We start from the raw sequence: 72,089 nt of genomic DNA on the forward strand, positions 1-72,089 counted from the left end.
ACCCCTTCCATTAAAAGCTTTAAGAGTAGTGGTTGATTTTAAGCTGAGGAGAACCAATAGCCTTCCAACAGGAAGGTGACATGATACAAGTCAAAGAACCTTCGTCCACAATTGTATGATGGATAGTCTTACTTGGAACGACAACCTAGACCATAATTCCAGTTGTGGTGAAATTTTGGGGGTATGATTATTATGATTAAAGACCATAAGACTCAAATCTGAAGGATCTATGCCTCCAATTGCGGCAAGTAAAGACCTCTTTTGGTTAGGACAATTCTAGAAAACCTTGAGAGTTGACATAGCAGAAGAAGCTTGAGCCAATTCCTCGACTATATGATAGTTCTATGTAGCTCTCGCATGAGGATTGAATGTTGATTTGGAATAACGCCTTTGGGGGTTTTAATGGTCAATTCAGTGGGTATCACATTTGGAGAAGGATCTAGGGTAGATGATGAGGTGGAACCGATAGGTTGATCAATAGCCTAACCAGTTGAAGGATTCAGTTCACCTTAGTCTTTATTTTTCGTAGCTACCATATTTTCATGTTTTTGTTTGGTGGAAGATAACATCATAACCTAGGAAGAGGAAGACAGATCTCGTGCAACCAGATTTGTCTCCTAGTTGGGAAAGGGATCTATTAACACATTAGGCGCGTGAGATGACGACTTTAGGAATTGATTAAATTCCACCCGATGTGGACATTCCTGAGAAAAATGAACTTCCTCATTACAGGTAAGGCCAGGATAACGAGGCTTTTGTTTGTCTTCAAGAGACTAATTACTTTGTTTTTCCTTTTCCTTTCTTTTTACTTCTGAGTTGCTGAGATTTCCCTTTTGTAGATTGAACGACATTAATCTCATAAGTATTCGTAGGAGTAACAGAGGTCGAGTTTTAAGTAGTCACAACAGGAGATGAACCAGATAGTTTACCCATTGTCTGTTGGCTAGCAGAACCAATCACACCATCAACGGTATGTGATTATTTAGTGGGAGGTGGTGGAACAATGTGTTGAGGTCTCAGAGCATTGGGTATTTTGTCATAGAGCGTGCTATATTGAGTATAAATGAGATCAATCTATTGGGCACAAGCAATGACTTTCTCTTCAGTAACAACTTTTCCCTTAGGAACATCTTCAGTTATGGATGGTCACATTGATTTAATAAACCATTCATCCAATAACTAGTCGGGAATGAAGGTTTTGACCAAACAACGTCGATGTCGCCACTCATGAATATGATAAGCAATCTAAGTGGAGTCAGATTGTTTCAATGAGGTCAAAAGCTCAGTTCCAATTTCATATCGAATGGGAAATTGAAAACGTGTGAGGAACATATTTGCTAAGGCATTCAAATTGTTAAACGAAGCTCATGGAAATTCAACACGCCACTTAGTTGTCATACCAATAAGAGTTCTCTAGAAAAATCGTAAACGAATCAAATCATCATTGAAGGAGTTGGATGAACACCATAAATGATAGGTCATAACATGAGTAGACAGGTCTTCTCCAGGATTTCTGTTGAATTTTTGGATATCGCTCGACAATTTGGTAGTAATGGTCGGTCAATAAGGAAAATGAAAAATAGGATCATTTGTTAACCTAGTTAAATCTGGCAATTCAAGAGTTGCCAAAAATGGCAACTTCCTATTAAATTTAGGGGGAGGGTATCCTAGGTATGACAAAATGGGTTGAGCAACAGGTATATGCATTCTAGGATAAGGAGGATTTTGGTAACCAAAATAAACATAACTAGATTTTCAAGTTCTGAGATAACCTTGAAAAGGTTATCTTTGAATTTGTTGGCCCTGATAAGGCATTTGTGAAATGAAAGTTTGAACAATAGGCATTTGTATAATAGTCTGGAAATTTTTCCCAAAGGGATTTTGCATCATCCTTAAATTAGGTTGATTGGTGGACACTTAGGCCATACCATATACAAGTTGACTTACTTGCATTTGAGGAATAAATTATCCAAGTGGTGTAGTTTGCAAGGCACCCTAAAGAGGTTGGGTAAGTGGGATTTGAGAGATCCCAAACACCAATGGAATAGGTTTTGTTTGATGTGCAACCTAGACAAGTTGACTTGTTTGAGATAAAACTAGGACAGCTTGACTTGTTTAAGATAAAACTAGGACAGGTTGAGGCATAGATTGAGTAAGTTGACAAGTATGAACCTAGGGTGTGACCGAGATAGGATGAGAAATGGGAAGTTGATTCAAAACCAAACCAGGTTGAACATGCAACATGGGATTCCAAGGATTCGAAGCCGTTCTAAGAAATGGAGGACTCAAATAGTAGGGATCACCAACTTGTGATATTTTCACAAGAGATGGAGACATATCAACAACATGTTCCCCCCCTGTCCGAGGATAAGGAGAATATGGAGGTATCTTCCCCCTAGGAGGAGGGTACCCAATATAAGATGGAGTAGACTGTTGTAGATGGCCCAATCGACTAATAAATGAACCATATTGCTTCTCCAAAGAAGGTTCGGGTGCAACAGGTTGAATAGGTTGTGAGGTGTCCATCAAAGAAATACCAGATAACATTCCATATGAGTATGACAAGAGAGAATTCCATGGACTAGTCAACGCACCAAAAAAAGTTCCAGATAAAAACTAGTAGATAGGTGGTACCGAAGGACCACCATACAAGTGTGTTTCTAGAAAAGTCACAAAATTGGAAGTAGCTATAACTTCGGTCGACTCAATCATGATAGCAGATACAGGTTGAGAAATCATCACCGACTCAGTCATGGTTAAACTTCCCAAAGAAGTTGGCTGAGGGAAACTCAAAAATGAGTTAAAACGAGGAGTACTAGGCAGACGAGATTGTATTGGAGTATGAGGAGTAGGGAAAAGATGATCTTGATAATGATGAGTGCCTCTTAAATGGACAGGAGAGGAAGGTCGAGACTCTTCTTCAGTAATTTCCTCGATACTATAAAGACCAAGTCGAAGTTGTTCTCCGTCAAGACCGAAATATACAGGTTGTGGTTGAGTCAAAGGAAGAGGAAGAGAGGAAGAAGGCCCTAAAGTAACAGGCTCAGATAACTAAGGCTCCTCGGGTTGCAATGTGTCTGAATCAAGAAATTCAGGTTCAATGACCTCAGGTAGTGGAGTCTCAAGGGCTTAATTTTTTACTACATTGAACTCACCAGCTAGTAAAGAGGTGATTTTAGGTTCAGTACTTATGGGAAGGGACGATTTGGGTTGGTTGATTTCATATGTTGTTGTAGAACGAGTAGCTTCTAAAGTACCAGTTTTGGTATTTTGCGTATTTTTATTCTTTCGATAACTAGGTGTTTCCTCTAGAGGTAGAGGAGGAAATATTTGCATTCTATGTGAACGAAGGGGTTGTTGAGGGTGTTCTTCCATGATGGTTAATAAATTTTAAAACTTTAACAACAAAAAATACATCGAAAAAGGGGTAACTATGCAGAAAGGCATTACCAAGTCACTGTGAACTACAAAATATTGTTTCCAGTACATGCAGGCAATCTCTCTTAATGTTTTGTTCGGTGTATCACAGTGGACAAGGTGGACGACTCGGTCACCAATGGTGGGATAACAACCTATAGGGTTCTTCCAAAATATACCCAGAGGTACGTGAAAGTGCAGTATGTGGTAGTGTTGTCTAATGCATCTTGTACGATAGGAATTATTCCGATATAATTTTCATACGTAGAGCGCCATCTGATATACCCAAGGGTACGTGGAGAACAATCTAATATACTTACGAACGTGGAATACTGACTACCCCCAGAATGTAACATAGACAAGTAACAACAGCTCTTACGTTTAAATATGTCAGAACGTGTCTCCAGCCTAGACCTTTATGTGTGTCATTAATGTTCCAAATGCTCCTTAGAATGATTGAGTAAATTTTAGAGTTGATCTTTGATTATGTTTCAATTTCAAGTCTCACCAAACGATTTCATGTGGATTCCCTATAATGTAATATATCATGATAACAAGAACTCTTTTATTTTCAATGAAAATCTATATACGAGAGGGACTAAACAAAGAATAATGCAACACACAATAATGTAGAAAACAAAGCTTCATAAGTAGATATTTTAATGCAACTGCTCCAATTTAAATTCAAAACCCTATATGATGCGAATAATGAATTTGTTTCTTTTCTTTCCTCTTAATCTTAAATTGCAATGAAGTCTAAGATGCATCTAGATCATTGATATGAGAAATCACATAGAATATGGTTGCAATATAAATTTATTCAAACCAATCAATAATCAAGCCAAATGCTTACAAAAACCTAATTGATAAGGAGGAAGAAAAACCAAATAAATTCTCATCAAAGGCTAATAAAATCAAATGCAAACATTATGATGGATTTTTAGAGACAGACAAACTCAAAGACTAAATAAAAAATCAATGGACCAAAGCAGGATGAGGAGCAAGGCAAAGGAATGCAAATTTTTGCATCCTACAGGATCAACATAGGTGCAAAATAAACACCAGTTCACTTTAGCGCAATTATAGAGAGAAGACGTAGTACTGGGCGCTCTATCTCAGAATAGAGAGTGCGTTGGGGTAAATTTGGTCAAAACACAACACAAGAAACCCAACCAAGCTCAAAAATGTGTTTTCCTGAGTTCAATTATTGTCTAAATAAGTCAATTAAGGTTGCTTTGAAAGGTGAAAAAAAATTTAAGGCAAAGGAAACCACTAAGGGAAATATCGATCCCCAGTGGAGTCACCAATTTGTTATATCGAAAATTCACTTTTGTGGACAAAAATGAACTCCCTAGATATAGTGGTCTGACAGATAGACTAGGTAGATGGCTCTCATTAGTGCATTTGATTTTGAAATTTGGCATAGTCAATAGAAGGAAAATTGTAACAAATGCACTCAATAAAAGTATGCAAAAAATACACCTAGAATCAACTAGTGTGTGTGAATCATATATAAAGAATAGGATCATAGATGCCCCACAAAATGACAAAAACTTAAGGTACATAAGGGGAGTCTTGGAGCAAGAGTCTAAGGAGTAAAGGTGTGAAGCTCAAAATTTATTATTTAACAGAAGATAATTTGTTGATGTATAAAGATAGGTTGTACATACTAAATTGTACATAACTAAACATGTTTATAATGGATGAGTTCCATAAGGCATCATACTTAAGTCATCCAGGTTATCATAAAATGATAAAAATGATAATAAGGCTATATTATTGGTTTGGGATGAGAAGGGATATTGTAGAATACATTTCCAAATGCCTAGAGTGCCAATAGGTTAAGATCAAGCATAAACACTCAGTAGGGTTTTTGCAGCCAATACAGATTCCATAATGGAAGTGGGTAGTCATATATATGGACGTCACCACTGCACTACCAAAGACAAAAAAGCAACTTGATGGTTGTGGATAAGTTAAGAAATGTAGCTCACTTCAATCCTATGAAATCCACCTACAAAAAAATTTACATTACTGACATTTGCATGAGAGATTTTCATATTACATGGGATTTCGAAGACCATCATATCAAAAAGAGATACTAAATTTACCTCAAAATTTTGAAAGGCCTCATTTGTAAGATTTAGGAGCCCATTGGCTTTTAGCACAACCTACCATCCTCAAATGGATCTATAGATAGAGATATGCTAAGAATGTTTGTTATGCATTAACCTAAGAAGTGGGAATAGTACTTACCATTGGTAGAGTTTTCCCTATAATAGTGGCTACCAAGAGTTGCTAAAAAATAGTCCCTTTGAGGCCTTATATCGTAGAAGATGTAATATCTTGAGCGGTTGAGATAATCTAATGGACCAAATTATAATTGGACCAGACACGCTGAAGGGAATGCAACAAGAAGTGGTCAAGATCAAGTAGAACTTGGAAGTATCACATGCTTAACAAAAGAGCTATATTGAGAGGAATAAGATTCACAGTGAGTTTAAAGTAAGAGATTATGTGTATCTTATGATTAAGGCTAAAATGAGTTCCTTGAGAATGGGAACTTGTGCCAAGTTGACACCTCACTATAATGGACCTTTTCAAATCTTGGAAAGAGTGCAACCAATGGCATACATGCTTGCCTTACCTCCTACTATGAGTGTTCATAATTTATTTCATGTATCTCTTCTTGAGAAGTATGTGCATGATTCTAATCATATCACTTATTAGGTTGTGATCTAGGTGTAAGTTGAAGGAGAATTCCAATTTTAGCCTCAATGTGTACTATATAGGAAGGAGACGCTACTCTAGAACTATCAATTAGTTTTATTGTTTGAGAATTTTGTTACATTTAATTCATTAATCCAAGTTTGTAAACTTGAGAAGTGTAATGAAAAACACATGCAAGACCTAGTTTCTAACTTATCTATTGAAAATCATTTTGCAACATAGCTATCATTAAGTAAAGAAACATAATTCTATGATGAAAAAATGCAAATAATAAAAGTTAGCATAGCATTGATTCTATGCGCTTTTCAACCATCAGCGTGTAAGGATTTCTTGTCTTGAGATAATTATAGAATTAGCAATCCAACTAGCCAGAAGTTATGTAACCAATTCAAAAAAAATCCTTAAAAAATTTAATAGTTCATATAGGTAGTCAGTGTTGTGCATTTACACACAAGCTGTAAATAATAGGAAATTAGACTAATACACATTCATTCCACTAAAATTAAAGGAAAGGCAAAGAACATGTAATGCATTTCTTACATAGGGGGGCCTCCTCGCTTAGTAACTTGTTGTTAGAAAACTCATATAACTTTAATTTATTGAGAAACTTTAATACGTGAAACAACTCATAAAATGCACTTGCACAAGTGTGTTAACTCTCAAGAACAAAAAGGCTTATATTAATAATAAAGAGAAAATTTTTTCAAAATCCAAGAGTGTTTTCCACGGTCCATACTATGGGTATTTATGCAAATTTAAATAACGATCATAAGAGATCTTTGATGCATGCTTTTAGAATGGATTTTTTATGGTATCATAAATCATATTACAAAGCATATATAAGATGCATGTATGAGAGATTGAATGCATGAATCTCTCAAACTCATTATCATCACCATATGTAACTGAATTGAAGATGGATTTAATTTGTCTCTTACATCGTCGATCTAATTGTTTTCCTACTAATCTGCATACTCTACCACCTCATGGTTTCCTTTCACCATGCCTTTGGATTTGCTCTTATGCTAGGTTGCAAAGCATTGAAATCGAGTTGGTAGGTGGAGAAGTTGGAGATTCTAATTTGTAACAAGCTCCAACCTTTGCTCTTGTTTTCCCATGCTCATATATATTTGAACTTGTAACTCTGCTACATGATCAGTAGTTGGCTATAGAATAATATGTAGCTACAAAATTCCTAATTCCATAACTTATAACATTTAAAATAATATATGAAAATACATGAAGAATGGGTATTTTACCTTGGATTTACTTGGTGTATGGCATCTCTTGTAGTTCATAGCATGAGTTTTCATCAAAAGGGATAGAAATATAATATAAGGTGGTTGATGCGATGGGTTTCTAAGAGTATGATAAACATAATGATGGTTAATTAGTGACAAAAACAATTCATTTTGAGGGTCCAACATTCCCCCACACTATATATTTTGAATGTCCCCATGCAAAGGTCAAATTTTAAAATTTTTGATACCATCTTTTGTCATTCTAAAGTTTTTGTGGCTTGGATCAGAATGTCCAAGTTTTTGCTTTCCAATCACTAGTTTTTCATTGAGATTAGCCACATGGGTTTCTTCATCAATAACCTAGCATTTAAATCTTTTATAGATTCCCTTGAGCTTATGATTCCTTTTATACCAAACTTGCATTCCTTTTAACATTCTTCATTTCTAATCTTTCAAAGTTTGGTTTTCATTCTTGATATGATGGTCTAAGACTTCTCATTCTTTGATTTCATCTCTTAATTTTTCTATTGTCTCTTTTTATTTAGAAGTAAATCGTAGTGTACTATAAGCAGAGGGGGATGGTACCTGATTAAAAAGTGAGTGTTGTGTAACCTACTCCAAAGGTTCAATGTAATCATAGAATTTTTGTTTGTAGCATTGATTTTTGCAGTTCTCAATTTCAACTCTGGATCTAGTTAATGTGACAATGCAAAGGCTTTATTTTTTATCTTTATCTTGTTGTTCTTCTCAGAAATAGTTTTAGAACTAGGCCCCTTTTGGTGGAATTTTTTAGATACTTGTTTTTCTAGTAGATTGCCCTATTCTTCGCCAGAATATTATGCTTCAATCACGAGATCCTAAATTCGCCACTATCATTTTCCTTTGTACTCAAACCCTTTTTTATACTCGTAGTCCTTCTGGGCTTAATTTACACCTCCTTGTTATTTTATATAGATTACTCTGTTTAGGGTATTGTACAAGGGTTTTTCTTTTCCTTACTCTTTTTGTATTTTTCAACCTTAGTTCCCTTATTTCCTTCATCTGTAAGTTTCCTTTTTTCTTTTTTGTGGTTGTACTTCAAGTTTTTGTGGCTTAAGGTTTGAAACCCTAGCATCATCTCTTATTTACTCATCGAAATTTGAAATTATGAGTTCTAGACTCTTTGCCTTATAAGCTTTTAGTTTTTTGTTCTTGCATTTTGGACCCTCAAGTTTTTTATTTGATTCTTTATTGAGATTTATGGGTTCAGGGTTCAAAGTTTTTGCTTCTGAAACCCTTTCCCTAGTTATTTTTTGTTTCGAACTTTAGACCTATGTCACTTGAGGTGCCTCCCTAAAATAATTTCTTACCAAGAATGCTTCCCAATTATCATGTTGTTAATGCAACATAGCTTCAACCAAAACTTTGACTAGTCCATAGTGGTATAGATTTATCTTTGGAATCTTTGAGTTACATTATATACCAAGGGCCATTTTTTTAGACTATGGAGTAAATAATATGGCAAGTTGATTTCATATCCCTTTACAAAATGTATAAGCAAATAAAGGCGATAAAAGAACACAAGTCTATACCTTCCTTCATAGGTGACATACTTCTAATACATGAACAAAATATCCCTCCATTTCTTCTTCAATGTCATCACTATAATACCCTTATGTCAATTCACTACTATATCCATATTTACAAATAATGCCTTCCATATTTCTCACTTAACCTTATAATTTTTAACTGACTCTCACCATCTTGTGGCAGCCTTATGGTTTCTACAATGAAGAAATCTGTAACTTTCAATTGAATACCTCTAATATGTGCCTCAATTATATTGAATGACCTTGCAAACACATCCCCCACCTCATTATCATACCCCTGGAACTTCTGTAAAAATATCTTGCACCCTGCCTTTTCAAAATGCTTCATGCATTTTGGATAAGCATCAAATAGTTATGTGCCAGTGGATTCGTGCCTTTCCATAGGCATCATTGCTAAGCTTCAATATTGAGGGAATTTTCCTTGAAATTACTATTTGTCATGGGATAAAACAAAATGGGACTGAGTGCAAAAAAGAGGAATGGTTTACTAGAATGAGGAGTAGTGAAGGATTAACTTAGAAATGTTATTTTTACAATGGTATCAATGGTATAAGGATTGGCATCTCCAAAATGATCGAATGATTCAACACTTTTGAAATTATGATTGCATTTTCCAATTAATGATAACAATGATTATTGGTTTTAAAGCATACATTTGAATCGTGGAAATACAATTTAGTGACTAATTCAAATCTTTGGATATATCAACAAATCAGGATGTCATATGAAATCATGAGTTTGCATGCTGTGAAATATGGTTTTGAACTCTGGAGTACATCAAACATATTGCATATAATTTTCTTATACCTCATTACTCTTATTGTAAAAAAGAATCTAAAGTTCTTTTACTTTTAAATTTACCTGTAACAAAAGATTGATCACTTTTTTTAACGTTGTAACAAAATGTGATGACGCATTTTTGTTGGTATTAATCCTTCCATAGCTTTGATGTATAACTATGACATTTTGAAGTTACTTGATGAATTCCCCCTTTTTTTAAACACTCCAAAGATGATGAATTTCATGGTAGACTACATGAAATTCATTACTAAACCATAAAATCGATGTCAGAGATTAGGTTTTAAATATGTTCACAAAATGTTAGTAGCTACCAAAACTTGATATAGCCACAGAAACTTTGGAGGCCCTTGCTTTGTATAATTTTTTTGGAGCTTATCTGAATTGTAATATTGAGACTCTGAAATTATAAACTTTTTAATACCTCAAATATTGTTATTGCTTGGCTATTGCAAGGAATTATTTTACTTTTGGGAAAAAAATTATATGTTGGAAATTAAGACTAAAAAATTGGACTACAAATTTGAGGCAAGAATTGAAAAGAGAGTGAATTTTGTTTGTTAGACGTTGGTTTTTAGACACAATTCTTGTATATTTGTGCCAACATCCTAGTTTTCTTGTATATATCGATTGTAGAACACATTTTTGCAGGCTAACATGAAACCAAAAAAAAAGAGGTAGTCCCAAAGGCCTGAAGGATGGCAGTTTTAAGATCCTCATATCTTAAAAGAAGAAGAAGAAGATACCATGGAGAGTCATCCAATCCAAGCTAAAGTGGATGCATAGGTTCAACATGGTAACCAAGCAGATGTGGATGTTGTGGCACAATCCAGTATCGTAATCCATATTCAGAAAGGAACCAAATTTGGTGAGATCCAAGCATCTGATGGGATGGGGGGCACAAAAAGAGCACATGTATATGAGAGTTTTAACTCCAACAGAGAAGCACTACCAAAGGAAACAATAAGAGAAATGGATATGGTTCTTATAGAAATAAACGTTGGAGAATGGCAGAAAGTGAAAAAAAAAAAAAAGGCAAAAAAGAGAAGCTAAGTAATTATTTTCACACTTAACTTTGACTATTTCTTATTTTAATTTTGTTTTCACTCAATGTCGTGAGTTGTTATTTCCCAAAATTCTTACAGCATATGCAAAATATAAATTTGTTCTTTTTTTCATGATATATATATATATATATATATATATATATATATATATATATATATATATGATGTTAGGAGGAGGAAAAGAATTTTCCTCACTCACTAACTCCATTCCTAGTTGGTGAAGTATATTTTGAACAATTTCTTCTTTTGTTAAGGTATTTTGACATAACTTTAACCTATGCCCATTAACTAGGAAAAAATATCATTTTCATCATTGTTCTTGATTTTTATTGATACATTATCATAAACTATATCGATGTCATATGGCCCTAATTAGTGTGTTTGAAGCTTTCCTTTGAAAAATTTAAATCAAGAATAAAATCAGAGCCCAATCATCTGGATTGATTTTCTTATTTTGGATGAAAGTATCATGCCATTTCATTGTCTTTTGTTGGATGACGTTAGTTCTTTGAATTGAATCTTGTTGAATCTCATCTAGTTCATTGAGTTGAGTTAACCTTTGCTCTTATGCTTTTGAGAGGTCTAATCTGAGATTGGTTATTCTTCTGAAGGTATTTACATGTAATTCAATAGGAAGCAAGACTTACTTTCCATATACAAGCTCATAAATTGTATGCCCAATAGTATTTCTCCATGTTATCTGGTATGTCTAAAGTGCTTCCAGAAGCCTTTCTACCCAATATTTGCAGTGCAAATGTATTATCTTGGTCAAGACGGCTTTAAGAACTTTATTTGTTGACCCCATTATCCCATTCTCTTGTGAATGGTATGGAGAGTAATTTTGGTGCTTAATCTTGTACTATTCCAAAACCTTTTGAATGAGGTTAGATGTAAATTGAGCACCCCTGTTTGCAACAATTTCTCTTGAACACCAAAATGAGTAAATATGTCCTCAAGTAAAAAATCTACAACAATTTTTTCAGTAGCATGAAATAAAGGTTTATCTTCTCCCCATTTACTAGCATAATCTGTAAAAACTAAAATATACCTTTGATATTTGACATTGGAGTTAAAGGCTCTACAAAGTTTATGACCCATTTCTCAAATGGATCTATGAGTACCTAAGGTTGTAGAGGCATTTCGTCTATTTGCACTAGTCAACCCATCCTCTCATAGTTATCACATATTTTGACATATTCCTTAGCATCTTTAAAAAGTGTTGGCAAATAATATCCAAAATGAAGGACTTTGTATGCAATTCTCATGTCAAAAAAATGATCTCCACATAGTTCATCGTGGCATGCTTTCAATATATCCATTACTTTTTCTTTCCTTACACAACTCTAAATGATTAAATCAGGTCCAATATGGAAAACTTCTCAATCTATCCAAGAATGGGGAGCACTAAGTTTGTTGTTCTCCTGGAACCCAAATCAGGAAAACCAGATTGATTTTTCATTATAGTCCTTTCAATGCTACAATACAATATATACTTGTTGAAGCATTCATAAACCCCAATCCATTAACCCTTGATTAGAACATAACCATAGTTCCCTTGACCGAATCTACAAAATACCATGGGAAAAAAACCATCATTCCCAAAACCATGCACAAAAAATAATGGGTTCGTTCACCCACCATCCTTGGGCCTGCCCAACCATTATTGGGTTTGCATTAAATAAATTAATTAAATAATTTTAAAAAAAAGCAGTGTCACCCCATATGACCTCGACACAACGTAACAACATTGGGGTTGGTCATGGAAAGAATATAACATACCCAACATTATCCCACTTGTAGTTTTCTTTCCACATAGGGGGTCGTAGGAGTGCACAGTCATTGTTCTCAAGTTGCAAATCCCATTATTTCTCTACACGAAGAAAACTTCTCAGTGCTCATAGACTTTGCCAATGTATTTGCAACATTCTTCAAAGTGTCCACCTTTACCAGCAACATATTTTTCTCTTTAACCATGTCCCTCACAAATTTATACTAAACATCAATATGCTTCGTCTTTGAATGATAACTAGGATTATTTGCCAAGAAAAATGCACTTTGGTTATCACAGTCTATCCATATAGCTTGTTGTACCAACCTCATACCTGAACACAATCTCTTCAACCAAATTGCTTCCTTTCTTGCATGATTGGTTGCCATGTATTCATCCTTTGTAGTTGAAAATGCCACTACAGATTGTCTCTTGCTCATCCAACTAACTACTCCTCCAAATAGGTTAAACACGTACCCACTTGTAGATCTTCTCTGATCTAGATCTCCAACCCAATCTGCATCAACAAAGACACATATGTCCAACACTCTGTCCAATCTTGGTCTTCCTTGGTAGCAAAAACCATAATCATTAGTCCCACACAAATACCTAAAAACCTACTTCATTTTTGTCCAGTGCTCCTTCCCTGGCTTTGACATAAATTTGCTCAATAGCCCCACTACATGTGCAATGTCTAGTCTAGTATATACCATTGCATACATTAGGCTACCAAATGCACTTGCCTATGGAACATAGGACATGTCCTATTCCTCTTCTTGTGTCTTGGGACATTGTTCAATAGATAAATTTACACTTATAGGAATAGGAACCTTCATCGATTCGTTATCCTACATATTAAACCTTTGCAATATTCTCTCGACATACTTCCTCAGGTTTAACTATAGCTTCCTCTTTTCCCAATGTCATTTAATTTCCATGCCCAAAATACATTTGTAGCACCAATATCCTTCATGTTAAATTTAGAGGACAATTGGGTCTTCACATCCTAGATAATTTCTCTGTCATTTCCAATCAACAACATATCATCCACATACAAGACCAAATAAATAACATGGTCACCTATTATTTTAAAATACACACGGTGATCAGCTTTTATCCTTTTGAAGGCAAGTCCCTGTATATATGTATCAAATTCTGGATACCACATCCTTAGTGACTGCTTTAACCCATACAGAGACTTTTTTGAACCTGCATACCAATTCTTTATTACCCTTCACAACAAAGTCTTATGTTTGCTTCATGTAGATTTCTTCTTCCAGATCCTCATGAAGAAATGTTGTCTTCACATCCATCTATTCTACCTCAAAATCAAAAGCAGTGACAACAAATAAAAGTAAATTAATAGAAGCTAACTTGGAAACAAGAGAAAAAATATCACCAAAGTCAATTCCTGACACCTAGGAATAACCTTTCGCTATTAATCGAGCTTTGTATTTCTCCACTTTTCCTTTGCATTCATCTTCTTCGTAAACACCCATTTGTTTCTAATGGGTTTCCTTCCAGCTGGAAAATCCACCAAATTCCAAGCCTCATTTTTTTTTTAAGATGTCATTTCTTCAACCATGGCCTCCTTCCAAAGTTTTCCATCCTCTGAATCCACTACCTCCCTGACAGTTCTGGGATCATCATCAGTAATAGATAAATCAAAATTTGAATAGAAAGCAGATGGACTATACCTCTCTAGTTCCCTTCTCTCTCGAACTAATCTCCTCAAAACTAGAGCGTGTGGTTCTTCCTCTTTTATTTCTCGTTCTTATGTAGAGTTTGATTCTTCCTCCTTTAGTTCAAACTTTATCTTCTCTAGTTCCTTCTCCTTTGGTAGGACTTCATGTTTAATAACATATTTCACCTCTCTAAACACCACATCTCGATTGCTCGCAACCTTCCTTGTTTATGGGTTCCAAAGCTTATAACCTTTTAAACCATCTTTATACCCAATAAATATGCACATTTTAGATTTACTATCCAACTTGGTTCTTTTCTCCTTTGGAACATGTGCATATGCATCACAACTAAATACCTTGAGATGTGATAGAGAGGATTTATTACCAGCTCATACTTCATGTGGATTCTTATCCTCAGATGTTAATGAAAGTGGTCTATTAAGCAAGTAACATGCATATCCATTACCTCTACCTAGAATTCTTGACCTAACTAGACACCACTTAGCATGTTTCTTGCCTTTTCAATCAACGCTTAGTTCATTCTTTCTATAACTCCAATTTGTTGAGGTGTGTATCGAGTAGTCTTTTGTAGTGCTATACCACACTTCTTATAGAACTCTTCAAATTATTTCTTGTAGAACTCTCCATCATTATATGTGCTTAACACCTTAATCTTCTTCTCTATTTGATTTTCTAGCAGAGCCTTAAAATCCTTAAACTTGTCAAAGAATTCATATTGCTTCCTGGGGAAATATACTCATGTATTCCTTGAGAAGTCATCTACAAATGAGACATAGTACACAAACCTACCCAGTGATGGAATTGGCACAGGTCCAAACACATCATTGTGCAAAAGCTCTAATATCCCTTTCTCCCTCTTAGCACCAAGGGGAAACTCACCCGATTCTACTTCCCATATACACAATGTTCACAAAAATCAAAATATAAATAGAAATTAGACATACCTTCTACCATACCATTACCATGCAGTATTCGAAGGCAATTCTCTCCAATATATCCAAGTCTTTATTGCCACAACATAGTCTTTTCTCCAAAGACCACTAGATTTTCAGCTCCACTTTCATGAACCACAGAGTTGTTGCACCCATTAATAACAGTGTTACCTAGAACTTTGTATAAAGTTATAATCTGAAATTGCCACATCAATACCAATGCTCTCAGAACCATCTTGCAGGTATCTTTCATGTAGATTATTTTTACACCTGCATCATCCATCTTGTTTACAGAAATTAGGTTTATGGACAACACATGAATGTGCATAATACTAGGAGTCTTATAATCCTTCCACCTTGCAATTTCAACTTGACTTTTCCGTGTCCTATGATTATATTCTTCTTATTATCACCTAATAAGACATCATCGCCATCATATTTCTTGTACTCGCAGAACCACTCCCTATGGGATTCATGTGAAAGGATGCACCTGACTTAATCAACCATGCCTAATGGTCTACATGTGTACTTGAATAATAAGCCAAGTACACATCTCCACCTTCATCTAAGGTGGTTTCTGCCTCTAGAGAAGGAGCATCATCATATCCCTTTCCTTTCTCAGGATTTTTAGATCAACAATCCTTTTTGTAGTGCCCTTGATTTCTGCATTTCGAGCATACCTTTACAGATTTTCCTGTAAATTTAGATCTCCCTCTAGATTTAGATCTCCCACTTTAGGACATATTTCTATTTTTGTTCTGGGATCGTCCTCTTACAGACAATGCATCTCCATTTTGGCTCTCCATATTTTCCTGACCATCTCCTCTGACAACAAGGATGAGGCTATTTCTTCAAACTTCAAGGTAGATATATTGCTACCTATAACAACAACCAGACTATTCCACGAGTCTGGTAGAGAACACAACAGAATTATGCACTTATCTTACTCTAAAATTCTAATATCAATAGATAACAATTGTTTACCACAGTATTGAAGGTGTTTAGATGCTCTATCATCGAGTCTTAATTGTTCATCCTTAGGTTATACAACTTTTTCTATAGGAACAATTTGTTCACTAGAGACTTAGATTGATACAAAGACCCTAGCTCGTCCCACATAGCCTTTGTTGTAGCTTCCCCTGATACATTCAACCATACTAAATTTGAGAGACACAATCGTATTGTTCTCTTCGCCTTCTGATCTAACTTCACCCAGTCTTCTGCCAACATTCTTATTGGTTCCATCCCTAGATCTACAACAATCCACTTATCTTTTTCCACCAACAGATCCTCCAACTTGAGCTTCCACGGCTCAAAACTTTGTCCATTGAATTTCTCAATCCCTATCTTTCCACTCATCGCCATCTTCTTTCATCACAAGAATCTATCCCACAGATCTCTCATTATAATAGGGTCTACCTCATGCCTGAGCAAAACCTATCAGCAGCAAAGGCGTCCCCTTGAAACCAAAAATGCTCTGATATGAAATGTAGGGTTTAAACCTATACAGAAAATACCTGCAAACGAATTCTTAAAAAAAGAAAAAAAATATATACAATGGTGAGAACATAAAATATACACAAATATTTTCTCCTCAAACCTAAACTGGGAAAACCAGATTGATTTTTCATTATATTCCTTTCAATGTTACAATAAATTATATACATGTTGAAGCATTCATAAAATCCAATCCATTAACCCTAGATTAGAACATAATTGTAATTCCCTTGACCGAACCTACATAATACCATGGGGAAAAACCATCATGCCCAAAACCATGCACAAAAACCATCTACCAAAAACCATGGGTAGGTCCACCCACCATCCTTGGGTCTTCCCAACCATTATTGGGTCCACATAAAAATAAATAAATCTCGAGGCGTTACATCCAACCCATTGTAACATCACCTACAACTAGTCATTGAATGAATATAACACATACCCAACATTCTCCCACTTGTTGTTTTCTTTCCACACAGGGGGGTCGCAGGGGTGCAAAGTCATTGGTCCTGAGCTGCAACGCCCATTGTTTCTCTAAACCAAGAAAACTTCTCAATGCTCACAGACTCTTTCAGTGCACCAACAACATTCTTCAAAGCGTACACCTTTTCTAGCAACACGTTTTTCTCTTCAACCATATCCCTCACAAAATGATACTTAAAATTAATATGCTTTGTGTTTGAATGATAAGCAGGGTTCTTTTCCAAGAAAATTGCACTTTGGTTGTCAAATTTTATCCTTATAGCTCATTTTACCAACCCCAGACTTGAACATAGTCTTTTCAACCAAATTCATTCCTTTCTAGCATGAGTGGATTCCATTTATTCAACCTTTGTAGTTGAAAGTGCCACTAAATATTGTCTCTTGCTCTTCCAAATGGGTTAAACATATACCCACTTGTGGATATCTCTAATATAGATCTTCAGACCAGTCTGCATCAAAAAAATCCACATATGTCCAGCACTTTGTCCAATTTTAGTCTTCCTTGGTAGCACAAACCATAATCACTAGTGCCACGCAAATACCTGAAAACTCGCTTCACTATTGTCCAATGCTCCTCCCATCGTTTTGACATAAACCTGTTGAATACTCCCACTACATGTGCAATGCCTGGTTTAGTACAAACCATGCATACATAAGGCTACCAACTGCACTCACATGTGGAAATAGGGACGTGTCCTCTTCCTCTTCATGTCTCTTGGGACACTATTCAACACATAAAGTTACACCTACAGGAATATAAACTTTCATCAATTTGTTATCCTACATATTAACCTTTGCACTATTGTCTTGACATACTAACTCTAGTTTAACCAAAGCTTCCTCTTTGGCCGATCTTGTTTAATTTTCATGCCTGAAATATAGTTTGCAGCACCAAGATCCTTCATGTCAAATTTAGAGGTCAATTGGATCTTCACATCCTAGACAATTTTTCTCACATTTCTAATCAACAACGTATCATCCACATACAAGACCAAATAAATAACACAGTCACCTATATTTTTATAATACACATAGTGATCAACTTTGCTCCTTGTGAAACGAAGTCCATGTATATATGTATCAATTTTTTTATACCACATCCTTAGTGATTTCTTTAACCCAGACAATGACTTTTTTTAACCAACATACTAGTTCTTTCTTACCCTTCACAACAAATACTTCAGGTTTCTTCATGTAGATTTCTTCTTCCAGGTCCCCATGAAGAAATGTTGTCTTCACATCTACCTGTTCTACCTCAAAATCAAAAGAAACAACAACAAATAAAAGTATTCTAATAGAAGTTAACTTGGAAACAGGGGAAAATATATTACCAAAGTCAATTCCCAACACCTAGGAATAACCTTTTGCTACTAACCGAGCTTTGTATTTCTCCACTTTTCCTTCTTCATTCATCTCCTTCTTAAACGCCCATTTTTTGCCAATGGGTTTCCTTCTAGCTGACAACTCCAATAGATCCCAAGCCTCATTTTTGTCTAAAGATGTCATTTCTTCAACCATGGCCTCCTTCTAGAGTTTTCCATCCTCTAAATCCAATGCCTCTCTGACAGTTATAGGATCATCATTAGTAATAGATAAAGTAAAATTTGAACAAAAAGCAAATTAACCATACCTATCTGGTTGCATTTTCTCTTGAATTGATATCCTCAAAACTGGAGTTTGTGGTTCTTCCTAATCTAGTTCTTGTTATTCTATAGAGTTTGATTCTTCCTCCTTCAGTTCAAAATCTATCTTATCTAGTTCCTTTTCCTTTGGTAGGATTTCATGTTTAATAATATCTTTCACCTCTCTAAACACCACATCTCGGTTGCACACAAACTTCCTTTTTTCTAGGTTCCAAAGCTTATAACCTTTCAAACCATCCTTATACCCAATAAAGATGCACCTTTCAGATTTACTATAAAACTTGGTTCTTTTCTCCTTTGGAACGTGTACATATGCATCACAGCTAAATACCCTGAGAGGTGAGCGAGAGGGTTTCTTACTAGTCCATACCTTATATGGAGTCTTATCCTCCAATGTTGATGAAGGTGATTTGTTAAACAGGTAACATGCAGTATCCACTACCTCTGCCCATAATTCTTGTCCTAAACTAACACCACTTGGCATGCTTCTTGCCTTTTCCATCAGTTTCATGTTCATTCTTTCTACAAATCCGTTTTGTTGAGTTGTGTATGGAGTAGTCTTCTGTCGTGCTATACCACACTTCTTCTAGAACTCTTTAAATTACTTCTTGCATAACTCTCCACCATTATATGTCCTTAACACCTTAATATTCTTCTTTGTCTAATTTTCCATCAGAACCTTAAATTCTTTAAACCTATCAAAGACTTCGGATTTGTTCCTAAGGAAATATATCAATGTATTCCTTGAGAAGTCTTCTATAAATGAGACATACTACACAAACTTACCTGGTGATGGAACCGACACAGGTCCAAACACATCACTGTGTACAAGCTCCAATATCCCTTTCTCTCTCTTAGCACCAAAGGGGTAACTCACTCGATTTTGCTTCCCATATACACAATGTTAAAAGAAATCGAAATCCAAAGAGAAATTAGACATACGTTTTACTATACCATTACCATGTAGTATTTGAAGGCGCTTCTCTCCAATATTTCCAAGTATTTGATGCCACAACATAGCCTTTTCTCAAGATACCACAAGATTTTTAGATCCACTTTTAGGAACCACAAAGATGTTACACCCATTAATAATAGTGCTACCCAGAAGCTTGTACAGAGTTCCAATATGAACTCCTCACATCAATACCAGTGATCCCCGAACCATCTTGCAGGTTTCTTTCCCGAAAACTATTTTTACACCTGCATCATCCATCTTGCTTACAGAAATTAGGTTTCTGGCCAATGCAGGAATGTGAAAAACACAAGGAAGTGCCCTAATCCTTCCACCTTACAACTTCAGCTTGACTTTTCTGTTTCCTATTATTTTGGTTTTCCTATAATCACCTAAGAATACATCACCACCATTATATTTCTTGTACTCGAATAACCACTCCCCATGGGGAGTCATGTGAAAGAATGCACCCGAGTTAATATGTCTAGATGATCTACGTGTTTACTTGAAGAAGAAGCCAAATACACATCCATGCCTTCATCTAAGGTGGTTTTCTCCTCTGTAGAAGGAGCATCATCAGATCCCTTTCCTTTCCCAAGATTTTTAGATCTACGATCCTTTTTGTAGTGCCCTTCTTTTCTGCATTTCCAACATACCTTTACATATATTCCTAGAGATTTTGATCCCCCTCTAGATTTAGATCTCCCACTTGAGGACGTATTTCTATTTATGTTATGGGACCATCCTCTTACAAATAATGCATCTTCATTCTGGCTCTCCATATTTTTTTGTCTCATCTCCTCCAACAACAATGATGAGACTATTTGATCAAACTTCAAGGTAGTTGTATTGCTACCTATAGCAACAACCATATTGTACCATGAGTCCGGTAGAGAACACAACAGACTGATGCACTTATCTTCATCTTAAAGTTTAATATCAATAGATTGCAACATACTTACCATGGTATTTAAGGCGTTTAGATGCTATGTAACCGAGTCTCCATCCTTAATCCTCATGTTATACAACTTTTTCCATAGGAACAATTTGTTCACTAGAGACATAGATTGATATAAAGTCCCTAACATATCCAACAAAGCCTTTGGTGTATCTTCCCTTGAGACATTCAACAATACTAAATATAAGGGACACAATCCTACCGTGCTCTTCACCTTCCGATCTAACTTCGCCCAATATTCTACCCACATTCATGTTGGTTCCATACTTGGATCTACAATGATCCATTGATCTTTGTCCACCAATAGATCCCCCATCTCGAGCTTCCATAGCTCAAAACTTTTTCCAATGAATTTCTTGATCTCTATCGTTCCACTGTCGCTATCTTCTTTCACCACAATAATTGACCCCAGAGACCTTTATAATAGGGTCTACCATTGGCCCTAGTAAAACCCCTCAACAACAAATTCATCCCCTTAAAACTGAAAATTCTATGATACCAAGTGTAGGTTTTAACCCTGTATATAAATTACCTGCAAATGAATTATTTATTTAGATAGATATATACAGTGGCAAGAACATAAAATATACACAAATATTTTCTCTTAGAAACCAATCCGGGAAAAACAAATTGCTTTTTCATTATATTCCTATCAATGTTACAATAAATCATATACATGTCGAAGCATTCATGAACCACAATCCATTAACCTTGGATTAGAACATAATTGTAGTTCTCTTGACCGGATCTACAAAAAACTATTGGCAAAAAACCATCATGCCCAAAACCATGCACAAAAAACCATGGATAGGTCTACCCACCATCCTTGGGTTTGCCCCCCTTCCTTGGGTCTGCATAAAAAAAATTATTAAAAAATATGGGGACGCTACCCCAGACCCCATGCAAGGGGGCTACTAATCCCCTGCAAAAATCCGCGGCAAGGGGGGCTTCCACTTACCCTGCGACCCTGTTGTTGCACTTGACGCAACGTAACCAAACCTATGACTAGTCCTTGAAAGAATATAACACATACCTAACATTCTCCCACTTGTTATTTTATTTCCACGCAGGGGGTTGCAGGAGTGCACATTCATTGGTCCTGAGCTGCAATGCCCATTGTTTCTCTACACCAAGAAAACTTCTCATTGCTTAGAGACTTTGTCAATGCATCTGCAACATTCTTCAAAGTGTCCACCTTTTCCAGCAACACATTTTTCTCTGCAACGTTATCCCTCATAAAGTGATATTAAACATCAATATGCTTTGTTTTCGAATAATAAGCAGGGTTCTTTTCCAAGAAAATTGTACTTTGGTTGTCATAGTCTATCCTTGTATCTCGTTGTACCAACCCCATAATTGAACATAATCTCTGCAACCAAATTTCTTCCTTACTTGCATGAGTGGTTGCATGTATTCAACCTTTGTAGTCAAAAGTCACACTACATACTATCTCTTGCTCATCCAACTAACTACTCCTCCAAATAAGATAAACACATACCCACTTGCAGATCTTCTCTAATATATATATATCTAGCCTAGTCTGCATCATAAAGACATGTATGTCCAACACTTTGTCCAATCCTAGTCTTCCTTGGTAGCACAAACCATAATCACTGCTTCCACACAAATACTTGAAAACTTGCTTCACCTCTGTCCAATGCTCCTTCCCTAGTTTTGACATAACCTGATCAATACTCCCATAGCATGTGCAATGTCTACTCTAGTACATACTATTGCATACATCAGGCTACCAACTGCATTCACATATGGAACACAGAACATGTCCTCTTCCTTTTCGTGTGTATTGGGACATTGTTCATCAGATAACTTTACACCTACAGGAATAGGAACCTTTATCGGTTTGTTATCCTGCATATTAAACCATTGCAATATTGTCTCAACATACTTCCTCTAGTTTAACCCAAGCTTCCTTCTTACCCAATCACGTTTAATTTCAATGCCCAAAATATAGTTTGCACACCAAGATCATTCAAGTCGATATTATAGGACAATTGGGTCTTCACATCCTCAATAATTTCTTTGTCATTTCCAATAACCAACATATCATCCACATACATGACCAAATAAATAATACGGTCACCTACTATTTTAAAATACACACAATGATCATTATTGCTCCTTGTGAAGCCAAGTCCCCATATATATGTATCAAAATTTTGATACCACATCCTTGGTGACTACTTTAACCCATAGAGAGACTTTTTCAACTTGCATACTAGTTCTTTCTTACCCTTCGCAGCAAAGCCTTCTAGTTGCTTCATGTAGATTCTTCTTCTAGATTCCCATGGATAAATGTTGTCTTCACATCCATATGTTCTACCTCGAAATCAAAAGCACCAACAACATATAAAAGTAATCTAATAGAAGCTAACTTGACAATAGGAGAAAAAATATCACCAAAGTCAATTCCCAACACCTGGGAATAACATTTCGCTATTAATTGAGCTTTGTATTTCTCCAATTTTCCTTTTGCATTTATCTTCTTCTTAAACACCCATTTGTTGTCAATGGGTCTCCTTCCAGCCAACAACTCCACCAATCCCATGCTTCATTTTTGTCTTAAGATGCTATCTCTTCAACCATGGCCTCCTTCCAGAGTTTTCCATCCTCTAAATCCACTTCCTCCCTGGCAGTTATAGGATCATCGTCAATAATAGATAAAGGAAAATTTAAATAGAAAGCAGATGGACTATACCTCTCTAGCCTCCTTCTCTCTTGAACTGATCTCCTCAAAATTTGAGTTTGTGGTTCTTCCTCTCCTATTTCCCATTCTTTTTTAGAGTCTAATTCTTCCTCCTTTAGTTCAAACTCTATCTTCTCTGGTTCCTTTACCTTTGGTATGACTTCATGTTTAATAACATCTTTCACCTCTCTAAACACCACATCTCAGTTGCACACAACCTTCCTTGTTTCTATGTTCCAAAACTTATAACCTTTTAAACCATCCTTTTACCCAATAAAGATGCACCTTTTAGATTTTCTATTCAACTTGGTTATTTTCTCCTTTGGAACATGTACATATGCATCATAGAAAAATACCCTAAGATGTCAGAGAGATGGTTTCTTACTAGTCCATACCTCATGTGGAGTCTTATCCTCCAATGATGATGAAGGTGATTTGTTAAACAAGTAACATAAAGTATCCACTGCCTCTGCCCATAATTATTGTCCTAACCTGACACCACTTAGCATGCTTCTTGCCTTTTCCATCAACATATTGTTCATTCTTTCTACAACTCCATTTTTTGTGCATTGTGTATGGAGTAGTATTTTGTTGTGCTATACCACACTTCTTATATATCTCTTCAAATTCCTTCTTGCAGAACTCTCCACCATTATCTGTCCTTAACACCTTTTTCTTCTTCTTTCTCTGATTTTCCAACAGAGCCTTAAATTATTTAAACCTGTCAAAGACTTCAGATTTCTTCTTGGGTAAATATATCAATGTATTCCTTGAGAAGTCATCTATAAATGAGACATAGTACACAAACTTGCCCAGTCATGGAATCGACATAGGTCCAAACACATCATTGTGCACAAGCTCTAATATCCCCATACCCAATTTTGCTTCTCATAAACACGATGTTCACATAAATTGAAATCCAAAGAGAAATTAGACATACCTTCTACCATACCATTACCATGCAGTATTTGAAGGCCCTTCTCTCCAATATATCCAAGTCTTTGATGCCATAACATAGTCTTTTCTCCAAAGACTATTATATTTTTAGCTCCACTTTCAGGAACCACAAAGTTGTTGCACCCATCAATAATAGTGCTACCTAAAAGCTTTTACAGAGTTCCAATCCTATCTCCCCACATCAATACTAGTACTCCCCAAACCATATTGCAAATATGTTTCCCAAACATTGTTTTTACACCTACATCGTCCATCTTTCACCAAGAAGTGTTCTAATCCTTCCACCTTGCAACTTCAGCTTGATTTTCTGTGTCCTATGATTCTAGGCTTCCTATCATCATCTAAGAAGACATCACCACCATCAAATTTCCCATACTCATAGAACCAATCCCTAAGGGGATTCATGTGAAAGAATGCACTTGAGTCAATCAATCATGTTTTATGATCTACATGTGTACTTCAATAAGAAGGCAAGTACACATCCCCACCTTCATCTGAGGTGGTTTTCGCCTCCATAGAAGTAGCATCATTAGATCCCTTTCCTTTCTCAAGAGTTTTAGATCTAAAATCATTTTTCTAGTTCCCTTCTTTTCTGCATTTCCATCATACCTTTATAGATTTTACTGGAGATTTGGATCTCCCTCTAGACTTATAACTCCCACTTAAGGACTTATTTTTATTTTTCTTTTGGGACTATCCTCTTACAGACAATGCATATCCATTATGGATCTCCATATTTTTCCGTCTCATCTCCTCCGACAACAAGGATGAGACTATTTCATCAAACTTTAATGTAGTTGTATTGCTACCAATAGAAGCAACTAGACTATCCCATGAGTCTGGTAGAGAAAACAACAAACTATGCACTTATCCTCGTCTAAAATCCTTATATAAATTGATAACAACTAACTTACCATAGTATTTAAGGCATTTCGATGCTATATCACAGAGTCTCGATCCTTCATCCTCAAGTTATACAACTTTTTCCGCAGGAACAGTTTATTCACCAGAGACTTAGATTGGTACAAAGTCCCTGACTTGTGCCAAAAATCCTTTGTCGTATCTTCCCTTAATACATTCAACAATATTAAATCTAAGAGACACAATCATATTGTGCTCTTCGCCTTTCGATCTAACTTTTCCCAATCTTTTATCGAAATTCTTGTTGGTGCCATACTTGGGTCTATAGAAATCCATTGATCTTTGTCCACCAATAGATCCTCAATCTTGAGCTTCCATAACTCAAAACTTTGTCCATTGAATTTATTGATCTCTATCTTTCCATTGTTCGACATCTTCTTTCACTACAAGAATCGATCTCACGAATCTCCCACCATAACATGGTCTACCACAGGCCTGAGCAAAACCCCTTAGCAGCAAAGGTGTCCCCTTGAATCCATAAATGCTATGATACCAAATGTAGGTTTTTACCATGTACAGAATTTACCTACAATTGGGTCTTCACATCCTCGATAATTTCTTTATCATTTCCAATAACCAACATATCATCCACATACAAGACCAAATAAATAACACGGTCACCTACTATTTTAAAATACACACAATGATGATTCTTTCTCCTTGTGAAGCCAAATCCCCATATATATGTATCAAAATTTTGATACCACATCCTTGGTGACTACTTTAACCCATAGAGACACTTTTTCAACCTGCATACTAGTTCTTTCTTACCCTTCACAGCAAAGCCTTCTAGTTGCTTGACGCAGGGTTGCCCCTGCTTTTACCCACAGAATGCATAAATATGCATAATCCATCATCCCAGATGTTAGACTCTCCCAAGAATCAAATCTACAACCATAAATGGTTAAGGCCCCTTTAGTCACAGTTCCTTTGAATTGGAACTCAATCACCCCACCTGAAACCTCTTATCGAAATTGTATGAACCCTCGAGCCTTGTATAAGACTTCGACTAAAGTCTTTCCTCCAAATCCTTCTATCGAGAATTAGAACCCTTCACAACCTTCAATCGACGCTTTTTATTCCTTTGTTAATCCTTACATGAAGGATTTTCACACAATACACCTTTTCCTCTTTTATACGGGTTCAGCACAGAACCCGAGGTTAAAACCTCATCGCAATCGCTATCGGTATCTTCCCTGACCTTACCACATATGTGGTTCATCACCCCTCTGACTTCGATGTTTGACTATCGGAAACATTAATATATGTTTTATGTCTTCCACGACTCGATCAAGCTCTAACTCAAATACAAAGGAATTATGTTAAACTCCGCTTGAAACACATATGGACCTCAAATAATATATACCTACAACTATAAATATTGTCGAGTCTGGTTCATCGTTGGACTCTCCGTCGTGTTACTCGTCTGATCTTCGAAACTCCCCATGCCTCATCGCTGATAAATCCCAAACTCTGATCGCCGATTATCGTAAATGTCGATCACCGAATATTGCTGTCACGATATCGCAACATTCATAAACCACTGAACTTTGGCACCTCTGATCACCGATACACGATTTAAATCGTGACCATTGATCTAGCCATGATCCAATGGTCCACGATTAATCGCGCTCATTCATTGCAATTTCTCCAAGGCATGGTTAGATTCGATCTTTTAATCTGGGCCATCGATATTCAAGATCCGACGATTGCTGAGCATTAACAGTTAGCTTCTCCGTCCACCTCTTTATTTCGGTTTTACGCTATTTTCCGCAAGCTTCTGTGGTTTCTGCTTCCATCAAAGGTTTGATCTCTCAGGGTTTTTAACTGCAGTATCCCTCCTGAGCTTGAGCATTGATCATTCTAATGGATTTAACAATCCATTACAACCCTCCTCGTCATATTCTTCCTCTGTATAATCACTTCGACTCGGCATGCCTACATATATTACGCAGAATCTCTGATAGACACATAATTTATCAGTCAACACTCGAATCACCCATCTACGCACTCAGAATCGAATTCTCTGATGCACTCAATCTATATTCAACACTCAATCACGCATTATACAACTTGGAATTAAATCTTTGCGCATATATAAATCCACACATAATTACAAAATAGGACTCTGTCTCTCGGCCTGGTTTCTCTTTACAGTGGCCTTTGGTTTACAAATCTGCCCGTAGGCTCAAAACCACACTTTTTCTATCTATCTAGCCTAACTTATCTCCAACATCTAACCCCTATCTCTGCCTTTTAGGCTTACATTTATACTCAAGGATTCTAAAACCAATTCTGGTTTAGATCCATCAATTTCTTAATAAAATTCCTAAATCTCTTCCTCATTCCTAAAACTTCTCTCTAATCCCTAGATTCATGAAGTGACTCCTAATCTAAGATTTACAATTAATTCTCAATCCCTCAATCTCTCAACTATCCTAAACTCCTATATTTGAGAACATTTACAAATATGCCTCACATTATTTAATTAATTCCCTATTCTAGCTTCTCTCATTAAAATCACTAAAAACATTAATAATTACACTTAATTCACACTTAGGAAACCAACTTCCTTGAAAACACAATACCCCTATGTCTACTAGAATACAGTGAGTTTTCTTGGGCTGAATGCTCCTGGGAATAACCTTTCGCTAATAAACGAGCTTTATATTTCTCCACTTTGCCTTTTGCATTTATCTTCTTCTTAAACACCCATTTGTTGTCAATGGGTTTCCTTCCAGCCAACAACTCCACCAAATTCCAAGCTTCATTTTTGTCTTAAGATTCCATCTCTTCAACCATGGCGTCCTTCTAGAGTTTTCCATCCTCTAAATCCACTACCTCCCTGGCAGTTATAGGGTCATCATCATTAATAGATAAAGTAAAATTTGAATAGAAAGCAGATGGACTATACCTCTCTAGCCTCCTTCTCTCTTGAACTAATCTCCTCAAAATTGGAGTTTGTGGTTCTTCCTCTCCTTTTTCTTGTTCTTCTATAGAGTCTAATTCTTCCTCCTTTAGTTCAAACTCTATCTCCTCTGGTTCCTTTTCCTTTGGTAGGACTTCATGTTTAATAACATCTTTCACCTCTCTAAACACCACATCTCAGTTGCACACAACCTTCCTTGTTTCTAGGTTCCAAAACTTATAACCTTTTAAACCATCCTTATACCCAATAAAGATGCACCTTTCAGATTTACTATCCAACTTGGTTATTTTCTCCTTTGGAACATGTACATATGCATCATAGCCAAATACCCTGAGATGTGAGAAAGATGGTTTCTTACTAGTCCATACCTCATGTGGAGTCTTATCCTCGAATGATGATGAAGGCGATTTGTTAAACAAGTAACATAAAGTATCCACTGCCTTTGCCCATAATTATTGTCCTAACCTGACACCACTTAGCATGCTTCTTGCCTTTTCCATCAACATATTGTTCATTCTTTCAACAACTCCATTTTTTTTTGTTCTGTATGGAGTAGTATTTTGTTGTTCTATACCACACTTCTTACAGATCTCTCTAAATTCCTTCTTGCAGAATTCTCCACCATTATCTTTCTTTAACACCTTATTCTTCTTCTTTGTTTGATTCTCCACCAGAGCCTTAAATTCTTTAAACCTGTCAAAGACTTCAAATTTCTTCTTGAGGAAATATATCAATGTATTCCTTGAGAAGTCATCTATAAATGAGACATAGTACACAAACTTACCCAATCATGGAACTGACACAGGTCCAAACACATCATTATGCACAAGCTCTAATATCCCTTTTGCCCTCTTAGCACTAGAGAGGAAACTCACCCAATTTTGCTTCCTATATACATGATGTTCACAAAAATTGAAATCCAAATAGAAATTAGACATACCTTCTACCAGACCATTACCATGCAGTATTTGAAGGCCCTTCTCTCCAATATATCCAAGTCTTTGATGCCACAATATAGTCTTTTCTGTAGAGACTATTATATTTTTAGCTCCACTTTCAGGAACCACAAAGTTGTTGCACCCATCAATAATAGTGCTACCCATAAGCTTGTACAGAGTTCCAATCCTAACTCCCCAAATCAATACTAGTGCTCCCCAAACCATATTGCAAGTATGTTTCCCAAACATTGTTTTTACACCTACATCATCCATCTTTCACCAGGAAGTGTTCTAACCCTTCCCCCTTGCAACTTCAGCTTGATTTTTCTGCGTCCTGTGATTTTAGTCATCCTATCATCATCTAAGAAGACATCACCACCATCAAATTTCCCATACTCGTAGAACCACTCCATAAGGGGAGTCATGTGAAAGAATGCACCTGAGTCAACCAGTCATGCTTTATGATCTACATGTGTACTTGAATAAGAAGGCAAGTACACATCCCCACCTTCATCTGAGGTGGTTTTTGCCTCCACGTAAGTAGCATCATTAGATCCCTCTCCTTTCTCAAGAGTTTTAGATCTAAAATTCTTTTTCTAGTGCCCTTCTCTTCTGCATTTCCAGCATACCTTTATAGATTTTACTGGAGATTTAGATCTCCCTCTAGACTTATATCTCCCACTTAAGGACTTATTTTTATTTCTCTTTTGGGAATTTCCTCTTACAGACAATGCATATCCATTATGGATCTCCATATGTTTCCATCTCATCTCCTCCGACAACAAGGATGAGACTATTTCATCAAACTTTAATGTAGTTGTATTGCTACCTATAGAAACAACTAGAATATCCCATGAGTCTGGTACAGAAAACAACAAACTAATGCACTTATCTTCATCTAAAATATTTATATCAATTGATAAAAACTAACTTACCATAGCATTGAAGGCATTTAGATGCTCTATCATCGAGTCTCGATCCTTCATCCTCAAGTTATACAATTTTTTCCGCAGGAACAGTTTGTTCACCAGAGACTTAGATTGATACAAAGTCCCTGACTTGTGCCAAAAAGCATTTGTCATATGTTCCCCTAATACATTCAACAATACTAAATCTAAGAGACACAATTATATTGTTCTCCTCACCTTTCGATCTAAATTTTCCCAATCTTCTTTCGAAATTCCTGTTGGTGCCATACTTGGGTCGATAGCAATCCACTGATCTTTGTCTACCAACAGATCCTCAATCTCAAGCTTCCATAACTCAAAACTTTGTCCATTGAATTTCTTAATCTCTATCTTTCCATTGTTCGCCATCTTCTTTCACTGCAAGAATCGATCTCACGGATCTCCCACTATAACATGGCCTACCATAGGCCTGAGAAAAACCCCTCAGCAACAAAGGTGTCCCCTTGAATCGGTAAATGCTCTGATACCAAATGTAGGTTTTTACCATGTATAGAATTTATCTACAAATGAATTCTTAAAAGTAGAAAAAAAATATATACAATGGCAAGAACATAAAATATACACAGATGTTTTCTCTTGGAACCCAAACCTAGAAAACCTTATTGATTTTTCATTATATTCCTTTCAATGTTACAATACATTATATACATGTTGAAGCATTCATAAACTGCAACCCATTAACCTTGGATTAGAGCATAACTTCCCTTGATCGAATCTACAAAATACCATGGGTAAAAAACCATCATGTCCAAAATCATGCACAAAAAACCATGGATAGTTCCACCCACCATCCTTCGGTTTTCCCCTCATCCTTGGATCTACCCAACCATTATTGGCTCCGCATCAAAAAAAGTTCTTGGGGCATTGCCCCAGACCTCATGTAGGGGGGCTACCAAACCCCGTGCAAGGGGGCTATCGCCCCCTACAACGCGCCCCCCCCCCCCCCCCCCCCCTTCCCACATCGCCCGATGGAACATAACAGTGTCTATGAATGGTCGTGGAAAGAATATAAGACATACCCAACATACAATTGTTGTGGTAACTTCCTTGTAGCCAAGTAGTTAGCAATATCTACATACTAAAGGGTTTTAGTAGAAATTACAAATAAGTGTTCATCAAGAAAAATATCATTTACAAGAATTGATTCATTTTCATTTTGAATCGTAGAAAGAAAATTAGCTATTGTGTTCTCCTTTGCAAGCTTGTCGAATATAGTAATGTTGAATTCCTGTAATAACAAAAATCATGTGGTGATTCTACTATTAGTCATTGGCTTATTCATCAAATACCTAATAATAGAATGATAAATGTGAATAATTGTTTCATACCCAGTAATGTAATTAGTTTATTAATGGGTTGAACAACTGCAAGAAACTCCTTTTCCATTATAATATAATTTAACTGACATAGTAAATAGCCTAAGAAGTTTGATGTTTTTCCTGTAATAACAAAAATCATGTGGTGATACTACTATTAGCCATTGGCTTATTCATCAAATACCTAATAACATAATGATAAATGTGAATAATGGTTTCATACCCAGTAATATAATGCCTTAGTTTATTAATGGGTTGAACAACTGCAAGAAACTCCTTTTCCATTATACTCATTTTTTTCAGTGTGTCAAAGAGGGAGTCGAACAAAATTCACTATCTTTAATGATCAATTTGAATAGTAAACCTTCTATAATAGCCTTCGTGTCCAAGAAAAATTCTTACATATTTTTTAATTTTGGGTACTAAGAGTCTAGAAATAACCTCAACTTTGCTTAATCAACTTGAATGCCAACACCTAAAACATATTTCCCCAAAAGAATTCCTTCATTCAATAGCATATGAAATTTTTCATGACAAAGAAAGATTAGTTTCTTGACATTTGCAAAGAACTTTTTCAATATTTTCTATGGCTTCTTCAAGATAATTAACATAGATTGTGATGCAATCCATGTATACCTATACACAATCGTGGATTAAGTGAGAGAAAATACCTAGAACAACTCTTTGAAAGGTAGTAGTAGAAGTAAACAATCCAAAGGGTAATACTTTGTAAGCATATATTCCCCATGGACATGTAAATGTCATCTTATCTTGATCTTCTAATGCAATCTATATTTGATTATATCCACTAAAACCATCAAGAAAAGAGAAATATTTCTTTCCTACTAAGGTATCTAAAACTTGATCAATAAAGGGTAGAGGAAAATGATATTTTAAAGTAGCTTGTTGATTCTATATTATCTATGCAAACTCGCCACTTACCATTATTTTTAGGAACAATTACTAATGGCGATATCTACTAGCTATTAGAAATTAGATATATGAAATTTACATTTAATAATTTTTGAAATTCCTCATTTACAATTTCTCTTAAAATAGGTTCATGTGTCTTTGAGGTTGCCTGATAGGCCTAACATTTTCCTGCATATAAATGTGAAAGCATACATGTATTAGGATTTATGCCTCGCAAATTAGTGTATTCCCATGAAAATGTAGTGTTATGTTTTTCTAGCATCTGTATTAACTACAATTGTTAAGACTTTTCCAAGTTAAAATTAATATTTAAAGTTTTTCCTGGATCAATCTCTACAAGGATATTGCCAAATCCTATCATAGAATTTAATGATAGTATGGAATCCCATGATTAAAGATTCTTTATAATGCAATTTTCTTGAAATTTCTATCCAATATATGAGTATCACAAACATGCACCTGAAGGAAGTCATAATTATTAAAGAAATTTGTAATTTGGCTTTCTTTAGCATCTTGTTTGAAAGCCATAGCTTGTGAAATTGTTAATACAGGTTGCACTATTTCATCATCATCTATATCATCAATCCATTCAATATTTTTCAAGTCAACGATTGTTCTTGCAGGAAAATATAATGTAAATTTGTTTGTAGCATTTCCATTAGAGATTGTCATCTCCCTTGATCGACAACTAATAAACGCATCAGTGGTGGCTAAACATGGCCTTCATAAAATTAATGGATGATCTCCCAAGTTGGTTTTAGTTGTCAAAACCATAAAATCAATTGTCTCCCATGAATCTAAGGAAACAAGAATATCCTCAAATACACATTTTGGTTTAATGGTAAATTTGTCTGCCAATTGTAAGACAATTGGTGTGTAACAAAGATTATTCAATTGTAGTTCATCCATTATACTTATTGTCATCACATTTATTACTGCTCCTAAATCCAAGAGTTTATTTGGAATTGCAACATCATTAATGTGGATTTTAACTATGGGACTTCCTAGATCAAGATTATTTTTCAATACAAATTTTTCCATCATGATATTTGTTAATTTACCATTAAGATGCACTTTTTGTGGTTCTTTTCTTTTTCTTCCTTCTCTTTAAACTGAATTCCTTTATTGTTTCAGCATAAATATGAATATCTTTTATTGCTTGAAGTAAAGGAATCTGAATGCAAACATTCATCGACATATCATAATCAAATGGTATTAATAGATGCTCTATATTCAATTGTTTCTCTACATGTAATCTTTATTGAAAAGGGGGATCTTTAGATGTATAGGTCTAATTTACTCGAGGAGTAGAGGAAGTTTCTTTTATTGATGTATTATCTATTATTGTATTGGGAATTTCTTCCTCAATTTGTTCTTTGATGATAACAAGGGGGTTCTTTATCAAGTACCCTTCCTAATCTAAGATGAGTGTCATTTAGATCTATAGTGGTAATCATATATGCTGGAAATTTTACAAGTTAGTGTTGTAAGTGGAATGACCTACTTTATTATTTGGATTTGGGATGGATTGTACAAGTAGTGGGGTAGGCCTCTCAGGAGGTTGTGTGGAAGGAAATTATAACTGGTGTGTTTGTATAGGGGTTTATTTGGATAATGTTTTTGAGGTTGAGAGGAATGTTGAGGATAAAAAATGGATACTGTGGATTTCATGGATACTAGGGATATTGTTGTGGATACCGAGGAAAATTTGGCATACCTCCATAAGTGTGATCTCGTCATCATGGTTTCCAAGGTTGATTTTGGGTTTATGGTGGCCATTTTTGTTAAGGTAAAGGTGTATTCCAACTATGTGGGATATTAGGTAATACGTATTTGTCATGGTATTCTTGGTGCAACATAGCAAAGTGCTTTGAAGCTTCATTTACTTCATTGTCTCCTTGATAAATTGCCTTTAGTCTTGGCAAAGATATAAAATCCTTTGTCACGTGATTTTTTGCACATATAACATAAATTTCAATGTTATCTAAAGGGAATTCAGACAAAGGATGCTTTTCTCTACATCTTAGACAAAAGATTGATAAGGTTGCATTTTCTACTTTTTGTTTATTATGGATTTTCAATCTATTTAACTCCTCATTAAGATTTCCAATAATATCCATTTTAAAGCTTCCAAGTAAATTACCTAGATCAACTCTACTTACTCCACTAGTTGCTAATTTAGCTACCTTAGAGATGTTGGAATCTCTAGGTCCCTTAACATATTCGGATCTTCCTCTCGAAATGTGTTTGCACAATTCACAAATTTCTGCAAAACTAAGTTGAGATACATCTCTATTTCCCTTTAGATTTAAAAGATCTATCCATTAACCTATAATGCCTCTAAGTAAATGAGTTTTAAGAGTATCAAGACTTAAATTATGTTGTTTATCTCTTTTGGCATTATAGGCAAATATTTCTTGGGGCAGTTGCCACATGAACTAGTTGGGGCAATTGGTGGATGAATTGTTGAAGTGATTCTATGTCTAACAAATCTACCCCTAGAATCTATTTCCCTGTTCATGCATCCTACTTATCATGCTTTAGTTATGCAAATAATTTTATGCCTAGATTAGAAACTAATTCCTTTGTTCACTTCCTTGGAAATGACACCAAAAATGTTGGTCGATTCTATTATTTGAAAATCCGGTTACATTTAATTCACCAATCTGAGTTTGTAAACTTATGAAGTGAAATGTAAAATATATGCGGGACCTAATTTATAACTTATGCACTGAAAATCACTTTTTAAACTATCTATCACTAAGTAAAGAAACATAATTTAAAGATTAAAATCAAATGCAACTAATAAAAGTCAACACAATACTAGTTCTAAGTGCTTTTAAACCATCATCTTGTAATGATTTCTTATCTTAAGATTGTAACCACCCCTCCCCACATTTACCATCTTTTACAAGCCCTTCGGGTAAATGTGAAGTGGAGTGTTAATATGACATAACCCGACCTCCAAGTTCTAGTTATGGAAGAGGGGCCGACAAACCGACAACTTTACTGACACCCCTCAGAGACCCCAGACCACTCAGAGGGCTGCAAACCACCCTAGGTGGTAAATCCATGAGTTGGACCCCTTATTCACTGACCGAGACCCATAATTGCACCCTTGACACTGCATCCATGTGGTTATGATGCTATAACTGCACTCACGGTCTTTCCTCCATGCGGTTATGGCCCAAAAACTCGAGTTATGTGCCTATGGTTCTATAATCTAAGCCACCTTTTTAGGCTAGTCTCGAGACCACAGCCCAGAACTTCTTGTAACTTTCCAAAAGCATAAATAAGATGCTAACAATGATAATCATTTAGAACTTGACCTAACCATGCCTAACCATGGGAGGCATTTTGTCAAACATATGAAAAACATAGAAATTATAGATCATGAATGCATATATGATCTTATGAGTTTGAACTTCATCTGAGAATCACCAAGAAGGTATAATGCCCTCTCATAATAGCTGCAATAACACTTGTTAGATCGTGAATTCATCAACCACTCAATAGCATATCAATTCATGAAAAAAAGTCATAGCTAGAACATATTATAGAACCGTGCTTATAACCAGCATATAACTAGAATATTAACCATGACAAAAAACCATCAAATCAACATAATAACAAGTACAAGTGCTCATAGATTATAATACGAAAATAGCTCTTATTAACATATGTGAAAGCCAACGATGTTAAGTATTTCCACGTACAACTAGACCATAGATTGGGTTGAACCAAATATGTCCTTCAGCCAATCACCCTCATGCTATATTCCAAGCATGAATGTGGGATCTCATGGGATAAACCAAGACATAAAAAACCAAGAGAATCTAGAGGTTAAACCACCTCCACCCTAAAACTACCGTGATCTCACCTAAACCAGTCTTGAATCACAAAACCAAACCAATCTTGGATGCCTCGGAATTTCTTCACCATACCTTGAGGAATTTTCTTGTCTCCACCCACCTATCGAGGATTTCCTAGAGAAAACCATCTGCACCCGAAACCCTTGGGAATTTTCCTGAGACCACCTCACCTAGTTCCAAAACATTTTGGCAATCCTAAGCTCAACCAGAAATGAATCCCATCACACAATCGTTATCCAGGAAATGGCAAAGCAAACCTGAAACCATTGTCAAACTAGGAAAAACCCACGCCAATGACAGCAAATGAACCAAATAACAAATGCATGTACCATGCAGTCCCACCTAGGTTAGTAAATCACATATGCAACATGTTACCTGCAAAATCTTCCTGTTGAAGTTGTTGATCCAACCTTCTCCTTGCTTTCCTTCGATTTCAATGGCTTGTTCTTTGCTTTCCTTTACTTGATTGCTTCCTTCCTCGTCTTGGAGCTTTGTCTCTCTCTCTCTCTCTCTCTCTCTCTCTCTCTCTCTCTCTCTCTCTCTCTCTCTCTCTCTCACTTGACCCAAGCTAAAACTGACAAAATCTAAACCAACCAAAATCTTAATTAACAAAAGTTGTGAATTGGTTCTTTGATGCCTCTTTATAATTCATGTCTCTTTTTTTCTTCATTTTCCTTCATTTTCCCTCTAATTTCCCTTTGCATGCAAATTTGTGTCTCTTCACCTTCCTTTTCTCCTATTTTCTTTTATTTTCGTAATTAAATGTCATTTATTGCCTCTTTTCCTTTGCCAGTGCCTTTGCTAATTTCCATAGCTATAAAAAAACCAAAAGTGATGCACACTATAGTGTTTTTTCCACCATTCAACTTGGAATATGTGTCTCGTGACCTTAGTTTTATTTTGCCTTTATTATATTAAACTTTAACCCAAGGTTGTTACAAAGATAATTACATAATTAGTAATTCAATTAGTCATAAGTTTTGTAACCAAGTCAAACAATTTAACAATTCATACAGGTAGCCTTTATTGTGTATTCACACACAAGTTGTAAATAACAGACAATTAAACTAACACATTCATTCAACTAAAGTTAAAGGAAAAGAAAAGAATAGGCAACATATTCCTTACACAAGGCTCCCTCCTTGCTCGGTAAAGCACCATTAGAAAACTCGTATAACTTTAAACCCTTGAAAAACTCTAAAACATGAAATAACTCATAAAATATACTCACACCAATGTGTTAACTCCTAAGAACATAAAGGATTATATTAATAATAAAGAGCAATGTTTTTCAAAATTTAAGACTGTTGTTTGTAGTACATATTATGGGTATTTATGCAAATTTAAATAACAATCATAAGATATCTCATATGCATGCTTTTAGAATTGTTTTGTTGTGATATTAGAAATAAAATTACAAAGCATAGATAATATGCACGTATGAGAGGCGCGCGCTCGGGAAGGGTTCGGATAGGGTTTCAACAGGATCGCCTGCAGCTACACCGTCGCGGCTAGGGTTTCAACAGGATAGTTTGCAGCAGCACCGTCGCGGTCATTGCACAGGGTCATACTAGCATCGATTCTTCCGTTGGATTCTCCACCCGTCGCTTTCGGATATCGTTCAGGAGACAGCGATGGCCGACAATATGGAATTAGAGGCGGTGGACTTCTCGGAGGAGCCTTTTCCGGACAGGGTTATATTCGGTAACCCTAACTTCGCTACTAGCTCTCTGACCGCACCTACTCCTTCAGCGGCTGCACCGGATCAGCTTCTGCACCCACCTATCGCCCCGCTGCCTAGCCACAGTTCTTCTCAGCCTATTTCTGGTTCGGCCCCTATCGAATCCCCTAATTTCGAGGTTCCTCCCCTCTCTCCGGGCTCACTTCATTTCCTGTCTACGCACACTCCTCCTTCGCCCTCATTCGATCCGCTCTCCTCCACATTCTTTTCGGTGCCATCATCTATCCCGCCGGTACCCTCTGCTGCTTTTCCATCATCTTCGGGAGCTCGCCCGTCCGGCTGCTTTGAAACACCTGCCGTTAAGGTTAAGCCCTCCAAACCCTCCCCTCTGGAGGGTATCTCTAATCCCCTGGTGGACCACCCGTCGGCACCTCGAACCAGCAAGAAAAAATCCAAGTGCATCAAGGCCACGACTAAGGATATCACTATCAGGTTCGACGAATCTACGGCTCTAAGCGACCTCATGGACATGGCAAACACTGTACTGGTAGGGCATGTCCGGGGTAGGGCATACTCGGCTAAACGGCTCACACAATGGGTGAAGGAAATATGGGGTGGTGTATTATTCGATCTTCCTGAAGTGCATGTCCTCCCCAGAGGATGGTTCTCTCTCCATTTCACAAAGGAAAGTCACACGAATCTGGTTCTGGCCAGATACTGGCATATTGAGATGGCCCCGGTCCTTCTCAAAAGATGGAGCCCCCTATTTGATCCTGAACACGAACAGATTGGTGCTGGTCCGATATGGGTGCGACTGCCGGGCCTCCCACTACAGTTTTGGGCTGAAGAAGTCTTCATAAGGATCGGGAATGCACTGGGTACCTACCTGGATCATGATCGTACATTTGTCGAATCAAGGAACCGAACCCTAGCGCGAATTCTGGTTCATTTAGACACCCGTGATGGACTTGAAGAACAGATCACCCTACAGTGGGGAAGATGTATCAGGGTACAGATCCTTGATTACGAAGGAGTCCCTTTCCGTTGCAGGCGATGTCACAAAGTTGGGCACCTCTTCAAAGATTGTCCACTCAACAAAAAAGCTGAGGAATCTCCGAGGATTACACCGGCACCATCCAGAACGGCATCACCAATTACTTCTCGACCTACCTCTTCGGGACTGTCCCCAGCAACAACCTCACCTGCGGTCGATCCTGGACTTCGGCAACCCTCCCCGCCAAGGACCAGGGCTCGCTCGGCAGCTGAAGCTGGTATGGTCTCGGGTACTCCTTCCCTCCCCATTCTATCTTCTTTTGATATTATGAATGTATGTGGTTCCTCCATTCAGACTTCCATGGTTCAATGTGCAATATCATCGCCCCCATTCATTTGTACCATGGGCCCTTCTATTGCCCCGTCCTCCCCCCTGGATTCATCTCCCCGATCTACCTCGGATCCCTCCCCTCCGCATTCATACTTCCTTCGCTCCAGATCTCATGTTAAAGATCCGCCCATCAAACCTTCGGGTCTGGGCATTGCGGTGCCTGAGGTAGGTACCTTGCCCACCAGGGGTCGAAAATCTCATCTTTCCAAGGCTATTAAGAAAGCAGGGGCTGAGGTTGTATCAGGTCGTCAATCCACCATTGACGGGGTCCTTAGAGCAGGACACACCCCGAGAGGTGTTCCCCCATGAAGTGTCTATCCTTTAATTGCAGAGGATTGGCTAGTTCCTCCAAGAAACTAGCCATGAATCGGCTCATTGAGACCGATCCTATTGATATCATCATGCTTCAAGAGACTCTCTGTTCAGCAGATCAGATCACTCGAGCCATGCAAGCCATGACTCCTGGCTGGACCTACTATGCCCTAGATGTTGTTGGCCGATCTGGTGGACTGGCCATTGGAGTTAACCCTCGCACTATAAGAGTGGAATCGTCTTGGGGGGGATCTGGATATCTGGGGCTTGACATATTCTCTGCTGAACTGGGCATGAACCTCCGCATAGTCAATGTATATGCCCCCTGCAATCAGAGAGAATCTTTCTGGCAAAGACTCCTCCATCTTACCATTTTGAGCGAAGATCGGGTTGTTATCGGAGGAGACCTCAATTTCTCATTAGGGTTCAGGGAGTCATGGGGATCGGCGGCTCAAATTGACTCCATTACCGATTTCATGACTAGTCTACTTGAGCAAACAAACTTTGTGGATATCCCCATGCAGAAAATACTTCCCACTTGGAGAAATCGTAGGGTGGGGGACGCTGCTTTAGCCCGTCGACTTGACAGATTCCTAATGAAAGATGCTCTCCTTCAGCGATTGCAACATTACAAACAATGGGTTGGCTCGGGAGGATGGTCGGATCACTCTCCTATATACCTGGAAATTCAGGGTCCCTTCAAGAAGCCTAAAGCCCCTTTTAAATTTAATCATACTTGGCTGAAGGACCCATCATATATCAAGATGATATCTGATTACTGGAGATCTCACCCAATCAATGGATCAGAATCTCTTGCAAAAGGATTCTGCAGAAATCTCACAGATATTAAACATCTATCCATTGTCTGGGCAAAAGAGAAACAGGCTCGAGACACCTCTCAACTAACTCATATTGAAGCAGAACTATGCTCGCTCACAGATGAAAGGGGGTTGGGTTTCATCTCAGCAGCAGACAAGGTTAAACTGATTGATCTGGAGAATCAAAAAGCTAAAATCCTCAAAGAGAGAGAGGAATCCATTAGACTAAGGAGCAGGGCATTATGGATTCAAGCTGGGGATGATAATACGAAGTTCTTCCATAGCTTTGCCAAGGGCAGGAAAGTGTCCAATACTATCTGGAAGATCCCCACACCTGAGGGAGATATGGCAGACTCCTTCAACAAGCTCGCTCACCTGGGCATCTCACACTTCAGGAACCTCTACAAGTGTCCCCGTGAAGTTAATCTACCTGATATCATCAATGTGGCAAATCACTTCCCGAGATTTGTTGAGGAAGATGATGTGGAGGCACTAAATGATCCAGTTTCGACAGGGGAGCTTGAAGGAGTATTGAAATGGTTCAAAAAAGACAAGAGCCCAGGACCGGATGGCTGGACCATTGAATTTTATATAGCCTTTTATGAAGTTCTGGGGCAGGATCTCCTGAGAGTGGTGGAGGAGAGCAGAACTACTGGATCCATCTATCATGCCATCAATTCTACCTTCATAGCTCTCATTCCTAAAACAGATGCCCCTGAATCATTTGATGACTACAGGCCAATCTCTTTGTGCAATTGTCTCTACAAAATCATTTCTAAGACCATTGCCAATCGTCTCAGACCTATCCTCTCCAGGTCCATTGCCCCTCAACAATTTGCTTTCCTTGAATCTAGACAGATTCATGAGGCCATTGGCCTGGCTCAAGAAGCTATTCACTCTATTTGGTCCAGGCACCTAAAAGGTATTCTCCTCAAGATCGATCTCTCAAAAGCCTTTGACAGGGTCAGCTGGCTCTATATCAAAATGATCCTTATCCACCTGGGCTTTCCTCACTCCTTCATCTCATGGATCATGGCCTGTATCTCCTCTCCCTCTTTCAGTATTCTCATAAATGGCTCGGCCACACCCTTTTTTCACTCCGAAAGGGGCCTGAGACAGGGTTGCCCCCTCTCTCCTCTGCTCTTCTTGCTGGTCATGGAAGGCCTTAGTCGTCTCATAGACTCTGCTAAGCGATCGGGTGATGTTCGGGGCCTTCGCATTTCCGATATATGCTTCCTCACACATCTTCTCTTCGTGGACGATGTTCTTATCCTACTTGATGGCAGTGTTCGAGACTCAAGGTCTTTTTCGAAGATCCTCCTTCTTTTTTCTGCAGCTACTGGTATGCTCCCTAACCAGTCAAAATCCTCTATCACTTGCTCCCGAACTTCGGTACAGGAATCGCAGCTGGCATTGCAGGTTTTTCCCTATAATGTTCTTCCCCTGGATAGAGGACTCAAATACTTGGGTTTCAGGCTAAAACCTACCTGTCAAAGAATTGCTGATTGGGTGTGGTTGGTCGCTAAATTGGAAAAAAGACTCACTGGCTGGAGCTTCAGATATTTATCCAGGGCTGGCAGATTGGTCCTCATTAAGTCCGTCTTAGAGGCAACCCCGGTTTTCTGGATGGCTCTTGCATGGATTCCGAGGAATATTCTGGGCCGATTGAAGCAACTGTGCAACCGTTATCTCTGGAATGGAAATCATGACAAAAGAATATTTGCTTGGATAAGCTGGAAGAAGATCACCTTGCCCAAAAAATGGGGTGGCTGGGGCCTCAAAGACCTACCCGACTTCGCTATGGCACTCGCTGCAAAGATGGGATGGTCGCTACTAACCAGTCAAAACCTATGGGCTCAAGTATCATATCACAAATACATTTGGCCCCAGAGCATTTTGGATTGGGCTAGGTTACCAACCTGGACAACGAAGGGATGTTCATCGATCTGGAAGGCTCTGATTCACTCCTTGCCCCTCATCCGTGATAATCTAGTCTGGAGAATAAATGATGGATCGCTGGGCAGGATCGGCCTGGACCCATGGATTGGTAGTGGGGGCAGACATATTCTCAGCAGAGATCTCATTACATTTCTACATGAACGTGACATCCGGTGTTTTGCACATATTGCTGACCAACAGCGTACAGATATTTTTACTCAAGCATGGAAATCGGCTCAACAATTGGACCTACCTCCTCAATGGCATCAGGAATGGAGCGAATATGTCCTCGCATTAAACGAATCCCATATTCGCATAAAACAAGGACCGGACGAACTTGTATGGTGTATGGCTGACAATGGTATCTATGCACCTAAGATTGGGTATGGCGCTCTCATTATGCACAGAAAACCTGAACCCTCTCCATCGTGGTGGCGTGACATTTGGAAGCTGAATGCCCCCCCTCGCACCAGACTTTTCTTCTGGTGTGTCCTCAAAGATATCATCCCCACGGGTGAACACCTTACCCACAGATCCATTTATGGACCATCTTGGTGCTCCTTTTGCAAAGCGGCATCAGAGACTACTGTACACCTGTTCCTACAATGCCCAGCCATCTGCGCACTATGGAATAACATCTCCGCTCATATTGGTTTGTCTGGGAACTGGAGGGGGGATGATATTACAAGTACCTGGACAGACTGGAATCGCTGTCACCCGGGCTCCAAACTGCTTAACCTTCCCCTCATGGTAACCTGGCATATTTGGTTGGCTCAGAATCGATATGTATTCGAAGATCAGGCTGTGTGTTGGCCCCGAACAGAAGCAAACATTATTGTTGCATATCAAGAACTTCCCGACCCCCCTCCCTCTCGAACCAGGACGATCCAGCCTCCCCCCATTATCGATAAATCTCATCCTTGGGCCTTCTTCGATGGGGCTGCAAATCAAACTGGATGCGGGGGTGGTTTTGTTCTTCATATAAATGAACACCATAGATTCTTAGTGAAAATGGGATTCGGCAGAGGATCAAATAATCATGCAGAACTCTTGGCCATTCGAAATCTTATGCATTTCTCTTTGGATCATCAGTATACAAATCTCAATATTTTCGGGGACTCAATGACTGTTGTAAATTGGATAATAATGCCACTATATGTCATTCTCACACACTCAGCAATATATTATATGATGCACATACTCTCAAGGCAGCTTTTAATCATTTCTCCTGTCTTCATATATACAGAGAACATAACAGCGAGGCTGACAAATTATCCAAGGAGGCCACGATACTACCCAGAGGAGAATGGCTAATAGTGGAGCTGCAGGGGTCTGAAGAATACAGATATTACCACAGGCCGTACATAGATCAGAGAGAACAACGGGACAACAGTCCCGGTATCCGGCAATAATATAGTTTTTTGACTTTGTTGATAACTGTTCATAGATATGGATATCATATTTTGGCAAACAGATCCTGCGTGATCTTGTACAGGCTACTAGCCAGACCTATATGTGACTTATCACTTTCTTTTGTTTATACTCATGACAGAACACCCTGCGTGGTGGATTTTGTATGACACAATACAGCATATGCAACTTGCATCTACAATATGTAATTTTCCTAATATAATGAAAATTACGGATTTTTCCAGTGGAAAAAAAAAAAAAAAAAAAAAAATGCACGTATGAGAGATTAAATGTGTGAATATTTCAAACTCGGTATCATTATCATATGTAACTAAATCGAAGGTGGATCTAATTTGTCTCTCATGCCATTGGTCGAATTATTCTGCTATAGGTTTGCATACTCTACAACCTCATGGTTGTCTATGATCTTGCCTTTGACTTTGCTTCTATGTTGTGTTGGAAAGCGTTGGAACTGGGTAAGCAAGTAGAGAAGCTTGAGGTTCTAGTTTGTAACAAGATCCAACCTTCAATCTCATTTTCCCATGTTGATATCTATCTAAACCTATAACTTGGGAATGGGATCAGTAATTGGCTACCCAAATGATATGTAACATCAAAATTGCATATTCCACAACTTATACCATTTAAACCACTTCTAAGCCCTCAAGGGGGTGGTTCAATTGGTGATGGTTGTGTAAATGGAGTATTATGCTTGAGGAGGTTCAGTGTTCAAATCTCCCTAGTTCACTTATGCTTGTGGAAGGTGTTGAGAAATCAATGCTTATAGGAATTAAGGTTTGATTCCTCTTTCTTGATAATTACTTGTGAATTATGTTGGCTTCTTTTACTTCTTTATTAGTTTGTCTTTCATCAAGAAATTTCCAAATTATATGTGTATGAAGACTGCAAGAATAAGAGACATAAGATGTAAGCGCTCAGCCAGGAAAAACCCCTTCAAGGGGAAAACCCAGTCCAACTCTTCCACTAGTAGATTTAAATCAAGATGAGACACTCCAACACCTCTTAGACCTAGACAAAGACCTTCTCCAACCACCAAGTTAGCCCTTCCCTTCAATAGATGATCCTTGTCAAAGTCTCTAAGTGACACCTCCCCAATAGCAGCTTCAGTCCAGAATTTCATCCCCCTAGTAGCATAATTTTAATCCCCAACAACATAATTTCAGACCTGTAGTAGACACAAAATTTTGGCCCCAACAATTGCCTAGAAACTTCACACATGTGAGAGATAGATAGCCCAAAAACTCAAATTAGGTCTTCCTAGCTTCTTTGGTCCTTCTCTAGCTACTTTGATCTCTGTTTTTGCTTCTCTTCCTTGAAGATTGAACTTGTTGAGTGAGTGCTCCAAATAGGTCAAACTGCCTTTCTATATATAGCCTTTCTGTTGGGTCGAATTGCCCTAATGTAGGTCAACTTCATGGGGACAAGGCTGACTTGGTGTGGAGGTGACAAATAACATTTTTGACTCAAAATAAATTTTTTTACATTATACGAAAGCCCGAGAAGGGTCTAATAAAAATGACAATGACTCTAATGACTCAATACAAAACCTAGAAGCCTTCAATGGAGGCTTTGACCTAGAAAACATTGACCCAAGCATGAAACCCATTCTTTAATAAGTCATTTACTTTAATAATGCAATTTCTTTTGACAAGTATAATTATGAATACCGACACTAGTTACATTCTTAAACAGAAGGGGAATACGTATATGCTTAGAGTATATAGTGGTGGCTATGGGAATCAAACCCATGTCACGCAAGTACGAGACTTGACATTTTCCAATTCCTCTAGATATTAAAATAAAAATAAACATAAAAAAATTAAACCACTTCTACGAATATTTGAAAATATAGGAAGAATGAGCATTTGACCTTGGATTTACTTGGTATACAACTATTGTAGTTCATAGCATGAGTTTTCATCGAAAATGATAGAAATATAGTACAAGGTGGCTAATGTGATGGGTTTCTGAGGAGTATGATAAACATAACGATGGTCGATTAGTGACAAAAAAAGTTCATTTCGAGGGTCCAACAAGAACTAAACCATCAAGTAGTCAAGATGTAGTGGAAGCACTTTGGAGCAAATGAGACCACATGAGAACTGGAGGATGTCATTATAGTGACATACCCATACATAAGACATTATTGTATATACTAGATAACTGAGGACAATGTTTGTTTAACTGGTGAGGATTGCAAAATACCATTTTTGAACCCTAGAATTATTGTAAGTAATTATGTCATTATCCCTTATAGCAACATTTAAATGTCATCCTGCCAATGAACCAAACTAAATGCTTTTAAAATAATGCTTCTGTAAACATTTATTTGATAATAAAAATTGTTGATCAATTGAGTGGGAATACAAGCATTGATACACACTATGATATCACAAGTGGGAACTAGTGAGGGTTTACAGTAAATTAACTATGCCTATTATTTCCAAAAAAACTCACCCAAAGAACTTTGCGGAAATTTTTATTCGAAAATTTACTACCTTATTTTCCCACCAGCGCATAATTCATTGAATGAAGCAATGAGTAGTTGAGCAACCACTTGCCACATCTAGGGGGGTTGAGTGTTGGTCATGAAGTACTCTTAAACTTCATTAGGAAACATGGGCAAGTACCCATATTAGAATTCAAGGGTTGTATGATGAATAGTGTGGGAAAATGGGGAAAAGGCACATGAGTGCTTGGAGTAGTGCTTTCATGAGTAGAGAGATGCCATTTTGAGTGGAAAATTTGTTGGATTGTGATGAGCATTCATACAGAGTTTTGGGTGCCCAAATATGCTGAAAAAAGTTCCAATCATATATAGTAACATTGTTGGTGTGTTTTGGGCTCTTTAAAAGTGATTTTTTGCATGCCCATTACTCACCAGAGAGAATTGGAGCTTAACTGAGTAATGGGGGTCACGAATTAATGCTTCTTGGGCCAACATGATAAAAAATGGATAAGGAAATCATTGAGGGATATTAAAGTAGTGAAGGGATTTTTGTATTGGTATGCTAGCTAGCTGAGAGGCATGTGAGATTTGTCGAGACCCTAGGCTCAATAGAAAGAGGAGTTCTCTAATGTTTTTATTTCTATGAAGGAGATTTGTCTTCACCCACCTCAAATTTATGAGTGTTGATAGTTTCCCCTCGTGGTACCATATTTTGGCTATGGGATGGCCAATTGTAGAGAGCATTAATGCAACTGAGCCTACAATTGGATGAAAACGGCTCCTTCCCAAAACAGTTGCTGGCTTGAAATTTAGATAAGTGTCGCCTCAATTCATATTATTATTGTTCATTTTCTCTTTGAATTTTGTTGGTAAATATAGATATGAGAAATGTATGCATTTTTTCTTGTATGGAATTCAAAATGTGGTGCATATGTTAAATTGTCACATATCTTTATTTATGATGTTTGTTGTTAATGCTCAAGGGGATTCTCATGTTGAGGATTGTTGCATCTCTCTCTCTCTCTCTCTCTCTCTCTCTCACACACACACACACACACACACACTGAGGCCCATTTGTGAATCTCTACTAAAAGGACTCGCTTGTGGGTATGATGCTACATAATTAATGTATTAGCTTAGTGTCATGTTAACTTAATGTCATTGTAATTGTGACTTAAATGTTATATGCAAATATCTTAACTTAGACTTGAGCTTCAGGCTCCTTTTCTATGAACCATAGTTATTACCCTCATTGAATCCTTGAACTTATGAGAAATATGAAGTATTTTGAGTTTTCACAAAGCATCATAAGACACGATATTATAATGGACAATTTTCCTTGAATGTAAGTCTGTGCAGGTCATCTTTGGACCCTTAGCTAATCTAATTATTAGGCAAGATTTTGAGACCTTCCTATCCGTAAGTGCAAAGTTGTTTCATGTTGGTATAATCAAAGTCAATTGATCTCAAAATGTTGTTGTAGTTCAAAAGCCTTGCAAGTTTATCTCTTGGAAAAGTTTTTGTCCAAGGCTTAGCCTTTGAGGCTTCATTGGTAATAGGCTTCTGAGAAGCCTTAAGTTATCCAATTTGAGCTAAATTAACAAATCTCACTTATAATGTGTTAACTAAGGACAAAACTAACCTTATACCTTAACTAATTAACTCACTACAAATATAGTATGGTGATCTCAAGGTGTGCAAGTTTGCCACCTAATGCCTCCTCTATTTCCACGATTTTAAGGCTAAGATCTAGTTGTAGTATAGTCTGAACTTTTGAGCTTGTAAGACAAGTACGCATTACTTCTCATAAATCTCAATAAAACCTAAATACGTGTAAGTATGTAGCTAGAGTAAAGATGTATTAATGCATAACATAAATTTCTACTCATATACCGAGGGTTAGTAAAATTAATGGATGCATGGGAAATTTGGTAAAAGATTCATTATTAAAAGGGGAGAGTGAATTTTTGTAATGTTTAATGTTTTGATAATGAAAATTTATTTATATGATTATGGTTATGAAAAATGTACATTGTAACTGAAGTCAACAGGGAGAAGTACAATGAAAGAGACAACCAGTAACATACCCTTGAGTGGAGATTAAACAAAATATTCTTCTTTTTATTAAACCAAAAATTCTCAATTTGAACAAAACATGTAGCTATGGAATGTCTTGATAATACTCATGTCCATCAACTATTGATTGCCCCGATTTTTTATATGTGCAAAGATTAGCTTGTGTGTCTGCTTGTTAGTTTTTTGCACATAAGACATGGAACCATTGCACCAATTCAAACCTTTCTTTGAGGGTTATAGTTCAAAAGTGAACCTTATTGTCCTTTGGAGTTTTACCATGAATCATATTCCTAATTATAATTGTGGAATTTCCAAATAGAAATAAAGTTTGCATGCCCCATTAGTTTACCAATGATAGATCATGGAGCAGGTAATATGCTTATGCTTGGTCGTTTCTCATATGACCAACTCCCCATGCAAAAATATGTTCTAGGATTCCTCAAGGCAACAAATAAGCCTCCCCCACCCAACACCTTTCACCCCTATATTCATGCAAATGTATATTAGTTTGAGTTTACAAAAGCTTTTTGGGAATAATTTGATGTATGAAGTCAATAAATTAATTACATAGTCCTCCTACCTAAATTTGTGCAAAGAACTGTATTAATTTTGGTTCTTCATAACCTATTGTTATCTATATATTTACAGTTTTACTCCTACCTAAATTTATGTGAAGAATTGCATAAATTATCGTGGCTAGTGTCTCTTGGTGTTTATTTTCTTGAGTATAAATATGTCTAAAGTTCCCTTATTCCCTAGAATTGAATTTGAAACTCCAATTATATGAGTTCATATGTATATTAAACAAGATATACATAAATTTAGGGTTAGTATGTTAGAAAACCATAAAGGTGGAAAGATTTTCTTTTATATAGATAATTACTTGTGACTTTATGTTTTTCTTATGTTTCTCTTTTATATTTAGTTCATCAAGCAAATATCAAAACAATAACACAAAGATCATAGACACCAGATATAGGCGGATAGTCAGGACAAAGCCCCTATCTAGGGGAAAACCCAGTCAACAACTCTACCTTAATAACTTCCATGAGATAATCCAAGACTCTTGACCTAGACACAAACTTCCTCCACACCAAGTCATCCCTTTCTTCCTTCTTATAGATGATAACCCTTCGACAACAACTTCGACCTAATTGCAGCAGCAACAACAATAACAACTTCGGCTTGATAAGAGATACTTCAATCTCCTAGAGGAATCCATACAAGAGAGAGATAGATAGCCCAAAATTTTGATCTTGACCTTTTCTTCCTTCTTTTCCAACTTTGCACCCCTTTTAGCCTCCTTTTCCAACTTTGCACTTTTTCCAACTCTTTCTTCTCGAATACCAATCTTTAGTGAGAGAGTGTTCTCCAAATGAATTTGAACTGCTTCAATATATAGGCTTCTGGTGAGGTCGAATTACCTATATTGAGGCTGACTTGATATCTTTGAGGCCAACTTGGTGTGGAGGTGACAAATACCTTATTTTATTAAATAATAAATCTTTTTACATGATTCAAAAGCCCAAGAAGGGTCTCTTTAAATGGAAAATGACTCTAATGACTCAGAATAAATCCTAGAAGTCCTCAATGGGGACTTTGACCTAAAACATGATGACCCAAGCATGAAACCCATGCTTTAATAAGTCATAATAATAATAATATATTTTTCATTCTTTTGATAAATAAATTTCATTGTGACTTAAAATACATTTTATGAAGACCGAACCTAGTTACATTCTTCAACACTCCCTCTTAAATAGGGAGGTATTCATAACAACAAGTACAAGGAAGATCTCAAAACATATGAACTATGAAGAGTTTAGGCACGACAATTCCATGGATTGAATTCCTGACCAGGGCAATCTATCCAAGGTCCTCCAATAGTTTAGGCACTCACAGTGCCACAGACTAGATTCCTGACCAAGGAAATCTATCCGGGTGGGACTAAGATGGACTAAAGCTTTCAGTCAGTTTAGGTACCATCAGGCTTATTAGCTAACCATCAACCCAGGGATCTAGGTGTGTATCCAAGTTCAGAGCTCTATGACCAATGCCACCCTCCCTACTTCGGGATCTAGACATCAACATATAGTGTCAACCTAATGTCCTCCCAGGCAATGTGTCTCACACACAAAGCCTCAACACATCAAATCTCTCTAACCTCAAGCATGATTTTTCAAAAACTTCAAGAGGTTTATCTGAACAGTCACAACCCCAATTAGTAACAACCTTTCAAATACTCATGAGTAAACACAAACCTTCAAGGTCTTCTGAATTCTTGATGTTTCCTCATAATTCATCACAGTAGGACTTTTAGGTTTCCCAAACAAAACTTGATAAATTTTTCCTTAATCATTCAACTTCCTTTCCTACTTCACATGTAATAACCAAAACCAATTTTCCTTCTTTTAGCAACACCTTAATATGTATTTTCCAATTTCTTCTTCAAGCTAGCCATCATGACTATAATATTCCCTCCCTCTCAACTCAAGAGATATACTCTTTTCACGGCTCCCTCTTAACTTAGGGAGATCAACTTCTTTTCTATGACATCGAACAATTTTTCATGGTTTCCATCCTTCTTATCAGAGTTATCATGACCAACATCATTCATATAACTTTCTTCATGATGTTTATCAACTTTAATTATAAACATCTTCATTATCTTAAAGATTACCTACTTGCACAACTTAGATAGCAATTACAACCAAATACATAGAAGCATGAAGTTAACCATGTCATAATCATATAATAATGGAAGCATTATACTTTAGACACTAGATACCTAACCTTAGTTAGGTTCATAATCAGAAAGAGACACATACTTCAACTTATTGCGCAGGTTTTGTTACAAACCCTAAATCGCATCAGTAGCTTAGACAAGGTATCAATCTCATTATATCTAGGGCCGCGATACCTCTTTCAACGATATGAAAAATTCTTTTATAACATATAGCAAACTGATGCAGGAGCATGAGACTTGGAGGGAAAATCTTCAAACTTATTCCAAAAATCCAAAAAAATCTACAAGCAAAGGAGTGGGGTCCTTTAGCCAGCATTTTCCATGCTTTTCTAGTTTAAGATAAGGATAGAATTAAGAATAAAATCATTATGTAATAATCGCTTATGGATAAGCTGTAACAAGCTTTATGCATAATTGCTTTAAATCGATCTATGTAAAAGGCATGCTTTTGTATGGATAAGGACCGAGAGGGCTTATCTATTAATTATAAAATGAAATAACGGGACGCTCTGAGATAGGGAGTGCCCGAAAGCATTATAATCTGAAAAAGCCTCTCTCTGTGCATCTGATTGAATGATTCTCTGTCAACTAGAATTGTATGCGCTTATTTTCTTCTAAACTTTGTTAATGTTGATTTGGCATTGGTTCTTCTATTATATACTTGATTTAAGCTTGTTGGTGAGTTTTCCTCTTGTATCGGCATGCCTGGTTCTCTGTTACATGCATTGTTGAGTTCCGCGGTAAAACTTTGTTTACACAGGAATTATTTGAAAAAGACTTAATCTGGACGTAGTTCCGGACTTGAAATATTATTGAATCTGGTTCATACTCGTATCGGGTCCGAACCTTTATCGCATTGCTGAGTGGGAGCGGGACAGAGTTAAACCGCCGAAGTCCAAAACTCCGACAACCGGAACCGAAACACTATAGAGAAGAGTTAAAAGGATATCAGGTCTGCGATTGTTATCGCATCGCCAGATCAGAGCGGAGGAGCCTTGCCTTGGGAGCACTGAAGTCGCCGATTGTGACCTCCGATAACACTACGTGTTATCACGTCGAAAGTAGGAGCTTGGAAGGGCCGATATAAAGCGCCGATAGTGTTAATTGCATTCAAACACATAGTTTGAAATATAAAGCGCCGATATTTAATTCTTTAGAATTAACAATATAGTGATAATAAGGCGCCGATAGTGTATTTTCGTTCCTTTGGAACGAAATCCTTCTGCCTGTGTATATTGCGTTTTAAACGCATTTTCACTTGTTTTACAGGAACGATAATTTATTATTATAATTCCTATGGGATTATAATCCCGATAGAGGAAAACAGGCCTATGTTGATGATTTGTGCCCGATAATAAGGGTTGGGGTGATAAGAGGAAAACCTCATGAGACAGTCAGTCTAACATTAGATGATTGATACACCTCTTGAAGCAGAAAGAGGAATTCAGCCAAGAAATTGAAGAAATTATATCAAGGTTCGGCCGTTTGTCCATATCGCCTGCACCCAAGCCACCACAAACCCTAGAAACAATTCAAACAAGTATAATTCAATAATGCAACTTTCTGAATTCATAAGTTAGACTAGTACTAGGATTTAGTGCAAGGTCCTAGATTTCATACATGAGCCATTAAGCTTCAATAATCAAAACTAAACACAGATCAATTGCAAATTTCAACAATCGTTCATAAATCTCATATTATCACCCTGTCATCATATATTAGGGAATTGAACTTCTACTAAGGTTTAGTTACAAAACCCTATAATTCACAAACATTATCATCCTATAGTATCAAACTTTGGCTAGGGCTTAGTTCCAAACCCTAGGACTTATGACCATCAACAATTAGTTCAACATATATATCTAGGTTCCATCGTCATGCATAAGCATATCATAACAACATATGTTAGTCAAACTCAATTACACAAACACATTCAGACATCTAATATATTTGATTAGATGGACAACCATGTCTAGGGTTTCATTCCTAGGACATTATCTAAAATAAGGGTCTTGCTCATAAACCCTACTAAACCTTAAAGATCTATGATTTCAACAGAAAACCCTAATTTATCAATACTTCAAATGTTTGGGATTTCAAACATCCTCATTCAACCCTAACAAGTTACGGTTCTTATAACCATACCAAAACCCCAAACATGACATCATAAAAGAACCAAACATTTTCTTTAGACTTCATCAATAACCTTAAGTAGGCTAGGGTTTCACACATTATCATCGGCATACCCTTAAGTTAGGGTTTTACAAAGAACAGCTTTAGGGTTCCACAAGAATAATCAAAGATATGAGGAGGGTAGATTTATCTAATGATGAATCACCCAATCAAGAATTATTGTGGTTCAAGAGAGCTAGACACAGTAATGTTAGTAATATGGAATAGTTTATCAAGAATGAATATACCTTTATCATGAAGAGAGCAAAACTTATAGTCTAAGGCATACCTTTTGTTTCTTAACTAACCTTGTAATTCCAATGCTTTGTCTTGTGAGGCCTTCTTCCATAATCCTTGAGGATCCAGCAAGCCTTTCCTAAATGAATATTGTGGAAGTTCTGAATTCTGATAATCAAAATCCTCACCACATAAATCTCCAAACTCTAAGCCTTTCCTAAACAAGGAAAATATGAATAGAAATGTGATTAGTATTCAATATAAACAAACTTAGATAAGGGAAACCAAAAATGAGAAGGTAATACAAGGACTAAGATACTTATCTTTGAAAATTGGTGAGGGATCCCTCCAAACTTGAGGGATAACTATAACCTTATAAAAAAAATAAAAAATTTTAAACCTACAAATACTAGAAATAAAAAATGAAACAGCTAAAGCTTAAAGCAAAGGACTTAGTAGTGTAAATCCCTTATATTTGATTCTTCGACTTTATTCTTCTTTGGAGATCCTTCTTTAGCAACATTAGCTTGGTCCCTATTCCTTTTCTTATTCTTTTGATTGTCAGGACAACCACTTTTATAGTGACCCATTTTATGACATTCGTAGCGTTCAATTTTGGACATGTCTACCTTCCTTCTTGGCCCTTTTGACTTCCTGAAGTTTTCCTTTCTTGTGATGAGCAGAGTAGGCATTTGAAACTTTCTCTTCTTCATTGTTGGTTACTAATGAGATTCTCATCTCTTCTTGGTTGTAAGCATTCCATAATTCTTTGAATGAAGGAGTTTCTTTCCAAATGTTGTTTCCTGAAGCAAAATCACTCCAAGTAGGTGCCAATCCCAATAATGAAATCATCACTATCTATTTTTCCAGTACAATCTCATCTATGGCTTGAAGGTCATATCTAATTCTAGTTTCCCTTACAAAGAAGGAAGCCACAGTGTCATCTTTTGTCATTTTTGTGGTCCTTAGTTCATTCTTAAGACTTGCTACTTGACCAATGTTCTTGATAATGAAAATTTTTGATAAGGCTTCATACATTTCTTGAGTCGATTCTATGTTGGAAATGTATGGGACAAGATTGTCCTTTATACCTTCTACCATTATTGTCATAGCCAATATTTTTGACTCTCTAAAATTCAATTTATCTCCATCACTAGATCCTTTGGTAGGTTTCTCTAGTTTTCCTCTGACCAAATCCAAGACTTTTTTCTTTCCAAGAATGAGATCAATTTTGTTCTTCCATGACCTGTAATTTGATGCTCCGTCTAATTTGTTCTCTCCCTTTATTGTGTTAGACATTGTCCTTGAAGGTAGTAAGCTTCTTTCCTTATAAGGTCTCCTTATATGATCTTTTGCTCAACTTTTTGAGGTTTCTTAAACTCCTTTTAGTAGATCCTCAAACTATCTTTTTCCTTCTTCACCTTAGCTCTAATACCATGTTAGAAAATCAGAAAAGCAGAAAGATTTTCTTTTATATAGAAATTACTTGTGACTTTATGTTTTTTCTTATATTTCTCTTTTATCTTTCGTGCATCAAGCAACTATCAAAACAATACCACAAAGATCATAGACACCAGATATAGGCGGATAGCCATGGAAAACCCCCTATCTAGGGGAAAACCCAGTCAAAAACTATTTCTTAATAACTTCCTTGAGATAATCCAAGACTCTTGACCTAGACATAGACTTCCTCCGAAACAAGTCATCCCTTTATTCCTTCTTGTAGATGATAACCCTTCAACTTTGACCTAGCATCAACAACTTCTAGCAACAATTTCAACCCAACAACTAGCAGCAGTAGCAATAACAACTTCGACTTGACAAGAGAGATTTCGATCTCCTAGAGGAATCCACATGAGAGAGAGAGAGAGCCCATAATTTTGATCTTGACCTTTTCTTCCTTCTTTTCCAACTTCGCACCCCTTTTAGCCTCCTTTTCCAACTTCACACTTTTTCGAGCTCTTTTTTCTGGGATATCGAACTTTAGTGAGAGAGTGTGCTCCAAATGAATTCGAATTTCTTCAATATATAGGCTTCTGGTGAGGTCGAATTACCCAATTTTAGGCCGACTTGGTGTGGAGGTGACAAATACCTTATTTGAATCAATAATAAACCTTTTTACATGATTCAAAAGCCCAAGAAGGGTCTCTTTAAATAGACAATGACTCTGAAGACTCAGAATAAATCCTAGAAGTCCTTAATGGGGACTTTGAACTAAAACATGATGACGCAAGCATGAAACCCATGCTCTAATAAGCTATAATAAAAATAATAATAATATATTTTTCATTCTTTTGATAAATACATTTCATTGTGACTCAAAATACATTTTATGAAGACCGAACCTAGTTACATTATTCAACATAGTAAACACTCATAAGAAATATTTGGTTATTTAATTGAATGTGATAAATTCCAGTAATAATATATTCTAGGAGTGATATTTTCCTTAATGCATTAGAGTGCTTATGTACGTACAATTACTTACATTTACAAATTTTCCATACATGAAGAAGAAGGGAATTCTGGGCAAGAATTTTACCCAAACTATGATCATTTGGATGCAGAGAATCCTATTAGTAAATTTGATTAGTTCCCTCAATAGAGATAATTGTTTATAATGTTTAATGTAAATTCTCTTACTGCTTCATGTAACACCCTTCATTTTCAATGATTCGATGAAATGTCCAAAGTTTTCAAAGGTAAAGTCATTGGTTTTACCGACCACGGGCATGTGGTAATATTTTTGGAGTTTATTGATGGTATTGGAAATTAATTAATGGCTTAAGGGTTTTAAATGTAAAGGTATCAAATTTTACTAATGGCCAATGATACCATCTGGCGTCGACACCTTGGAAATTTTCACATGAGTTTTAACTCACGCATGTGAAATGCTTTGGAATTCATTGACCACAATCATTTTTGAATTTACCAACCATTGACAATTGGCGATTAACTTGAAGCTTTCATGACTGGGTAGCTTGATGAATTTCATTGATAGCCAAAGGGAACCATTGACTATTGAAGATGGGTAAAAAAATTTCAAATGTCAACCCTTCTCATTTTCATTGACATTGACGTTTTTGAGTTGTACATGTGAATTATTTGTGCACAAGGGTAAATTTTAATCTAATGTTGGTGTGTTAATTGAATGTACTTATATAATTAGAATATCAAGATAATTATATAAACATAAATACATTAAGTTATTACTGAAATATTAATTTAATTAAACATGATGTAACTAACCTTGGGCCAATGGATGACATGGTAGGGCCCGATGACCCTAGCGTTGACATGGAACCACCCCCCAAGATGACACATGGACCTAGAGTTTTGTATCATTTGCAATGTGTTAGTTGCATAGTAATGCTGACATGGTACCAAGGGTGAAAATATTTGAATATCTCGATGAAACAAACTCATATTTTAATAAAGTTTATATTGCTAGAAATTTATCGACGAGAAAAAGGTGACAAGGATATTAGAAATAGTTTTGAGTTGAATAAGAAAAGTGAAAAATTGGTACTTGTATCCTTAATCGGGCATTAAGGGATTAGGTATCATTTCATCAATAAATAGAAAGGCAAAGAAAAGAGGAGCACAAGAAGCAGACAAAATGGGATTAGGAATAAATTGTGAAGAGAAGAGAAGAAGGAAATAAGTGTAGTACAAAAAGCAAAGAAAGTAGAAGGAAAAAAATAAGTGCATAAGAAGCAAAGAAAAGAGAAGAAGAAGAAGACGTGATGACATGGCAAGTAGAGAGAAGAGAGGAAGAAGAAAAGAGAGTATGGGAAGTAATGAAATTAGAAGAGTCACGAAAAAATCATGAGTTGGAGTAAGAAAAGACAAAATTTAGAAAAGTAAACGGAATAGGAGAACCTAAAAGTGGAAGAAAGTAGAATACAATAATAATTAAACAAGCAACAAAGAAGCAGAAGAACTAGTTGTTAGACATTGTAACAAGAAAGGCTCAATTTGACTTATACCTTAGTCAAATTGAGTAATTCAATTTTCCACATCAGCAGGATGACTTGGATTGCAGTTAGCTAGAGTGACATGGCCTTGTCTACTAGTTAACTCAGTAAATTCAAGTTATAGGCTTGGAGTAGAGTTGTGCATGTAGTGATTGCTAAACTTTAGCAATGTAGTTAATTTATTTTCAATTTAACTTAGTTAAATTGAGCTCAAGTAATTAATTGAGTGAGTTGAAGGTCAGTTGAGTAGTAGAACTATTGTTAACTCGCTAATCTCTCAGTTAATCTAGTCACTCAGCTAAAAATAGCCCATACATGCATGGAATTCGAATTGCCTAGTTAGAGTGGAGGAAAAGGCCCATTTTAATTATCAATTGTATACTAGTTGAGTGTACATGCTTGGTAATTATGCAGGTGATCAATGCCTTGGGAATTACACAAGGAAATAGGGAATTACACTATCATTTAGGAGCTCAATTTCTCCTAAATTGCCCAAGGAAATAGGAGCAAGTTGGAGCCTTGAATTGGCTAAGTGTTGGCCAGAGCAGGACAATCAGCAGGAGAATAGGTTTACAGTGCAAGGTGTGCTTTAGAGTTTAAGCAAGAAATTGTAATAGTTTCTCATTCGCATCTGATTATTGAAAAGAAGAAGAGGGGTTTTTCCCATTTGGGTTCCCCGATAAATAATTGTGTTCTTGTGGTTTTTATGGTTGCGTGTCATTGCATGTGTTTCTAAATTGTGATTTCCATTCCATGAAATAATAGAGGAAATTTGTAATCTCTTGTTTTCAGTTTGAATTCATCAGTAGTATCAAATTTCTACATGGTATAAGAGCAGGAAAATACAATAGAAACCAGTCAATAGATCTTCTCCTTTAGAAATTTTGATTTGTAGATGCAATGAGTAGTTTTTCAAATGTCTTTAACCAAATTGATATTGGAGTATATCCTGGAGGGAAACTCAAATTTCATAGCTTGGAAGGATATGATGGAAGTTGTACTCGATGATAATGGAGCATTCGTGTACACCAAAACTGACATTCCAAAACCATTAGTATCAAATGCACAATAGTTAGCCCAGTGGAAGAAGGATAACGCAAAAGTCAGGAGGATCATCCTAGAGGGTGTGAGAGACCACATAGTCTCGAATTTACATGGCAAAGAAACTCCATTTGATATGTGGAAGACCCTCACTAAGCTATTCAAAAATAGTAGTGGTGCCAGGAAATCGGCATTGAGGGACAAGTTTAGAAACATTTGATTGCAGAAAAATGAAACCATCCCACATTAACTCTCCATATTCACTCAATGTCGAGATGAGCTTGGAGGAGTTGGAGAAAATATACCATCTTCGGAGCTGCTAAGCCTAGCTCTCATAGGCCTTCCAAAATCTTGGCACAGTTACCCAGACTTTGTTAATGGAATGGAAAAATTTCCAATTAGGAGAGACTTTGGTCCGATTTGGTGCAGGAATAAATTCGAAGGAACACCAAAGATGGAGTAACATCCAAAGTGGAGGAGGAAGAGAATTTTGCCTTGGTTGGGAAGGGAAATAAAGCTAAGGGCAAGAAGGCCCAAAGAAAGCCATATTCCATCCAGAGCAATGCCAAGAAAAAGGACCTAATCAAGATAAAATGTTTTCACTACCACGAATATGGGCACTATGCAACGAAGTGTCCGCACAAGAAATCTACCAAGAAGCCTTAAAGAGGAGCAAGAGGTGAAACACTTGCCTCACAATTCAAATTAGACTTCACCCTGATTGCATGCATGGCTAACATTGTAATGGGGAGTGTTTGGTACCTAGATTTAGGTGCTTCGTTCCATATCACAGGATGCAAAGAATTCTTCAGTAGCCTAAAGGAGAAGAATCTCCAAATGCACATAGAACTTGGGGATGACGGGTAGTACAATACCAAAGGATTGGAACTGTAACCTTTAAGAGGGAGTCAAAGTCCCATATTCAACTGAAAGATGTCATGTATGTAACTAGGTGAAGAAATTTTTATCTTTGCAGTTGTATTGGAGGATAAGGGATACGTTGTTGTTTTCAGTAAGGGGAAAGCTTTTCTGAGACATGTAGCTACCGGGAAAGTGAAACATATTGGAGTTAGAGTTAAAAATATCTACAAACTTGAGGTGGAAGCTTGTGTTGCACTGAGTAGTAAGGCAAAACATGTGCAGAGTCAAGATGTTGGAGAACTTTGGCACATGCACATAGGACACTTACACCATGGGGCTCTAAAAATCGTGCAATATATTACTACCAGTCTTCTGAAATGCACCCTTGACCAGCATGATGTCTACAAGGGATGCACATTGGGGAAATGTGTCAAATCCACCTTCCAGGGCCGAGATAGTAAAGCGGGAGCAATCTTAGAGCTAGTGCACTCTGATGTATGTGGACCCTTTTCTACAACCTCTATAACAAAACATAGGTATTATGTATTTTTTGTTGATTACTTTTCTACAAAATGTTGAATCTTCTTCATGATGAAAAAGGATGAAGTGTTTTCCAAATTTGTTGAATTCGAAGCATTGGCTGAAAAGGAGACTGGTCAGAAATTGAAAGCTTTGAGAAGTGACAATGGAGGAGAATTTGTTTCTAACGCCTTTAAGGACTTTTGTTCCAAAGAGGCGATTAGAAGAGAACTTGATTTGAACTTAAAAAAGAAAGCAACAAATTACATATATAATGATAAATATAGAAATGCAACAGAAATAACACTTCATCTCATTAATGTCAGAATACCGAAAAATGCTTACAAACATAATGGAAATAAACTAGCTCGGGCAATGGTAGCTTATCTCTGACAAGAGATGTGGTGGCTACATGCCTCTAAATTGTGTTACAATGAGGCACAAAGGCCCATTTATTATTGAAAAATAATGGAAAACCTTAAACATCCAAAAACCTAAACCTAGGAGATGAAGCGCAAAAACTGTGGGCCCCATTTGGGTAAATTGGTACATCAACTTCCCGGGGTCGTAACTTTGGCATACAATCTCTGTTTGGCTATTGTAATACCTTGTTTTGAAGATCTTGAAGAGGAGGCCAAAAATAATTATTTGAGTTGGTTTGGGACTTTTCCAATCTCTTCGTTTTTCGTAAAAACGTTTTTTAGTCACTCAAAACAGCTCCGGAAGTTTAGGACCTGAAAAACTGCCAAAAATAGTAAGTTGTGTTATAATTAAGGAAACTAGAAAGATACATTGTTGGGGGATCCAAGTGGAATAAGCGGGTGGCCCCCAATATCCAACTGGACTAGTCCTCCCCCCTTAGGAAGCAATGGTCCCCATTGCATTGAGTGCCTCCATGAGATGGGAAACTTCTACTGAACTTGGTCCTTGGTGATCCACTTGCCTTGGTGTAGGAGTTGGCCAGCTTTGACAACCTGATATAGTTGGATATTCTCCTGGTGAGTGTTCTTGATATGTGTGTCCATGATCCCATCAGTTGTGGCCTGTTCCATGCAATCTGGGTTTAGCTATGTTGGTGTGAGTTCTGTAATGTCGGATATGTCCAATAATGGTGGAAAATATGGACGAAGACAGTCTATATTGAACAATAGGTGCAGACCAAGGAATGATGGAATGCTAAGCTCAAAGGCATTGTCCCCTGCACCCTTGGCGATGGTGTATGATTGATATCGGAGAAATCCAAGCTTGCAGTGGGGTCCAATGAGGCGCTCCTTCTACAAATGTACCCAAACTTTGTCGCCAACCTAGAACTTGTGCGACACCTGATGCTAATCATGGTGCTGCTTGTACTTAGCATTGGCTCCGTCCAATATATCATGGACCTACTGGCGGATGTGTTGAATGTGCTCAGTGAAGTTGTTAGCCCTGTCAGCTTCGGACTGGACATGAGCTAAATCTACTCGAGTAGCTACAAATGGTATGGCCACATCAATGGGACATAATGGTTGAAATCCTAGCCCTAACTGAAAGGGGTTGTGGCCCGTTGAGCTGTGGCTATCTATGTTGTAGCTTTGTTGGAGATAGGGGAGGATTTCATCCCATGTTCATGGATGCTTCGAGTTGTACATGCGTAGAATGTGTATGATCGTCCTATTGACGACTTCTATTTGGCCATCAGTTTGGGGATGGAAAGACATGGACTTAGTGAGTTTGGTATCCAACATCGATCAGAGACTTGACCAAAATGCACTTAGGAATCTGTTGTCCAGATCATAGACAATGAATTGTGGGATCCTAAAGTGTACCCACACTCGCTCAAAGAAGAGCTTAGCAGTGGCCTCTATTATGATACTCTTCTTGTAGGCCGCCATAATGGTCATCTTAGAGAATCTGTTGACGACCACGAAAACGCAGTCGTTGTCGTGCTTAGTGGAAGGAAGGCCCGACATGTAATCCATGGAGATGGATTCCCAAGGTCGACTAGGAGTAGGTATAGGAGTATATAGGCCTTGCTTCTTGATGGTTGGTTTGGTAATGGCACAGACAATGCATGATTTAATGTACCTCCCAACATCTTGATGAAGGTTCGGCCAATAAAAATACTTATGAAGTACTGCCACTATTTTCTCTACTCCGAAATGTCCAATGACCCCACTATAGTGCGCCTCCCAAATCATCTCGACACGCTCGCTTGAAGGAACACAGATGTGTCCCGAGTGGCATAACATTGCATCCTGGAGGTGAAAATTTGAAACTTTCTTACCTTCCAAGAGTCTTTGGTATTTGTTGTCGAATTCTGGATCGCTCTTGTAAAGACGTGGCCACCCCAAAGTCTCGTGCCCAAAGTCTCATGCCCACACAAGTCGAGCACAGTGATTAGCACCATGATTGGTGGTCAGCTGAGGCAATCTGCAACATTATTGGTGTTGCCCTTCTTGTACTTAATGTTCAAATGGAATTGTTGCAGGTATGTGGAACATTTCTGATGGAAATCGTTCTGCAACTTCCCTTATGTCTGTATGAACTGCAGGGGTTAGTGGTCTGTGTTGATGACCGTTTATTGCCCAAGAATGTAATGCTTCCATTGACGACAGGCCTGCACAATGGAATACATTTATTTGTCATAAGTGGGATAATTTCAAACTGTATCTAAAAGTGTCTAACTGTGGTAAGCCATTGGATTCCCCTACTGAGTAAGAACTGCACCAATAGCATAGTCGAAGGTGTCTATCTCAATCTCAAATGGTTGTTGCGGGTCTGGTAATGTGAGAACTAGTGTAGAGCAGAGGCAATGCTTCAACTCGACAAACGACTTTTGTTGGGTTTCAGACCAAAAAAAAATTACTTTCACTCCACCCTTGGTGACTTGACTTAAGGGTCAAGTGTTATGAGAGAACCCCAACACGAACCTGCGGTAGAAATTGGTAACACCCAGAAAGTTGCAGAGCTCTGTTAGAGTGGTTGGGGCTGGCCAATCCCGAATGACTTATATCTTGGCTGGGTCCACATGCACACCCTTATAATCAATGATGTACCCTAGATATTGAACCTAGGTCATGCCAAAAGTGAACTTCTCCAAATTGGCACATAGTTTGTGTTTTCGCAGGGTTTGAAGGACTTGTCAAACATTGTGGAGGTTCTCTTCCCAACTTTGGTTGAAGATCAAGATGTCATCTAAATACACCACCATGAATGCATTGGTGAAGGGTTGCAAGATGTCGTCCATCAATCTCATGAAGGTTGCGGGGGCATTCGTCAACCCAAAAGGCATGACCAACCATTCGAAAAAGTCCTCCTAGGATTTGAAGGCAGTCTTCCACATATTGGAGGGTTTGATAGGCACCTAGTGATAACCGGACTTCAAGTAAATCTTGCTGAAATATTTGCCCTGTTATCACCCCAAGAAACTCTCCTAGGTTGTATCTCAGAGATGCTCGGGAACATTACAAACTCAACAAAAATGTTGGAAATGGGTGGATGAATGGAAGGAATGATGCATATTCAAGCCAGATAACCACTTCTACTATGCTTAACTCCAGACATGGGTGAACACCCCCAGACTACAAGGCTTTAGACCACCAATTACTCACAGTTTGAGGATTAAGTGAACATGGAGAATACTGACCACACCAGCAGATGCACAAGACCATGTGATGGCTGGTTGCAACCAGTAAAGAGGTTTGTAAATCTATTTCCTAATGCACAGACAAGATGACAGCTCTCTGGCACTAAGTAAACAGAAACCTGCATAACACATTCAATGATACATACTAGATTCTAACACAAAGGTGGGATGACAACCCCTCTAATGCTAAACATCAAGAGCACATGAAAAATGCATAACAGGCACAGCCTGGAACAGAGTAGAAATGGAAAGTGAGCAATTAACAGCAAAAGAAGCTTGTATTAGCTGAAAATGAAGACCAGATGCTGCAAGTATCACAGTAGTTATAGTCTCTAGAAGTTGAACCTTACATCAAAACAACAACCATCAACCCTCATTACATCTCATTGCTGGGTATATATAGAGTTTGTTTACAAAGATATGCTGTTGTGCTATGCGTGGAGGGGTCATAATGGACCACCAACCACCTTAACTCTCTGATGGAGTCTCTGCTACACTCTGCTTGTTTCAATAGATTAATTTGACATTCTCTGATGCTCTATTGTACTCCTCGAGTAGGTGGAGTGTAATATGGAAGACATTCCATAACTGATAAGTACGTTTAACCACTCGAGGCACGTCCTTCTCCTTCTTCATCCATAATGCTCTTGAATGGAATAGTTGAAGAGTAAATGTGCCAAACACTGGTAGATGGTCGTTTCTGTCCTTCGGGAGCATGGTACAGGTCAAGGACGCGAAGACTGCACGGCGGACGGATGATCTGGTCAGGAGGGAAATACTGGCCATTAGATGGAACAGATGGATGGCGGAGATCGATTCGTAGTGGCTATCGGGAGACATGAGGTCGGGATAGACGAGGGCCGTTGGATCTCATATGGTCTGATCCAACGGTGATCGGGGGTGGGAGCTATGCATATGATAACGAGCGGGGGACGGACGAATGGCGGTAAGAGGTATTCCCTGCACTGCTTTTGGAGGGGGGTGGTATTCGTACACAGTTGAGCGATCACAATAGGAGGACGACGCGTGGCGAATGGGACAACCAAAAAACCACTTTCCCTGTTGGTTCACTTGCGGGAAACTTATGGGCGCGGGAGGTGCGAATGTCGTCCGATCGCGGCAGGGTAGATCGGACGTTACAGAGGAAACGGGCAAGTTTTGTTGCGGCGGGGACCGTTGGATCGGGCGATGGGTGATCAAACAGCGGGGATTAACGCATGGGTTTATGTGGATGTGACGGGAAAGGGCAGTGTAAAGCGCGTGGTCATGTGATCGCGGTCACATGACATTTACACTCGGCGCCCGGGGAGCTAAAGAAACACAGGTTTATGTTGAGTTTTGGAGTAAAACAGGGATGACAGGGGTTATGGGAGTGTAGGAAAAAATGAAGGACGAGGAGGAAACGGACTACTGCGGGCTCCCTTTGAGCATAACACACGGCCATGCCTGTTCTAACCTTAGAAAATCTTCGTCTTATAGCAGAGCTAACATGCCCCCCTTAAGTTGGTCCAGGAGTTCATCAATATGTGGGATTGGGTACCTATTCCAGACAGTGATCTTGTTCAGCACCCGATAGTCAATACAAAGTCTCCAAGTCTCGTCCTTCTTCTGTACCAATACAATCGAGCTCCCATAGGGTGCTGAGATTAGCTTGATGTGCCCATTCTGCAACATCTCCTGAATTTTCCTCTTGATCTCATTTTTATCTAGAATAGAGCATTGATAGATCGGTCCATTGGGTAGCGGCGCGCCCAGGGTCATATCAATGGAGTTCTTGACCTGAAAGTGTAGATGTACACCTATAGGTGAGGTGAAAATGTCCCTATACTCCTCCATGACATTGTCCATCTACTGTTGTTGTGTAGAGGAGCCCTGTCTGGAAGCCATGGCCACAACCTTCTTCTTGCCCTGAGGGCGAATCATAAGGAAAACAAATTTCCTGGTCAGGAAATGATCTTATTGCATTGCTTTATAGTGATCAAAGAGATGGCGGTAGGCGAGGCTACCTCTGGTATCCTGTACAGCTTATTTCCAAAAGTAATAATCATAGAGCGAGGTCTAGACTCGTATACATTATGTCGCTTCTACAAGTATGGATGTCCTAATAATACATCAAAGAGGAGCAACATCACACAGTACCTCATTCGTGAAGGGCTTAAAATTGTAGGGAAGGTGACACTGCTAGCTGATGGGGATACCTCGTCCTTGGTGAAGCCACCCGGTGGTGTACGGTTATGGATGTGTTGTCGTCGATAGGCCCATCTGCTTCATGACCTCATCTAAAATGAGGTTCTTTTGGCTCCCGATGTCGACAATGAACTACAACGGAGAACCTTTCACCCACATCTGTCAGTGGAAGAGTTGTTCCCCCTCCTTTGGATCTTCAGGCTCATTCTTCTAGATCTTGGTGGTGGCAACGATGGCACTAGGCTTCACTTTAATGATCTGCTTCCCTTTGTCATTCCCCTTGTCGAGTTTTGAATCAGAGTCGAAACATGCATCTGATTCAAAAGCCTTCAGCTCGACCACTAGTGGCTGCTTGGCTTGACACTCACTTGTGTTATGAGTGGAGCTCTTATGGAACTCACACCATTTTCCCATGTCCTTCTTTGTCTTCGTGGTGTTGTTCTTTTCTTGCGGCTTCGGAGGGTTGTCTTGGGTTGCCCCGCCTTGGCTTTGGCCTTTGCTCTGTGGTTTCAAGGTGCATTTTCCTTTCTTCTGATTCACAGATCCAATGTATTGCTTCCTATTTTTAAACTTTTGCTTAATCTTGACAGCGTATTGGTATGTTGTGTCAAGCGATGAGATGTCCAGGAACTCCATCTCATCCTAGATGTACTTGTGTAGATAGCCGCGGTACTTGAGTACCAAATGCAACTCAAAATCCTTGATACCCAACTTTGTGAAGAGGGTATGGAAAACATTGTGAACTCTGACACATCTTGGTCCCTTCCTTGCCATAGCGTGGTCCAATTTATGTATTTATCTTCATAGCTCCCGACAGGATAATATTGTTCCTTGATGGCATCTCCAAAAGAATCCCAAGTGGCAAAGTCTGAAAACAGTTTGGATTCCCTCTCGTCCTTTTGTTCATAGTAGGTTTCCCACTAGTCCTTGACATGTGGTGCAGCTTTGAGAAGTGAAAGTAATCTTTCCCCAATTGGAAAAGTCATGAACTGGAAAATATCCTCCCAACAGATTCAACTATTTATCTATGCCATCTGCATATTTCTAGCCATCAAATATGGGAATATCGAAGTTAACTTCCTTAAAAGGAGTGGCACCTCTAAAGTGGTTGTTGGATGAAGATGTGTTGCCTATGGGTAGTCGTTGAAGGATCTGGGCAAAGTTATCCATCATTGCGTTCCTTTGTTGCTCGAGGGCTTCCTCGAGCAATATTTTGAAAGGATCTCCTACCCCCTCATTTTTCTTTTCTTACGCCATGGCAGGTCATTGGGGTTTGCGAGTTTGGTCTTGCAAAGGTTCAACCAGATCGAGCCCTAACTCGTTAAACCCTAACTTCGTTGGGGACATGCAAAGAAAAACAGAGAAAGAGTATATCGCTCTGCTACCACTAATTTGAACTTAAATAGGAATCCAACAAATTAAAGATATAACAATAAATACATAAATGCAATAGAAATAACACTTCATTTTATTAATATCAAAATACTGAAAAATGCTTACAAACATAATGGAAATCAACTAGCTCAGGCGATGGTGGCTTATCTATGAGAAGAGATGTGGCGGCTACATGCCTTTGAACTGTGTTACAATGAGGATCAAAGACCTATTTATTATTGAGAAACAATTTAAAACGTTAAACTTACAAAAACCTAACCCTAGGAGATGAAGCGCCAAAACTGTGGGCCTCGTTTGAGTAAATTGGTACATCAACTTCCTGGGGTCGTAACTTTGGCATACAATCTCTGTTTGGCTATCACAATACCTCGTTTTGAAGATCTCAAAGAGGAGGCCAAAAACCTATAAGTGAGTTTTTCTATGACTTTTTCGGTCTCTCCGTTTTCCTTAAAAACGTCTTTTAGTCCCTCAAAACAGCTTCGAAATTTTAGGACCCAAAAAACTGCAAAAAATAGTAAGTTGTGCTACAATTAAGGAAACTGGAAAGAGACAGTGTTGGGGGGTCCAAGTGGAATAGGTAGGTGGCCCCCAATATCCACCTAGATAAGAACTAATAACACTCAATAACCCATAACAAAATGGGGTGGTTGAAAGCAAAAACATAAGCATAGTGGGAGCAGCAAGAGCCATGTTTCATGATCAAGGGTTGCCATTACATATATGGGCTGAAGCATGCAACACTGCAATTTATTTGCAGAACAAGAGCCCTCATAGAATACTTGGCATGATCTCACCCAAAGAAGCTTTCTCTGGGGGGAAGCGAGATGTATCTCATTTTTTAATTTTTGGAGTTGTTGAGTAGGTAAATCCTCTATGCGGACATAGAAGATCCCTCTAGCCCAACGAGTGGGTCTAGCAACAAACGAGACAATATACAAGACACTTTCCTAGATTACAATCGAAATTAAAGAAGAGGAAGGAGATCTACCTCGTTCTGATGCTATGATGTATTCCTTTGTTGAAGATCTTGATCACTTGCTCCTTAGGCTCAGCCCTCGATGCTCATGGCGTTTGAATACCTACACAAGAGACCAAAAACACAACAAAGCATAAAAGTGCAACCAACATAATTCAAATGTAATCCACTTAACAGATCAAGGAGCATTAAGATAAATGAAGCATCAACACAAACATTTATGGAAAGTGAACCAACAGTTGTATATACTAATAAAAAAAGAGGAAGCATACAACCTAGGCCTTGATGTTGGAAACCCTCCTTAAGTTAATGTCCAAGTCCAAGCTCAAGCTCTCCGGGCACTCCTTCTCCAAGCCAAAATGAATAGCATGTAAGCACTATCTCAGCATAATGGTGCAAATAATCAGAGACCAACCATTTGGGAATGGAGGGGGGTGAATTTAAAGGCAGGGAAAGGGAGTTAGGATCTCACCAAATATAGGGGGAGGTCCTCATCTCAAGGAGGAATCTCATAGGGATAAGATCAAAGGGTAATATTTTGAGAATTCGACCACATCCACAATGAACATCATCCATCTCATTGTTCCGGAAGCCTCTAGATCACTAAGCTTCTCCTCCACATTAGGAAAACTTGCCTTTTAGGATTTAGCTCGAGTATCTAGGCAAAAGTAACACTGGCAACTCGAGGCTCATATGGTGCAACCTGCCATCAGCACGAGAGGGCAGTGTCGCAGTCGCGCTGACCCAAAAATTAGGGTTTTGAGCTCATTTTCTCAGGAAAGGCTCAAGGAAACTTTTCATTAGTTCTTCAAGCAAGATATGGATTGCATATCAAGAAGGGTACACTGCATATTTGTCAAGGTATTTTGTTATGTAGGTAAATCCTCTCTACGGGCAAAGACAATCCCTCTAGCCGAATGAGTGGGTCTAGCAACAAACTGGACAATCTACAAGACACTTTCCTAGATTACAATTGAAATAAGAGAAGAGGAAGGAGACCTACCTCACTTTGATGCTATAATGCACTTCTTTGTTGAAGATCTTGATCACTTTCTCCTCAGGCTTAATCCTCGCTGCTCATGGCGTTTGAATACCTATATAAGAGACCAAAAACACAACAAAGCATAAAAGTGAAACCAACATAATTCAAATGTAATCCATTTACAGATCAAGAAGCATTAAGATAAATGAAGCATCAACACAAACATTTATGGAAAGTGAACCAACAGTTGTATATATTAATAAAAAAAAGAGGAAGCATACAACCTAGGCCTTGATGTTGGAAACCCTCCTTAAGTTAATGTCCAAGTCCAAGCTCAAGCTCTCCAGGCATTCCTTCTCCAAGCCAAAATGAATAGCATGTAAGCACTATCTCAGCATAATGGTGCAAATATCCAGAGACCAACCATTTGGGAATGGAGGGGGATGAATTTATAGGCATGGAGAGGGAGTTAGGATCTCACCAAAGATAGGGGAAGGTCCTCATCTCAAGGAGGAAACTCATAGGGATAAGATCAAAGGGTAATATTGGGAGAATTCAACCACATCCACAATGAACATCATCCAGCTCATTGTTCTGGAAGCCTCTAGATCACGAAGCTTCTCCTCCACTTTGGGAAAACTTGCCTTTTAGGGTTCAGCGCGAGTATCCAAGCAAAATTCATGCTGACAACGCGAGGCTCATATGGTGCAACCTGCCACCAGCACGAGAGGGAAGTCTCATAGTTGCGTTGACCAAAAAATTAGGGTTTTGAACTCATTTTTCTCAAGAAAGGCTCAAGACAACTTTTCATTAGTTCTTCAAGGAGGATCTAGACTGCATATCAGGATGGGTACACTGCATTTTTTCAAGGTTTTAGCACTTCGGGGTCTAACACAGGAAGTGTAGGAGGTGTGACAAAATATTGTGTAATAGGGGCTACTATGTATTGCCATGTCTCCAAGGATATCAAGAATAAATTGGAGCCTACAGCTAAGATGGGGGTCTTTGTAGGATACACATTGACTCCACATAACTATAGGGTGTATTTTCCCTCACCCGAGGGGACAGTAGTGAGGAGAGATGTCAAATTTGATGAGGAGAAGGCTATGAGATGCTCTCTAGAGCGAGAGCTAAGTATTCCACCAAAGGAGGAGCTTCTAGATCCAAAGGAGGAGCCTCATGCAGAGCTTTAGGATGTTGTGGAGGAGCAAACAAGAGGTCGAGTGGAGACACCCACTCAACCAGAATCAAATAGGGGAGGAAGAGAACCAGAGAAGTTGTCAGGTTGGTGCAAGATGTTAGGGAGCATGTGGGAGCTCCTACATCCTTGTACAGGCAGAGGAGGTCACCAGACAAATACACTAGGTATATGGCTCTCATGACATAACTCCTCAAGTCAAAGCCTTCTTCATTTGAAAAAAGAAGTTTCTCAACCATGTAGAAATTCTAACTGTAGATTAACCTGATAATGCAATATAACTAAAGCAAAATACTTTAATCTACTTCTACAATCAAACTTACGGAAGCTTAATAGATTTGAGCAAGATCAAGCAGAACACATATAACCAGAGAAGAAGAATCAATACACATGAAACATAGAAGAATACTCTGGGGAAAGCCTCGGCTAAAAACCTCGCTATCTGTATTATCATACAAGGTGAAAATACATCAAAATTACACAAGGCCTTAGCTCTCACAGCTAACCAGCTCTAAATACAATCCTCCTGGATGCTCACAGGCAAACAAGGCTTCTCACAAACCTTCTCTTCTGCCCTCCAAGCCTCCTATTTCCTTGTGTTGTTTCTCCTGGGTGATCCTACTGTTACCAATTGTAACACTGATCTCACACCCTATAAAACTGCGCAATCCTTAAGGAACATTGTTCCTTCTGCATGCATGAGTTTCCCTTATAGGAAAACACATGCACCTGATAGTACATTGTCCTTGACATTTAGCTCAACTGGGTCTTTCTCAGAATAGACATGCATGAGTTTTTGATGAGGGAATCTTCAGTTATCTGGAGTACATTAGTTGAGTGCATGCATGCATCAACTGACTAATAACTCACAATTAGTTCCTCAAATAGTTTGGAACTAATTTAACTGGACTTAACTCAGTAAACTGAGCTATCTAATTACAACTCAAATATAACTCTGGATAATCTCCTTAATTAAGGGATAATCTCCTTAATTTAAGGGATAACTCTTGCATGACTTCAGAAAGACTTCTAACTTGAATTTCTCCAACTAATTAATCCATAATGAATTAATTAATTATTTCCAAGTAGCTAGTGAGTCTAAATTCAACTTTTAATTCACAATTTTAATTCAAGGACAAATTAAAATTGGAATTTCTGGATTCTATTTTTATCATTTCTTGTTGTTGTTTTCAACACTCCCTCTCAACAAGAAAGGAATTCAACTCGATCCCGTTCCTGAACCTTTGGAATGTTCTGCATGCAACACTTCTCTCTAATGTTGTTGCTCCAGCAACTCCAGAAAAAAACATCCAACCTGAATCAATATGATGCATCTGTCATCCAAGTTTCTAACTATTATTGCCTCTATCAACTGAAAACTTTGCGCTTTAGCTGACTTTGCCTTTCTGCACTATTGTCAATCCTTCTTTGCGCTCTTCAGTATATGAATGCTCTAGCCTCTGTCACTTTGATCTCTGACTGTATCAATCCCACTGATTCCTCCCGCTACTATGTACTTTGGGCTCCCATAGCAAGGTACGATCCATGAGATAAAACCTCTCAATGAACCTTGCCCAATTTCAGCTTTCTTCGGACTATCACTTCACATCAACCCACCTCACACCTAGAGGTATGGCTGCATGTGATCCCTCTACCCACTTGGCTCGAAATTTTCCCCTACTAGAGGTCTATGCATGAGTGGATGCCTCCACTCAGTCTCCTCTCAGCTTTTCCAATTGTGGCTCCTCCACAATTGTTTGAG

The sequence above is a fragment of the Pinus tabuliformis genome, chromosome 4_2, assembly GCF_031772625.1.
Source record: "Pinus tabuliformis cultivar Carrire ecotype Pingquan chromosome 4_2, CPIR1, whole genome shotgun sequence".
NCBI classification, from domain to species: Eukaryota; Viridiplantae; Streptophyta; class Pinopsida; order Pinales; family Pinaceae; genus Pinus; species Pinus tabuliformis.